General features: G+C 49.4%; 1 protein-coding gene and 2 pseudogenes across 1 annotated transcript; 2 read left to right on the forward strand and 1 right to left on the reverse strand.

The window, feature by feature from the left end:
• The first annotated feature begins 11,846 nt into the window (after positions 1-11,846).
• Positions 11,847-13,911, forward strand: LOC147527445 (olfactory receptor 14A16-like; annotated as a pseudogene).
• Positions 13,912-39,938: 26,027 nt separating this feature from the next.
• On the forward strand, positions 39,939-44,795 carry LOC104375498 (olfactory receptor 14A16-like; annotated as a pseudogene).
• Positions 44,796-50,683: 5,888 nt separating this feature from the next.
• On the reverse strand, positions 50,684-51,706 carry LOC147527446 (olfactory receptor 14C36-like). Its single transcript, XM_086622696.1, has one exon. It carries the CDS (start codon positions 51,404-51,406, stop codon positions 50,684-50,686), a length of 723 nt encoding a protein of 240 aa, XP_086478822.1. The 5' UTR covers positions 51,407-51,706.
• Positions 51,707-71,362: the final 19,656 nt, after the last annotated feature.

Here is a 71,362-nt window from a genome sequence, read left to right on the forward strand (position 1 = left end):
TGATATGGAATACTGATTGGCCAGTTTGGCCTCAATCTTAAGTTCCACCACAAATGACAAGGGGAATCGTGTCCCCCTTGTCCTGGTTATGCTCCCCCCTTATCCCACCGTGCTTCTGCACTCCGGCACACTGAAAAGTCCTTGGAGTTTCACGTCCAACCACAAACATCAACTTGCTATCAGCATTCTTCTCAGAGCGAGCCTCTGAGTGAAACCAAAACACAGAGCTCTTCTAGCTGCTAAAAAGAAGAGCTAACCTAGTCCCAGCTAAAACTGGGACATTCACTTACAAAATCTCAGGTGAAAAACTGTTTCCTGAAGATCATCAGCCTTCTCGTCAAGCCTGCCTTGAGAGCATCTTCCATCAGCTGGTTCCTCCGGCTGAAAATAAAGGGACACATCAAAGCAGTGACCACTGTGTTGAGACGGGTGACTGCCTTGTCATAGGAGATGTGGTGACTTGCAGGTTGGACATACAGGAGGATGCAGCTACCATAGACCAAGATGACAATGGTAAAGTGAGAAGAGAATGTCTTGTGCTGTGAAGGATTCATAGATTCATAGATTTCTAGGTTGGAAAAGACCTTAGAGATCATCGAGTCCAACCATCCCTAATCCCCATTAAACCATATCCTCAAGTAGCTCATCCACCCTATTCTTAAACACATCCAGGGATGGGGACTCAACCACCTCCCTGGGCAGCTTATTCCAGTGGCTGACAACCCTTTCAGAGAAGAAATACTTCCTAACATCCAACCTGAATCTCCCCTGACTAAGCTTATGCCCATTTCCTCTTGTTCTATCACCCATCACTAATGTAAAGAGCCCTTCCCCTAACTCCCCACCATCTTTTCTCAAGTATTTATAGGCCGTAATCAGGTCTCCCCTCAGCCTCCTCTTCTCAAGGAATGAAGGACAAGCTAAGTATGGTGTTAATGACGTACAGGTAGGACATTACTGTCATGCCCAGTGAGCCCAGGAGAATGATGGACGAGGTCATGGAGATGAAGAGCTCAACAATCTGTGTTTCTGCCCAGGACAACTTGATCAAAAGCACACTATCTCAGAAGGAAGTGGTCAATACAATTGGCATTTCATAGATTTCATAGATTTCTAGGTTGGAAAAGACCTTAGAGATCATCCAGTCCAACCGTCCCTAATCCCCATTAAACCATATCCCTAAGCAGATCATCCACCCTATTCTTAAACACATCCAGGGATGGGGACTCAACCACCTCCCTGGGCAGCCTATTCCAGTGGCTGACAACCCTTTCAGAGAAGATATTCTTTCTAACATCCAACCTGAATCTCCCCTGACTAAGCTTATACCCATTTCCTCTTGTTCTATCACCCATCACTAATGTAAAGAGCCCTTCCCCCACCTCCCCACCATCCCTTCTCAAGTATTTGTAGGCTGTAATCAGGTCTCCCCTCAGCCTCCTCTTCTCCAGGCTAAACAGCCCCAACTCCCTCAGCCGCTCCTCATAAGTTTTATTTTCCAGCCCCTTGACCAGTTTAGTCGCCCTTCTCTGGACCCGCTCCAGGAGCTCAATATCTCTCTTAAAGCGAGGGGCCCAAAACTGGACACAATATTCCAGGTGCAGCCTCACCAGTGCCGAGTACAGGGGCAGGATCACTTCCCTGTTCCTGCTGGTCACACTATTCTTGATACACGCCAGTATCCCGTTGGCCTTTTTGGCCACCTGGGCACACTGCTGGCTCATATCAAGCCGGTAGTCAACCAACACCCCCAGGTCCTTCTCCGCCAGGCAGCTCTCCAGCCACTCTTCCCCGAGCCTCCTTCCGCCCTTTTTTGTAAATGGTGGTAACATCCGCCAGCCTCCAGTCCAGCGGAACTTCCCCAGTGAGCCAAGACTGCCCAAAGATAATGGACAGGAGTTTGGCAATCACATCCGCCAGCTCTATCAGGACTCTCAGGTGGATACCATCAGGCCCCATAGACTTGTGGGCATCCAGCTGGCAAAGCAGATCCTTGACCCGTTCCTCTTGGATCACGGGAGCTTCGATTTGCTCTCCCTCCCTGCTCTCAGACACTGAAGGCCAGCTCACCTGGGAACTATTAACCTTATTATTAAAGACTGAGGCAAAAAAGGCATTAAGGACCTCAGCCTTGTCCTCATCCCTAGTGACTAACGTACCCCCTGAGTCCAGTAGGGGCTGGAGGTGATCTTTAGCCTTCCTTTTGTTATTAATATATTTATAGAAAGACTTTTTGTTGTCCCTTACGGAGCAGGCTAGTCTAAGTTCCAGTTGGGCTTTTGCCCCCCTGATTATCTCCCTACATGCCCTAACTTCCTCCCCGTATTGATTCCTGGATGCCTGCCCATTCTTCCAAGACTTATAGACTTCCCTTTTTCTTTTGAGATGTTCCCAAATCTCCTTTGTCATCCAAGCTGGTTTTCTACCCTGGCGACTCGACTTCCGGCACACAGGGACAGCTCGCTCCTGTGCCTCCAGAATTTCCTTTTTGAGGAGTAACCAGCCCTCCTGCGCCCCCTTACCCTTGAGAGCTGTCTCCCATTGGACTTTATTAACCAGACTTCTAAACAGCCCAAAGTCAGCTCTCCCAAAGTCCAGCTTGGCCGTTTTAGTGCTCCCCCTCCTAACTTCCCCTAGAATTGAGAATTCTGTTATCTCGTGGTCACTATGCCCCAGGCATCCTCCAACCGTCACATCTCCCACGAGACCTTCTCTGTTCACAAACAGCAGGTCTAGGGGAGCACCTTCTCTAGTCGGTTCACTGACCAGTTGTGATAGGAAGTTGTCCTCCACACTCTGCAGGAATCGCCTAGACTGGTTCCTGACTGCCGTGTAATACTTCCAACAGACATCAGGTAGGTTAAAGTCACCCACAAGGACAAGGGCTAGTGAGCACGAGACTCCCCCCAGTTGTTTAAAGAATAGTTCATCAGCCTCACCGTCCTGATAGGGTGGCCTGTAGCAGATTCCCACTACAATATCCGCCTTCATAGGCTCCCCTTTGATTTTCACCCACAGACATTCTACCAAGTCGTCCCCAACATTTAACTCTTAGCAGTTTAGACCTTCCCTTACATACAGGGCAACCCCGCCACCCCTCCTACCTCTCCTATGCCTCCTGAAGAGCTTGTAGCCATCCATGGTAGCGCTCCAATTATACGAGTCATGCCACCATGTTTCAGTGATGGCAACTATGTCGTGGTTTCCCCGGATAACAAGGGCTTCCAGTTCCTCTTGTTTATTGCCCATACTGCATGCGTTCGTATAGAAGCACGTAAGTTGGGCTTTCGACCCCACTGCACCCCTAGGGGAGGAAGCTTTATTTCCTGAGCTGTTATTTTTGGGATTTTCTTTTACCTCTAGGCAACTTGTGTGTTGCTCCTGACTACACATATCACCCCTTACTATCACTGAGGCAGCAGGCCGAAGGCACTTGTCTACACTCCTCTCCTCAGACACTGGAGGGCTGTCCTCGGCTGTTATTCCTCCAAGTCTGGCAATGCCCCCCACCCCCTTCACATCTAGTTTAAAGCCCTATTGACAATCCCAGCTAGTTCTGTAGCAAGAAGCCATTTCCCCCATGGAGACAAACCCGCCCCATCCCTAGATAGAAGGTCTGGCATTAAGGTCAGCCCGTGGTTAAAGAACCCTAGGTTGTGTTCTTCACACCACTTATGTAGCAAATTATTTAAATCCTCGGTCTTTGTTTTCCATCCTATGTCATGTCCCAAGGTCGGTATGATAGAAGAGAATATTACTCGGGCCCCCGATCCCTTCAACATTCTTCCCAAACCCTGAGATCCTTCTTAATAGTCCTGATGTGCGGAAACAGACTCCACAACTGGGAAAGTTGTAAAGTAGGTATGTTTATTGCAGCGCTGGGTGCACGGGGGATCGCTCCACCACAAACGTGCACACCCACTGTAGCAGTTTTTCTTGTATTTATACAGACATACTCATCAACCCCCTCCCCCAAAAGGGCAGTCTCTCCCAGGAGATCATTTCCATAGCCCCCGTCTCAGGATCTGCCTCAGGCTCCTCCTTGACACGCCTCCTGGTGGTCGTGGGTAGGGGTCTTTGGGATGAAGGCCGTAGGTCTTCCTTGCTGTGTGTTTTCACTTCTTCCCTAAAACTCTAAAACTCTTGTTTTGGCTGGGCCTGTAGAGCCAAACCCCTTCCCTGGCCTTGAGTGGACACCTGGTTGTCTCCTACTTGTTATTGCTTGAAGACAAATGTTAGTTCTCGTTAGTCCTTATCTCTCCTCTTTGTCTGTTTTTCTCCCTACGGGTCACGAGTTACAACCTTGCCATCATTTATTTTGTCTCTCTTACCGGCCTTCTTTTCGGGCAGTTAGTGTTTCAAAGCAGGGATTAGTATTTGATAACTTCTAGCAATTCACAGAGCTATTTCACAGAGCTCTGTATTTCCCAGATTCTTATGCCTATTCTTATACCTATCCATAGATATGATAGCTAATATAGTCTTATGTAGTCTTATGCCTACTCCTATACCTATCCCCGTATCAGTCCGGATGTTTCTTTTCCTAATGTCATCCATACCAACTTGGAAAATAAGAAGAGGGTAGTAATCCGTGGGCCTGACTATAGACGGGAGTTTTTTTATCACATCCCTAATTGTTGCCCCAGGAAGGGAGCAGACCTCCCTATGTAAAGGGTCTGGTCTACAAATCTGGCCCTCCACTCCCCTCAAAAGGGAGTCGCCTAAAACGATCACCCGCCTTTTCTTCTTAACTGAGGATGTCTTAATGGTATGTGTGGTCCTTGGGAAGGATACTAGCGTGTGTGTATCGTCATCCTCCCTGGGGGTCGGTTCCACTTGCAGAGCTTCATATCTGTTGTGTAACAGAACCTGGGAGGTAGTTGTGGGAGCAAAGGGGGCAGGCTTGCCGTGCCGGGCAGGGACCTGCTGCCATTGCTCATTCCCACCTGGATTCCTCTTCCCGGCCAGGTGGGGAGAGGGTGGGGGCTCCTTAGTCTGAGAAGCTGTGGTAGCCTGTTGGGTCTGCGGGAGGGAGCACAGGGTACTGGTCCATTGGTCAATCTCCCTCTCGCACTCCCTGATGGCCCTCAGCCTGTTTACCTCCTCTCTGAGCTCTGTCACCAGGCGGAGGAGTTCCTCCACCCTGGCACAGCTTCCACAAGTGAGTTTCCCGGTGGCGACCTGAGCCAATACACTTGGGGAACAAGTCCTGCAGCTTACCTGGGTGGCAGCGTGCACCCAGCGGGGGACCGTCTGGGAGGCTGCATCAGTCGTGGCTGGCACCGGGCTGGAGGCAGCCTTCGCTTTATGCCTAGTGACCACCATGTTAGTCAGGGACTTCCGACCAGGCTCGACGCTCTGCCTGCTCGCTCTGCCTGCGCGAACTTCTGCGCATTGCAGAAGGGCATCCTGGCAACCAAGACTGTGAAGACAATGGTGACCAGGGAGCCTGCAGTCCATAAACCCAACATATGCTGAAGGCAAAGCTGAGTGTTCATGAGCACGAGGTCCTGTAGAGGGTGGCACGTAGCCACATAACGGTGATAGGCTGTGACAGCCAGAAGGACAAAGTCAATGTAGCCCAGAAGGGAGTAGAAGTAGCCCTGAGTTAAGCAGCCTGGGTAGGAAATGGCTTTGCTGACCATCAGCAAGTTTCTTGTGGCTTTGGGTATGATGGATGTCATAATGAAGATGTCCAAACAGGAGAGGTTACAGAGGAAAAAGTACATGGGCCTGTAGAGATCTCTTTCAGCAAGAACGAGGGAAATGATCAGCAGGTTTCCTCCTAAGATCAGCAGGTACAAAGCCAGGGGAGTGATTGCGCTCCTGATGGTGGAGGGAGAGGAAGCCCAAGAGAAGGAACTCGGTGACAGTTGTGTGGTTCAACATTTCTGCTTCTGAGCTCCAGTGAGGGAGGGCAGATGGTCAGTGAAGGAAACAGTGCTTCAGGAGGTTTAAAGAAAATGAGACAGAGCGAAAGAATGTAGAAGGATGAGAAAAGAGATTCATGGAGACTTTCAGGCAAAGGCTGGAAGAAAACCAGAGGAGAGGAGAGGAGGGGAGACGAGAGGAGAGGAGAGGAGACGAGACGAGACGAGATGAGACGAGACGAGAGGAGAATCATCCTGGAGCATAAAAGACACCATTTTATGCACTAAGAGCAAGCTTAGTGTGGGGGTTAGGGTTGGAATCCACGATAAACAATATGGAAGTTGTTGTGTTTGAGCTCTTCACCCAAGAGTCTCTCTACAGTCAATGGAGAAAAAAATGGTGTTTCTCAATCGTTCTTACTCGTGTCCATATAGACATGTCTTTTAGTGGGGCATTCTATTGAAAGCTAAAACACCTCAGCAAAGTTGCTTTAACCTTTTGATTAGGAGAGAAACAGAGAGAAAGCGGCATGAGGATAGTGACAAATGAAGTGACGTGTGGGATGTTGTGGGAAAATGACTGAAATTGGAGGGGAATGGGAGAATATTGTTCCCTAGAATTCAGCTAATATTAGAACAGCTCTGATATGAAGCACAGCTGCTGCTCCCAGGAACAAACAAGGCCTCAATATCCTTGAAATGAGTAGAGTGGTATGGAGGTATCACAGCTCATCCCTGTTATCAGGGATGAGAGGCGCCTGGTAAAGATAACCATAAAAATGCCATCAAGGGAAGTGAATCACAGCCGCTGTCTCAGCAGTGATGGCGAAATTGTGTCCTTCAGCTACTAAATCACACCTCCACCCGCCTCCGAGCTGCGACGACCCCTCAAACGAGCAATTTACACCAATCCTAATTTGTGAACACCTCTCATGAGAGAAATTTATACCAATCCTAATAAAAGTTATGTATGACTAAAGTCACTCGAGCTCCACCTAAAAGATGTGAAAAAAGTATAAAATGGCAGCAAACAAAGGGAATGTTAGGGAGAAGCCCCCCATTGGAACGTCTGGGATCAGTCAACAGGCTGAACCTCTCTTCTCCCCCCCATAGGGACGCCTATTGGGTAAGACCTCTGTGTTATGTGCACTTACTTAATTACTAACACCTTGCTAGCTATTTGGTATTATCACTGATCAGTAATTGTTTTATATTATCACTGCAGTATTTTAATTAGAGTTCTTTTTGTAGTCAGTCACTATCACCGGCTCTCTACGAATCTATATTCTGTCACGAATAAATATATGTTTATATTCAAAAGTCCTGGAGATTTCTTGTCCCTATTATTATAAGGACATCGGATTATAGTATTACTGGAACTGGTGTACTCTCCAAAGTTGCCCAGAGACTTTTGCTCCTTACAAGGACGTTGGGTTATAGTACTACCGAAACTGGTGTACTCTCCCCGTTGCAGACTGGTCGTTTCAACTGCTTAACGTGACAGATGTAAAGGTAAGCGGGACAGTTCAAGAAGAGGGAAGTTTTGCTCCCTGGGAAAGGTTTGTTTTTCACTCAAAAACAGAGCCAAAGAGGGAAAGGCAAGTGTCCCGTCTGTTAAAACTATTCTATTTTCAGGACTGTCTTTCCCTCCATGCTTGGACTGTGCCAGGTAGAACACAAAGCTTTGTAAACAGATTTCTCCTCAGTCACTGACAACTTCTCTGCCAAAAAACAGTTTTGATAGAACATTCTGGCTGTCGGAGGGAAAAATAAATGAAGATTTAAAAAGCAACACAGAAAATGCGAATAAACCAAAGGAAAAAACCTATGAGTTTGCATCTTTCAGGAGCCTCAACTTTACCTTCTCATCCCTGCCCAGCTCTTCCTTGTCTGTAAGTACAAAGCCCCACAGGGCACTTCACCTCACTGGCTCCTCTGTCACTCTTGTAAGGAAGATGTCACCAATGATCTCCAAACCCCTGCTGGATGGTTGGAACCTCACTACATTGTCCCTTCAGCACATTCTGGGATAGTTTAGGTCTGCCATGAGGAACAGGGTCTGCAAACATGAGGCTTCTTCCAGTTGTCTGAAGAGGCCTCAGCTACTTTCTTTTCCTGATTTGGGGGTCCATAGCAGACATCTACCCAGAACAGCATTGCCCATGTTGTTCTGCCCTCTCCTGCTGGCCCTTCAGCTCTCAGTTGACTCCTCATCCATCCCTGGGCAGAGCCCGTGGCTTCCTGCTGCTCTCTCCCATAAAGGGCAACATCCCCTCTGGGTCCAGGCCTATGGCTTTGTCAGTACCAGACTCCCAGTTTCTCTAGCAGGGGGGTGTTTGTAGTGCCTTGCAATTCATCATGCCCTTCTCTTGTGACAGAAACCCCAATCAAGAGGAGCCAACTGCTTGGAAACATGAAAAGCTGAGCAAATGTTGCTTCAGTCCATGGGGACCTTGAGAAAATATGACATTTGGCCAATGGAACTCGCTCAAAGTTTTAGAAGGAGAAGTGGCCAGTCCTGTATGGGCAAGCAGTAGGGGGAGAATAACTCCATGCATCAGGATAGGTTGGGACCTGTCCCACGGAGCAGTGACTCTGAGGAGAAGGTCCTGGGCACTACAAAGGATGTCCTATGAGTCAGTAAAGGACATTAGGAACAAGGGGAGGTGCATTGGGGCTGCATTAGGAGGAGCGTGGGCCATCTAAACAACCTGAGTAATCATCCCCCTCATCTCAGCACTGGTGTGGCTGCACGCAAATGGGTGTGTCCCAGTGTATGGCTCCTTATTTTAGAGAAGGAGTGATGAACTAGTGTCTAGTTGAAGTCTACCATGGTGGGTTTTTTCACCTAGTGCACATGACCTGTATGAGCTGCTGAAGGACCTGGAGTTCTTTGGCTCAGCAGTGTGGAGGCTCCAGGTAGTATAAGAGTAGCCTCAGTGTGCTTGAAGGGTGGTGAAGAAGCTTTTCTCTGTAGTAAGAAACAGCATGAGAAAGAAATAATGACACAACGCACAGCTGGGGACATTGAGAATAGACATGAGGAGAAAGAAATGCCACTACAAGGGCAGCGTTGTGGTGTAACAAGACACTCGGAGACTGGACTCATCTCTGCCTCCAGTTTTCTGCTGTAACCAGCACCTGGGGAGGCTTTGTCAGTGATGGCCCTCAGGGGGACCCATTAACCCTGCAAGAAACTTTGGAGTTTGCCTCTGACTTTGACTTCCTGAGAGGCATCTGCAACTTCCTCTGACTGCCTGAGGTTGATGGAGTCAGCATCAAACCCACCAGAGGGGTCATTAAAATGTGCTGGGCTGGTCCTCTGCTGCTGAGCTGGGCCAGGCTCCTGGGATGGAGGGAGCTCATGGCAAGCAGGCAGCACTGCAGAGAGACAGCTGTGCCCAGGAGAAGGGCTAGGGGCACTGCCTGCAGGCCCTCAGGGGAGACCTGTGATGGTGAGAGAGCTTAAAGGCTGTCAGAAGTGGTAGGATGCTGGGGGAGAAATCTTTGCAGTCCTCTGTGTGGTAAGTCTCTGGGTGCAGGGCAGAGCAGCTACAGTTCCTGGAGGGATCTGGTACATCTGGTACATCTGACAGCTTAAGGCACCTGTCAGGAGGGCTCTTATAGTTTCTCTAAGGTAGAGGAGGAGGAGATGTTCCAGAGCAGGGCTGCCCTGCTGCACCATCAGAGGCAAAGGGCATGACGGCTGCCTTCTCCCAGGGATGGCTGCAGGGTGTGAAAGTGGGTGTGCAGGCAGGGGTGCCCAGGGCTGTCCTTCCCAGCAGGATTCCTGCACCCCAGGGGCTGTGTGCTGGGGCAGGGACTCTGCTGCCTGCCAGGGTCAGCACTCAGCTGCCCGGGGAACTCCCTGCGGCACTGTGGGGAGAAGCTGTGGGCAGAAGGAACGACCCCAGTCTGGGCATGGTCCTGCTGTCAAGAGGGTGCTGTGTGAGTCAGGGCTGCTCACAGCTCCAGATCACCACTAGGAAACATCTAAGGTGATGTTTCAAGAGGAAGGTGAAGGCAGGGTCTACTATAGAGAGATTTCACAAGTCTGTGTTTCCAGTTTCCCGCTCTGAGGGCAGGGGACAGGAGGGGAGGAGGAGGGAGTAGGGAAAGAGAAATACAAAAGGACCTGTCAAGTTTGAACCACTCATTGAAGCTCCTAACTTGTAACTTTGAGTGGTCAGTAGATCTGCCAATAGCATCCTAAAGTGCCTTCAGCCACTGCTCTGCCTATGGGCAGCACCAGCATCCTCTTTGCTGGGCTCATCAGGGTTGGTCTGACCTGCCCTGTCCCACCTGCACACAGGAACATGTGCCCAGCACGTGCCCTGCAAACAGGCAGTTTCTGTAGGTCCACAGTGACTGCACAGTGGTTGGGATGGGGGCTGTGGGTGCTGATAGGGAGAAGACATGGGACAGGGAAAAATCTCCCAGGAGGAAAATCTCCACGCAGCAGAGGCATGATCAGGGAATGAGAAGAAATGAAGCCTTGAAATGTTGTGGGAGGTAGATTTCAGAAAACTCTGCAGGATCCCCTCCAATGCAGACCCCTTCTTCTGAGCAAGCCCCCTCGCCTCCTCTCCCACCCAGCAAAGCCTCTGCCCTCAGGGCGGTGGGGTCCAAGGCTTGAAGCACCTCCCCAGCAGCCAGAGCTCCAGCAGAGCTGTGCTGCAGCTCTCCAGCCACGTGCCCAGGTCCCTCTGCAGAGCACAGGGGCTGAGAGCAGCTGCCCGGCCATGGTGGTGTCTGGGAGGTGGCCTGACCAGCTGGGTCAGGGTAACGCTGTGCCCAGTGCCCGGCTGCCTCTGCCCTGGCCTCTCTCAGCCACCCCCTCACTGCTGTTTTCCCTGTTTCTCCACTTGTCTGTGTTCATGTCATTGCTATTTCGTTCTTGCTCTCAGGCTCTCTGGGGAGGTGGAGTTTCATCTGCAGAGTCACACTCTGATCTTGTGGGTCCTTTCATGCCGGTGTGTCCATGGGAATGAGAGTCCCAGCTTTCTTCTCACCTGTGCAAATCTGGTCAATGCAGTCTGTCCAGCCACAGTATGAGCTGACTCTTACTGATACACCATCTTTAAAGTACTTGGCTATCTATTTCAAGTGTTCTTTCAAGCTTTGAGCTACCCTCAAAGGTGCAAATCTTTCTCATAGAACCTCTGTTTTTTTTTTTCTGAAAGTCTCATGGAGAAGGCAAAGACTCTACGAATGAGGAAATGCTGTTGGGGGTGTGAAATGAGACATGAGTGTCTTTGGCTGGATATGGGGTGCTGAGACTTTGAGAAGGAGTGAGGTATTTAGTGGTTTCCACTGGATCACTCTGCTCTCAGCAGTGTCTGGTTGATTTCGATTTCAGGGTCAATTGGGTGTTTGATCACTCTCCACCTAAGGTGCAAGCCCAGGGCAGCTGGGAACAAGACAGAGGGACAGACCAGCTCCCCTCCCTCTGTACTGAGCCACAGCCAAGCCTCTTGCCTTGCAGGACTCACTCTCTTCTACTGAGAGCAGCAGCAATGCTGAGGGTTTCTGACATCCAAAAACACTCCCCAGGGCAGATGGGGGAGCTGTCAAAAACCCCAAAGCTCTCAAACCACCTTCTGCCATCCTGGTTCCTCAGCACTGGGTGTGCAGATGCTGACAGGCACTTCTGCATTAAGAGAGGTTTCATCTGACAAAGTCAAACACCAGGACTGTGCCCTGCGCCCACCATTCCCATGAACCCACTGCTGCAGAGCAGGACTGACTCCTCGGCAGCCAGTGAACAGAGACCTTGCTCCTCATGGCACATTCATCCAGCACCAACAGGAGCTCCATTGGCGGAGCTGTAGAAAGGTCTCCTGGAACAGGAAAAGGTGGGGTATGGAGCAGGGGGAGGGTGTATTAGAAATGGCTCTGATTTTGCTTATAGAAGTCTCCCCTAACTTGTGACTGTCTTTTCTTCCTTGAACAGGTCCCAATGCCCAGAGGAAGGAAATGTTCAATGTCAGCTCTGTTACCCAGTTCCTGCTCCTGGCATTCGCAGACACACGGGAGCTGCAGCTCTTGACCTTCTGGCTCTTCCTGGCCATCTACCTGGCTGCCCTCCTGGGAAACGGCCTCATCATCACCACCATAGCCTGTGCCCACCACCTCCACACCCCCATGTACTTCTTCCTCCTCAACCTCTCCCTCCTTGATTTGGGCTGCATCTCCAACACTCTCCCCAAAGCCATGGCCAATTCCCTCTGGGACACCAGAGACATTTCCTACTCAGGATGTGCTGCACAGCTATTTTTTTTCCTCTTCTTGATGTCAGCAGAGTTTTACCTTCTCACTATCATGTCCTACGACCGCTACGTTGCCATCTGCAAACCCCTGCACCACGGGACCCTCCTGGGCAGCAGAGCTTGTGTCCACATGGCAGCAGCTGCCTGGGCCACTGGGTTTCTCACTGCTGTGCTGCACACGGCCAATACATTTTCACTTCCCCTCTGCCATGGCAATGCCCTGGACCAGTTCTTCTGTGAAATCCCCCAGATCCTCAAGCTCTCCTGCTCACAGTCCTACCTCAGGGAAGCTGGGCTTCTTGTGGTTAGTGTCTGTTTAACATTTGGTTGTTTTGTGTTCATTGTGGTGTCGTATGTGCAGATCTTCAGGGCTGTGCTGAGGATCCCCTCTGAGCAGGGAAGGCTCAAAGCCTTTTCCACGTGCCTCCCTCACCTGGCCGTGGTTTCCCTTTTTGTCAGCACTGCCATTTTTGTCTATTCGAAGCCCCCCTCCAAGTCCTCCCCATTGCTTGATCTGGTGGTGTCAGTTCTGTACTCGGTGGTGCCTCCAGCCATGAACCCCCTCATCTACAGCATGAGGAACCAGGAGCTCAAGGATGCCCTGAGGAAACTGACGACTGGGTATTATTTGCAAGCAATAAACTGCCCATCTGCTTCTGCACAGCAGTTATAACTTTTTACAGGCCCAGTATGTTGGCTGTATTTTTTGTTGTTAGTAGTGGCTTTTTACTTGTAGCGATGTTGTCATCCCCTTTCTCATTCACTCTCTGCTTTTCTTTCCTGACTGAGTGACTGTGTAAATGAGGAGCTGTGCGCTCTGTGTGTTTATACAAAATAACGGGCATCACAGTGACTTTTTTTACCTCCTTCGTCCAAGACCTTTTCAGAGCTGCAGGGACAGCTCCTGCGTGCAGAGGTGGAATGGAAGTGAGTCCTGGCATAGCAGAACTACCAGCGAGCACTTGTTCTTCCAGAGCTGTTCTCTTTTCCCTCCCACACTCTCTCTCTGAGCCCTGGGGTTTGGTGTCAGCCCTGAGCTCTCTGGCAGCTTGGTCACAGTCCTGCGGGGTGGCAGCCCTGTGACCGCAGGCAGGGGCAGGCAATGGGCACTGCTGTGACAGAGCTGGCCTCCCTAAGAGCAGTTCCATCGTGAAAGGGGATCTACTCAAGGCAGTGCCTGAGGGCTTAGATCTGACGTTCTCAAGAACATGCCCAGGAACATGCACTAGAGAGAAAACACCAGTGAACAACTAAAGCTTTACATTATTTAAATAACCATTAACCTAAAGTCCTAACCCTACCCCTAAATGCTACCTCTCGCACTGAAAGCATTCTACTACTCAAATCCCTCATCTCAAAATATACCTCTAAACCAAGTCCAAACACAGCACCCCTTATCCCTACTGATCACCCTAATCTCCTGCACATACACTTAGCATAAAATATTGTCCTTCACCCCAGCCCTAAACAAAACTCAAATCCACAAACCCAGCCCATACCCACACACTAACCAGACACTCTCAGCAAACAACAAACCTGCCTTAGAAATCTCTTCCTAATTGCTAACAATGAAAAGTGAGCTCTACTCCCTAAACCCTAACCTGAACACTGAACCTCTGAAGCTCTTCTTTCTCACGCTCTAATCCTCTCACCTTCAACCTTTTCATAATCCTGAAGTCAGCTGTTTGGCCCTTGAGGGCAAGAGGGAGATTGTGAGGTCCCAGAACAGTTGCATGGCGTTGGAAGAGGAAAGTGAGATTATCTGCATCTGATCAGGTCATAGGCCACAGGGAGAAATGGGTGGGAATGCTGTGGTGAGGTCAGTGGTGCCTCAGGATCTAATGGGCCAACATACAACACAAGGCTGGGAAGGTGGCTGTGAGGTCACTGCTGTCTCTGGAGTTGAAAGGCCAGCAGCAGGGATATGGCTGGGAAAAGGCCTGTGAGATCACTTCTTGCTGCAGTAGCTGATAGGTCACCCCTTGTACCGTGGCTGGGATATGTGTTTTTAGGCTCACATCTACCAGTGTCTCTGATAGGCCAGCAGAAGACACGTGGTTGGCACATTAACTTTGAGAATCATAGAATCATCGAATCATCGAATCATCGAATCATCGAATCATCGAATCATCGAATCATAGAATCATCGAATCATAGAATCATAGAATGGTTTGGGTTGGAAGGGACCTCAAAGATCACCCAGTTCCAACCCCCCTGCCATGGGCAGGGAAACCCTCCACTACACCAGGTTGCCCAAAGCCTCATCCAACCTGGCCTTGAACTCTTCCAGAGATGGGGCAGCAACAACTTCTCTGGGAAACCTGTTCCAGTACCTCACCACCCTCAGAGTGAAAAATTTCTTCCTTAGATCTAATCGAAATCTGCCCTCTTTCAGTTTAAATCCATTGCCCCGTGTCCTATCACTACACGCCCTTGTAAAAAGTCCCTCTTTTTAGGGGACTTTCCTGTAGGCCCCCTTTAAGTAATGGAAAGCTGCGATAAGATCACCCCGGAGCCTTCTCTTCTCCATGCTGAACAGCCCCAACTCTCTCAGCCTGTCTTTATAGCAGAGGTGTTCCAGCCCTTGGATCATCTTCGTGGCCCTCCTCTGGACATGCTCCAGCAGCTCCATGTCTTTCTTATGTTGGGGACTCCAGAGCTGAACACATGTCTTGGTTTTAGCTGGGACAGACTTAGCTCTTCTTTTTAGCAGTGAGAAGAGCTCCGTGTTTTGGTTTCACTCAGAGGCTCGCTCTGAGAAGAATGCTGATAGCAAGTTGATGTTTGTGGTTGGACGTGAGACTCCAAGGACTTTTCAGGGTTCTGGAGTGCAGAAGCACGGCGGGATAAGGGGGGAGCATAACCAGGACAAGGGGGACACGATTCCCCTTGTCATTTGTGGTGGAACTTAACACTGAGGGCCAACCTGGCCAATCAGTATTCCATACCATGCAGCGCCATGCCCAGTATAACAGTGAGGGGCAGCCGGACAGAAGGGCTTTGGCGCTTTGGCTCTTTCGCTGCTTTTGCTCTTTTGTACTTGCTGCGCTTTTGCTCTATTTCCTTTTTTTCCCTCTCTCTCCCAGTACTCCCACTCTCGGAGTGCTCTCTCTCTCTCTTTGCCCCTCTCTATTTTGGGGCCTCGCGTTCGTCCGGGATTGCAGCTTCGGGACGAGACGGGCTTCGCATACGAGGGGGTGGTGAGCACCTACACTGTGTATTAAATCATCTGTATTAAATTGTTCTTATCTCAACCCACGGGTTTCCCGTTTCTCCTTTAATTCTCTCCCTCATTCCAGGGGGTGGGGGAGGGTGAGTGACCAGCTGTGTGTGGGGTTCAGTTGCTGGAGCGGCCTAACCCACGACACTTGCGAAACAAACTAACGCTACAGCTTCTGCTTTATCAATGCTTTTAACTGATATGAGTTCTATCAGACACGCTACACTGCAAAATAGAGCCGCCATAGATTTTTTATTGCTAATGCAAGGGCATGGTTGTGAGATTCTAGAAGGAATGTGCTGTACAAACTTGTCTCATCACTCGGAATCAATTCACGAAATGATACAGAAATTGAAGAATCGGGTGAATGAATTTCAGGTTCATCAGGATTGGTTGGGCAGCTTGTTCAAGAGTTGGGGAATTACAGGTTGGTTAAAATCTTCAGTAAAGGCAGGCGTTATATTACTAGTAGTCCTTTTATGCATAGTAATAATCATCCCCTGCCTATTGTCATGCTTCCCATGGATGGCACAAAGTACGGTTCATCAAGTAATGGTCATAGAAAAACAAAAAAGGGGAATTGTGGAATCATACACACAATTACAGTTGGGGGCTGACCTTGTGTGGAATCATACACACAGCTACAGTTGGGGCCTGACCTTGATGATTTAAGCCTGTGTTATTGATGAAGTTGGAAAACACTGATAAAGAGGATAAAAAAGAAAAGGAAGTGTGAACAGCTGGTGCAGGGAGTGTGAGAAGCTGACACGGGGAGTATGGGAAGATGATATAGAGTGTGTGAGAAAATGATATTTAGTTTAGCAGATGGAAAATAGTGGGGTTTAGGCATAACCAATAGTAGAGCAAAAATAGGTGCATGCACTACTGTTTGTGACCAATCACAGCTGGGTAAGGGGCGTGTGGACACATCGTGGCTGGAGTGATGATCTGTAAAAGCTGCCTGTAAAATAATAATAAAGGTGTCTCTGCTATCACATCTACAGAGTCCGTGCATTCAGCCACTGCACAAGACAGGACATTATAGTCTGCATGGGTGATAACCAGATGAGTAAAAATCAACTGGGCGCTCAGATTCGGAATCATAGAATCATAGAATGGCATAGGATGGAAGGGACCTCAGAGATCATCTAATCCAACCTTCCTGTCATGGGCAGGGATGCCTCTCAACTAGACCAGGCTACTCAAGGTTCTGTCCAACCTGGCCTTGAACACCTGTCATGGTTTTAGGCTGATCCAGCAACTAAAACTCACACAGTCTCTCCTTCTCCAGTAAAGTGGAGAGGAGAAAAAAATATAATAAAGGGACTGAGGGTCAAGGCGAGAACAGACGGAGCACCCACCAACCATGGTCCCGGGCAAAACAGACTTGGCTTTCTTAAAAGCAAAACAATTTGTTGACGATTACTTAAAAGGACAAAGGGAAACAAAACCGGTTACTTGAGAGGATAAAAAGAAACAAAGCCAGATCTTAAGCCGACACCTTCCTTCCCGCCCCCTTTCCTTTTCCTCCCGGCTCTACCTCATCCCCCCAGTGGCGCAGGGAGCAGGGACTGGGGGAGTGCAGGTCAGTTCTTTCCGTGCTGTTACTGCTGCTTCTTTCTTAAAGGAGGAGGAGTCCTTACACCCTTTTCCCCTGCTCCAGTGGATCCCCTACTCACGAGGAAAAAATCCACAAACTTCTCCAGCGTGAGTCCAGCCCACTGGAAACAATCCTTCCCCACGGATAGCCCCAGTGTGGGCTTTACCACAGTCTCAGATTCTTAGGGAGTTGTAGCCAATCGCTCCGGCGTGGGTCGTCACGCAGACTCCAGATGCCTCTCTACCTTGTTGTGTGTCTCAACACAACCGTCCTCAGGCTCAGGCATTTTCTCTCCACAGGCTGCGAGTGGGTCTCTACTCCACCAAGGCCGTCTTGGTTGCAGGGGGGCCGCCTGCCATCTCACCACCAGCTGCAGGGGAAACTTGGCTCTGGCACACCTCCTCCCACTCCATTCTCACTGACCTGGTGTCAATGCGGCTGTTTCTCTCAGATCTCAGTCCTCTCTGGGTGAACTCAGCCCAGTGGGCACCCCGGGAGTGGGGTGCTCCCGAGTTCCCCAGCCGGCTCCCAGGTGGTGGTTACAGCAGAAAACTGGAGGCAGAGATGACAAGTAGACAAAGGCAAGGAAAAGGTGGAACAGAACCTGAGGAAACCTGGATGTGTTACCTTGAGCCAAAGGGCCAAGTCATGACCCCAGCCCCTGGGAAGGGAGATCCTGTCCCTCACGTGCTGCTCAGGGCCCTTCCTGGGGCACTGCGATGTGGGGATGTGCAATGTCAAGGGCAGGACTATGGGACGACACCTCTCAGGCTCTCGGGTGGGGAAGGGGAGACAATGAGACCTGGCCGCTGTAAGGACAAGGGGCTTCCTCAGAGGCACCAGTGGCAGAGACACCAGCCACAGCCGAGGGGAGAAAGAGCTGTCCTGGTTTTAACTGGGACAGTGTTACCTTTTCTTTTTAGCAGCTAGAAGAGCTCCCTGTTTTGCTTTTACTCAGAGGCTCGCTCTGAGAAGAATGCTGATAGCAAGTTGATGTTTGTGGTTGGACGTGAGACTCCAAGGACTTTTAAGTGTGCCGTGTTCTGGCTGGAGTGCAGAGGCACGGTGGGATAAGGAGGGAGCATAGCCGGGACAAGGGGGCCATGATTCCCCTTGCCATTTGTGGTGGAACTTGGAATTGAGGGCCAAACTGGCCAATTATTATTCCATATCATGCAGCGTCATGCCCAGTATAAAAGTGAGGGACAGCCGGACAGAAGGGCTTTGGCGCTTTGGCTCTTTTGCCGCTTTTGCTCTTTTGCGCTTACTGCGCTTTTGCTCTATTGCCTTTTTTTTTTCTTCTCTCTCTTCCAGCACTCCCACTCTCAGAGTACTATCTCTCTCTCTCTGCCCCTCTCTATTTCAGGGCCTCGCGTTCCTCCGGGATTGCAGCCTCGGGGACGAGGCGGGCTGTGGATAAGAGGGGGTGGTGAGCATCTACGCTGTGTATTAAATCATCTGTATTAAATTGTTCATATCTCAACCCACGGGTTTCCCATTTCTCCTTTAATTCTCTCCCTCATCCCTAGGGCTGGGGGAAGGTGAGTGAGTGACTGTGCAGGGTTTGGTTGTGGAGCAGTCTAACCCACGACTTTGCCCTTCTTAAGACAGGTTTGATATTTGCCTTTTTTAGGACCTTGGAATCACAGAATCACAGAATGTTAGGGATTGGAAGGGACCTCAAAGGATCATCTAGTCCAATCCCCCTGCCGGAGCAGGACCACCTAGATCAGATCACACAAGAACACGTCCAGGCAGGTTTCGAACATCTCCAGAGAAGGAGACTCCACGGCCTCTCTGGGCAGCCTGTTCCAGTGTTCTGTTAACCTTACTGGGAAGAAGTTCTTCCTCATGTTTAAGCGGAAGCTCCTATGTTCCAGCTTATATCCATTTCCCCTTGTCCTATCATTGGATGCCACTGAGAAGAGCCTGGCTCCATCCTCATGACAGTCACCCTTCCATATTTATAAACATTAATGAGGTCCCCCCTCAGTCTCCTCTTCTCCAAGCTAAAGAGACCCAGCTCCCTCAGCCTTTCGTCAGAAGGGAGATGCTCCACTCCCTTCATCATCGTTGTGGCCCTGCGCTGGACTCTCTCCAGCAGTTTCTTGTCCTTCTTGAACTGAGGGGCCCAGAACTGGACACAATATTCCAGATGCAGCCTCACCAGGGCAGAGTAGAGGGGAAGGAGAACCTCTCTTGACCTACTAGCCACACCCCTTCTAACACACCTCAGGATGCCATTGGCCTTCTTGGCCACAAGGGCACATTGCTGGCTCATGGTCATCCTGCTGTCCACCAGGACCCCCAGGTCCCTTTCCTCTGTGCTGCTCTCCAGCAGTTCAGTCCCCAGCTTGTACTGGTACATGGGGTTGTTCTTACCCAGATGCAAGACTCTACACTTGCCCTTGTTGTATTTCATTAACTTTCTCCCCGCCCAACTCTCCAGCCTGTCCAGGTCTCTCTGAATGGCAGCACAGCCTTCTGGTGTGTCAGCCACTCCTCCCAGTTTAGTGTCATCAGCAAACTTGCTGACCATGCACTCTATTCCCTCATCCAAATCATCAATGATTATGTTGAACAATACTGGTCCCAGTACCGACCCTTGAGGGACTCCACAGGATATAGGCTTCCAACTGGACTCTGTCCCATTGACCACTACTCTCTGGCTTCTATCCTTCAGCCAGTTCACAATCCACCTCATTATCCGATCATCCAGACCACACTTCCTCAGTTTAGCTGTGAGGATGCCGTGGAAGACTGTGTCAAATGCTTTACTGAAATCAAGACAGACCACATCCACTGCTCTACCATCATCCAGCCACTGGGTGATGTCCTCATCAAAGACTATCAGGTTTGTCAAGAACGACTTCCCCTTAGTGAAGCCATGTTGACTGCCCCTAATGACCCTCTTATCCTTGATATGCCTGTTGTCTCTGAACTGCCATTCGCAGCCGATCAAGGAAACATACATAAGGTTCCTGTGTTCCCTGCCGAACGGAAGCAAAGGAAGCCTCCCCTGCCTTGAGGTCAGGGACAAGTCTTAATTGTTTCAGAGCCAACTCAGTTAGTTGTTGGAAAACTACCTGGTGCAATCTTGCCTGTGTGTGACCCTGGCATACGGACCTTCCCCAAAAGCTCATTCTGACCCACATTATTCCAGCGGTCATATTATCCTGAGCCTGTAGATTCACGAGCCCCCTTCATTCAGTTAACCATCTGATCAGCTCATAGGCTACAGGGAGGAGATTGGTAGGAACGCTATGGTGAGGTCAGTGGTGCCTCAGGATCTAATGGGCCAACATACAACACAAGGCTGGGAAGGTGGCTGTGAGGTCACTGCTGTCTCTGGAGTTGAAAGGCCAGCAGCAGGAACATGGCTGGGAAAAGCCTTGTGAGGTCACTTCTTGCTGAAGTAGCTGATAGGTCAGGTCCCAACCGTGGCTGGGATATGTGTTTTTAGGTTCACATCTGGCAGTGTCCCTGATAGGAAAGCAGAAGACACATGATTGGCACATTGTCTTTGGGAGTCCCTTTCTCAAAGTACCTGGTAGGCCCATCCAAGAAGAGGGCTTGGCTGTGGTTGTCATGTGCTTTCCCCCGAGCACCTGATGGGACAGCAGCACGCACACGCTTTGGTTGTGTTTCTGCGAGAAGCTGAAGGTCCAGCAGCAGGCTGGTGGCTTGGAAGATCATGGTGAGGTTCCTTCTGTCCAGTCAGCTGGTGCAGCAAGTCCTGCAGATGTGTCTGTAGAAGGGTTGTCCCATTTTGCTCCTGTGATCATTTGCAGTGTTTTCTCTCAGAAGGAAGAAACAATCAAACCATTTCTACTGCCCCCAAAAGAGGCTGATCCCATGTGAATTTGTTGTGGCCATGTCAGATACAGGGAAGGACATGCAGTTGGCCTAATCACTGGTACCAGGTGGGAGATTCCTGCAGACTTCTCATTCAGATTCATTCTGCAACCCAGGAGTATGATCTGCACAGCACAGCCTGAAGGCCAAGCTGGACGCAGAGCACAGCACAGGCCTGGGTCTGCTCAGGTTTACTGTTAGGTGGATCACTCACTCCTTGAGGTACAATGGTCTTTTGGTCAGGATCACTGAGGGAGGTTGGGAAGAGGATGAGTTGTTCTCTTGGCAGTTGGAGGAAGGGACACAATTTAAGGCCTTGGTAATCACTGGGGATTTTAAAGACCATGGACCTGTGCCAGAAGACCTCAGTCAGAGGGGAGGTAGAAGGAGATCCCTGACCCGATGTGGTGAGATTCTTCTCCTGGATATGTCTTTCACAAGAAGACAAGGCAGGAGTGGTGGAAGGCTGTTGGAGTATGGATCTTTGAAGAGACTGCACGAAGAAAACCATGTGTAAATAAAGACTGGAGCTGAAAGTTAGGCCTCAATGGCAGAATGCCCTTGAAGTAAAGGATAAGAAAACTATGCAGTATGATAAGGGAGTAGTGTTTGCTTAGAGCAGAGCTTCGCTAGGCGGGTGTTTGTTTGAAATAGGCTGTTAAACATGACAAGCATATGCATCATCCAATAATTGTGTAGAAAAGGTGTGGTCTCTGGACGACTTGCAAAAGTTGTCTATATAATCAATAAGAACTGCGCAATAAACGAGATTTCCTGCAGCTAACTCATATTGAGTCGTCTCAGAACTTCTCCAAATCCCTCTTCCGCAAAAGGCAGCTTTGGCTGCAGTGTGATTTAGGTGGTATAGCAGAAAACCCTGAGACGAATCAGCAGGACAAATTGTAGCAGGGCTGAGTAGAGAAGAAGGATGACCTCCATCAACCTGCTGGCAGTGCTTTTCCAAAAGCAACCCAAGATGTCCTTGTCCGCTTTAGCTGCAAAGGTACAAAGTCAGGAGAAAAGATTTGAGGAGACCTAAAAACAGCCTTCCCACATCTTCTTGGTTATCAGCAAGAAAATGGAGCCAGGTTCACAGTTTTGTGCCTGGTTGGAGGATGAGGGCCAATGGGCATCAGCTGAAATAAAGGATGAAAAATTTTCTGCCCTTCAAGACACTAAAGCACTGGAACAGATTTCCCAGAGAGCTTGTGTCATCTCCATCCTTTTCAAGCTTTTCAAATCTAAAATGAATAAAGCCCTGAGAAACCTGATCTGACCTCATAGGTGACCTTGCTGAGAGGAGGTGGTTGACCTAGAGACCTCCTGAGGTCCCTTCCAGCTTTGATGATTCTGAATTTCCTTCCACAACAGAGCTTCCCTTCATGATGGGAGGTTCTAGAGGAGATCTGCCAGGATGAGGTTTGGCATCTATGTGGAGAAGCTGAGGGACCTGGGCATCTTCAGCCTGGTGAAGTGGAGCCTCAGGGCACTACAGTAGTAGCCTGCAACTGCTTCAAAGGTAATTTCAGAGATGATGGAGCTTTTCATGGTAGTGGGACGAGAAGGAAGCCTCCACAAAGTGCAGCTTGGAAGGTTCAGACTTCAGGTGAGAAAAAAGAAATCTCACTCAAAGGGTAATATTGTGATGCAAGAGGTCACCCAGAGGGAGTCTGGATCAGCCCATGGCTTTGTGTTTCAAGGAGAAAACAGTGAGGGCAGAGAGACATCAGTGAAGGTATAGAAATGGTGGAGTGAGAGCCAGGTGGGAAAGCAGGAAAGGTATCAGCAACCAGAACGGAAAGAGGTGCAGGTGTGGGACAGTGTAGGACAGCCTGCAGTAGGGATGGTCAAGGGCTCTAGTAAGGCTGAAAGGTCCAACAGGACTGAGGTCCCCTTGACTGTAGCAGTTGCCTCTGTCACCAAGGCCAGTGAGTCAAAACATTCATTTGAGGGTCTCAGGATGTGCCTTCCCAGGGCCTGGGGTCAGGGCTTGGCCTTTCTGCTTCACAAAACAAACCAAAGGGTTTTCTCAGCATTACAGCCACCTGCTCAGGGCCTTTGCCTACCTGCAATCATGGCCTCCAATGATCTGCTCTAACGAGTCCTTGGGGAGGCTTTGTCAGTACTGGCCCTCAGTGGGGCCAATCAATGCTTCAAGGAACTTTGGGTTCTGCTTCTGACTTGGACTTCTTAAGAGGTTTGTTCAGTCTTCTCTCAGTATCTGAGGTTCATGTAATGAACCTCACATGCCCTAATGAGCTCTTTATCTTCTTGTAATTTTCTTCAAGTCTTCAAGACTTGTAGAGCTAATTGGAGCTCTTTCATAGTGTAGTTAAGGAGGAAGATTTCAAGGGCACCTAATAAAAATTATATTTTTATTTTAAAGGCAATATTTCATTACAGTTTAGCTTAGAGGAGAGGTTATAGCAGCATTCTCCAAGTGATAATGATCCTGAGTGTCTCCTCAGGAGGTCTGGACTGGTAGGAGAAGCAGTTCCTTGAAGTCTGACACTATATGGACAACCTTGCTCCTCACCTCCCAACCCCATCATTTCTCTCACTGTCCCCCGGGGACTTGCATCACTTTTCCTTACATCAGACTTCTCCACTGGTCTCTGCAGCTGGATGTTACAGCTCCTTTGCACCATCTCCCACCTGTTTTCCTCAGGGAACTGGCTGCACACAGGCACAGAAGGATTTTTTCCTCTTTGCAAGCAAAGAAAAGTAAAGCATGATAGAGATTCATAATAAAACACTCCTCCTCCACATGCTAAATACAAACTGTCTCTCATGAGGCTGCCCTTCTACAGAGCATAATCTTGTGAGAAATATTTTAGGTAGGGAGATACAAAAAGACAGACATAAACACAATTAAAGAGTTGCCTAAGGAGACAATTAAGACTACTGAAAGACAGGTGAGCTTTTACTCCTTAAAAGTCAAAACAGCAGCATTGGTGAGAGGCAATTGAATGAAGAAAGAATAAGGGAAGGAGAAAACTGGAAAAAAAATGGAAAGGGCCTTTGCCCAGACAGTCTGCTGAACAGGTGACTTCAGAAATGGTCATTGTATCCTGAACAGGTGTAAATATACGAAAGATCAGAAAAAATACGCATGTGGTATAACGGGCTGAATAGTGGCAATGAAGTTACAGGAGAAAGTCAGTATTTCTTTGGAATCTCCCTTTTGAAAGATCATGGGATTGGCAGAGGTCTCTTGTGAGAGAGGACAAGCAGGTGTTGCAGCCATCTTTGAAAGAGGCCAAAAGTGCCACCCAGGGAACCCCAGGCTGTACAATCTCATACTGGTGAAGAGTGTGACATCAATTAGTGTCATCTTGGGTGAAGAACTGTGAAGATGGACTTTCCAAGGGTAAATGATGCCTCGCGAACCTGACAACCTGCAGTTGAGCATGAGGAGATGAAAAGTGAATGTCATTTAGGTCAGCCTCAGCAAAACTCTTGGCGTCATCTCTGTTAATATTTTAGTACCCAAGTTAGGACATTTTAATCTGGATGCATAGAGAAACAGATGGATAAAACGCCAGTGGGAGGATGAGGGTGAGGGAGCAGTGGTGGAGGGGCCATACCCTACCTTCAGGCCAGAGGGAAGATGGAACGGGAGGAGATGTGCCAGAGCTGAGATTCCCCTGCAGCCCATGGTGAGATGGCAGTGCCCCCCCCAGCAGCGTGTGAGAGAAAAGGTGGAGCAGAGACCCACCCGCAGCCCATGGAGAACCCCACGCTGGAGCAGAGATGCCCGTGCCTGAAGGAAGTTGTAGAGAATGGTCTCCGTGAACTGCTGGAGGCTGACAATGAGGCAGAGAGGCATCTGAAGCCCGTGGAGAGCCCCACGCCAGAGCGCGTGGCAGCTCCCTAAGAACCCATGATTCTGTGGGGAAGAAGCCCACGCCAGAGCATTCCGATGGGTCAGGATTGCATCCTGTGGGAAGGACTCATGGTGGAGAAGTCTGTGGACTGTCCCATGAGGAGGGATCCACTGGAGCAGGGAAAAAAGAGTGTGAGGAGTTCTCCTTCTTTAAGAAAGGAGCGTCAGAAACAACATGTGATGAACTGACCTGCAGCCCCCCATTCCCTGTCCTCCTGCGCTGCTGGGGGAGGAGGTAGAACTCGGAAGAAGGGAGGGGCAAGAGGAAGGTGTTATTGAGATCTGGCTTTGTTTCTTGTCATTATCTCTGAATTGTTCTATTAAATTGTTTTGTGCCCAAGTTGAGCCCGTTTTACCCGGGATCATGGTTGGTGAGTGATCTCTGTTCTTATCTCACCTTCAGGCCTTCTGTGACATTTTTCTCCTCTCCACCTCACTGAGGGGGAGGAGTGAGCGAGCGGCTGAGTGGTGGCTGAGCTGCCGACTAGGCTGAACCACAACACAAAGAAACAACAATGGATCTATCCAACTTCACCAACTTTCATTACTCCCAGCTATTTTTAGACAGGAAATGAAAATGCTAAACGTACTAACACAAACATTCTTGGAACACAATTTCCCCATTCAAAGTTTTGGGAGCAAATGTATTTTTTGGAAACATCTGCATAAACCTAAATTTATATAGGGGAAGGGAAATGTCATCATATTTATAGTCCATGCCCATGTCCTAGGAAAAAAGTCACAATTATTTATAGACAACCCTCAAAGTTCTGAAGCCCCCAATTTGGACTGGGAAATGTGACCCAGGGCTGAGGGGAGCCTTTCTGGAGCAGGAGCTGGTGGACAGGCAGAGGAGGCCAAAGCATCTCAGTTGAGACAACTAATTTCTCTCCCTTGAGTAGAAACAGAAATCTGGATGATTGCACCCAAGCTGTGCAGTGTTGGAGGAGGATGAGAAATGAGTGGGTCTAGATGGTGCGGAATCTACCTGAAGATGCTCCTGTAACCCAGATATGCTGAGAATAATGCAGTTTGGCTATTCAAAAGAAAGCATTTCATTCACTGCGTCGCTTTGCTTCCCTCTGTGAATCGAGGGAGCTCATGGCTTCAGCGTGTGACTCACTGTGAGCAAATATGGACAGAGCCTGGGATAGGGAGTACTCTGGGGTTTTGGCATCTTTGCTTGGCACAAAAATGTATTTTCTATTGGTCTAAGGCCACCCACTGTGCAAAGTTGTGTTCAGAGGAGGTAATGTGGACTTAACATACAGCAGAAGAGTGTATTCTATTTTTGTCGGACCATGCCTTCATTTGTTGTTTGTTTGTTTGTTTGTGTTTTTTGTTAGAAATTAAGAAACAACTTTCTGTATCTCTGAGCAGCTCGTTCTCCAAGCAAAGGAGGTGGCAGTTGGTGTCAATGGGCTGAAACCTGCAGCTACAGACTTGAGTGGAAAAAAGGCTCAGATCTGCACAAGGCTGCTGTGAGTCCCAGGTGGCCGATGAGAGAAACGTGGGGCTGGAGGCAGGGACAAAGACTGCGCTCAGAGTGTCTGACCAAGGGGGTCTTTCTTCCTCTCTCTCCCAGTACTCCCACTCTTGGAGTACTCTCTCTCTCTCTCTCTGCCCCTCTCTATTTCAGGGCCTTGTGTTCGTCCGGGATTGCAGCTTTGGGACAAGACGGGCTTCACATAAGAGGAGGTGGTGAGCACCTACACTGTGTATTAAATCATCTGTATTAAATTGTTCTTATCTCAACCCACGGGTTTCCCATTTCTCCTTTAATTCTCTCCCTCATCCCTGGGGCTGGGGGAGGGTGAGTGAACGACTGGGAGGGGAGGTTGGTTGCAAGAACAGCCTAACTCACGACACCACGTCACGGATATTGTGCATTCCGTCCGACTAGATGCAGGCCTTGTCTGCTCCAAGTGCACTCTGTTCCTGGGAGCAGCAACTGTGTCTTACTTCAAGGCTGCTCTAATATTACAGCTCATGTTAAGACGTAAGCTGAACTTTGGGGAATAACATTCTCCCATTCCCCCCCAATTTCTGTTATTTTTCCACAGCCTCTTTGTCTGCAAAGGAAGGACTCTGGTCTCTGAACACCCACGTGTGTATAATGTGTGTACGAGGCAAGCTCAGATGAGGACGCTTGACAGATGCCTGGAATTTCTGTGTGTTACTCCAGGAAAAACCTCCACTCTCCCAGTGAGATTCATCCCATCTACCTCGGATAGGATCATTGCAAACGATCCTGGTCTTCTAATTACCTTGCGGGTGCCTGTCTCCCAAATGAGAAGCAATAGGAGAGGAGGAAATGGCCTCAAGTTGTGCCAGGGGAGGTTTAGCTTGGATATTAGGAAAAATTTCTTCACCCAAAGGGAACCAGGTGATTTTGAAGGTCCCTTGCAACCCAAACCATTCTATGATTCTGTGATTTGCTGAAAGACCTGTAGTCAGTGGGAAGGATGCCACAGGAAAAGCGCAAGGAGGGAAGAGCAGAGGTGAACTGTTAGGAACTGTCCGTAACCCCCATTCCTCATTCCCCCTTTTAGCACTCACGGGGAAAGGAGACAGAGGAGTCAGCAATGAAGGAATGAAGTTTAGCCTGGGAAATAGGGGGAAAGGGGAGGTGCAGTTGCAGTTGTTCTCTTTTCTTCTCACTATCCAAACCTATTTGAACTGGTAATAAATTAAATTAATTTTCCCCATGTTGAGTCTCGTTTGCTCACAACGGTAATTGAGACATGACGTCCCTGCCTTTACATCAAGCCATCAGCCTTTTTCCCCTTGTTTTTCTGCTCCTGCGCTATTGAGGAGTAGGAGTGAGAGAGTGGCTGGGTGGGCACCTGGCAGCCAGCCAAGGTCAACCCACCACACCCTGTCTGCTGCAATGCATCTGTATCAAAGCTGGGAAGGGGCTGTCTAGCCAGAGTGGGGAAAGAGGGGAGTAAAAGACTGGCTTAGATGCAATTGGGCCTCTCCTTGGATGTCATGATGTTCTCAGTGTCCCGGAGGAGCTGACAGAGTTTGCAGATGACACGAAAGCGAGGCAGGGGACCAGCACGTACACTGGAGGGCTGCCTTCTGGAGGAACCTTGGCAGGATGGCAGAGTGGGCCAACAAGGAGCTACTAGATTGCAGAGAGGAGAAATGCAAGTCCTGCCCCTGGGGTGGCCTAACCCTGGGCAACAGACCAGGCTGGGGCGCAGCTCAGCAGAAAAGGTCCTAGTTGGTCAACAAGCTGCAGCAGTCAGCAGTGAGCCCTGGCAGCCAAGGTGGCCGACAGCGTTCTGGCTGTATGAACAGGAGGGTGGTCAGGAGAGGAGTGGGAGGGATTCTCCCCCTCTATTCACAGAATCATAGAATGTCAGGGATTGGAAGGGACCTCAAAGGATCATCTAGTCCAATCCCCCTGCCGGAGCAGGACCACCTAGATCAGATCACACAAGAATGTGTCCAGGTGAATTTTGAACATCTCCAGAGAAGGAGACTCCACAACCTCTCTGGGCAGCCTGTCCCAGTATTCTGTTACCCTTACTGGGAAGAAGTTCTTCCTCATGTTTAAGCGGAACCTCCTATGTTCCAGCTTATATCCATTTCCCTTTGCCCTATCATTGGATGCCACTGAGCAGAGCCTGGCTCCATCCTCATGACAGTCACCCTTTCCATATTTATAAACATTGATGAGGTCCTGTTGCTGCTGTCTCGGGGACGGAGAGAAGAACGACACAGAATTCAGGTGCAGGAGAAAGAGCCAACGCCAACAGCAGGAGCAGCAGCAGCAGTATCAGCAGCGGCAGCAGCAGCAGCAGCAGCCGTTTATTAATTACAAATCCGTATATATATATATAATATGGTTCACAAGGATGGCCAAGGCAATTGGTCGCTTGACCATCCACCTCCCAGAGTGATTGGCTAAATGCTACAACACCCATTTCAAAACAACTTTCCCAGTGTGCCATAAACAAGACTGCATAACGAGCTACAGGTGCAAGATAAAGTCTTAGTTTACAAAAACCTCAAACTGTTTCTCAGCTAGCCTGCATGGGAAAAGGAACTTTCACAGGACGCTGCAGTAGCTGGAAAATTTCTGCTTCTAGCCTTTTTGTATCCACAATTCCCCCTTTTTGTATCCACAATTCCCCCTTTTTGTTTAAGACTAATTTAAAGTAGGCAGAGAGATTCTCCAGCAATGCCATAAGAGATACACATATAGCAAACCCAGTTATACGTCCAGCCATTAATTCTAAATAGCCTTAAGGGCTCTACATTCTGACTCCATAACATAAGAAACTTTAAGTTCAGTCTCTGCTTGTAGAAGGACCGGGCTGATGGTCGATGTCTTGGTCGTCATCAGGAGGATCATCAATCGAATGATCTGCATTCTGGCCGTCATCTGAAGGTTGCCTTGGAGGTTGCCTGTTCTGCTTCTGGTGCCGCAGCTCAGGGCGAACGCATCTTGCAGGCAGCCATCGTACCCCAGTATCTGTGGAAACGCAAGCACACCCACGACCCCAAGCAATAAGCTCACACGGGCCTTCCCACTTCTTAGTGAGTAGGTCCCGTACCCAGACTTTCGCTCGAGGCAGGTGCGTCTCACCTGAAGACTGCAACGAAAGAAAATGATTCAGAATAACAGGATTATTTGAATTTGGTGGCTCTGTAAGATGATTAATTGTATATAATGCTTTTTCTAGTCAACTCTGTGGGGTTTCTCCATGCATTCCCCCTTTTTGTTTATCTAAAACACGCTTCAAAGTGCCATGAGCGCGTTCAACAATGGCTTGGCCAGTAGGAGAATGCGGAATACCCAAGGTATGATTTACACCCCATAGGTGTAAAAACTGCCGCGTCTTCTGTGAGACATAGGCCGGGCCATTATCGGTTTTCACAGAAAAAGGCACGCCCAAGACCGCAAAAGCGAGTTTCCAATGGGCAATGGCATCGCGACTTTTCTCCCCAGTATGAGCAGACGCCCACATAGCTGAGGAGAAAGTGTCAATAGACACGTGCACATACTTAAACCTGCCAAATTCAGGAACATGCGTTACATCCGTCTGCCAAAGCTGCAGGGCCTTTAGGCCTCTGGGGTTTACCCCCGATGGCAGAGGTGCAGCAAGTCCGTGGCAGTCAGCGCAAGCGCTGACAATGTCCCGAGCCTCAGTGGGCGTTAAGTGGAACTGCTTCTGCAGGGTGTGCGCACTTTGATGGAAGAAACTATGCGATGCCTTGGCTTGCGCAATTTTGTCAGGCTGAGGCGCTACCCACGCAGGGTTAGCTAGCATGTCAGCCCTGGCGTTGCCTTCTGTTATAAAACCTGGCAAGTTGGTGTGACTATGGATATGCAAAATGTAATATGGATGAACTCGAGCTTGAATTGCACACCACAAAGTTTTCAATAGTGAAAACAGAGCCGCATTATTCACTTCCTTCAAAAGTGAACAATCTAAGCGTTGGGTTATGTCTGCTACGTAGGCAGAATCAGTGACCAAATTCAAAGGTACCTGAGAGAACCGCTGAAAAGCCATGGCAACGGCCCTCAGTTCAACCAGCTGGGCTGAGCCTGACTCGTGGCCTTCCAGCACCTGCCACTCAGATTCCTCCCTCCAGGTAACAATAGCTTTCCCGGTTTTCCTGGACCCATCAGTGAAGACGGTGGGTCCTTGCACTGGCACCCGACTATTTTTTGGCCGCAAGGTAAAGCTTGTCGATTTTGCCAATTGCAGTAATTTATGGCTGGGCAGATGATAAGCAATCTGTCCCGAAAAGTTTTGCAGCGCACTTTGCAGAGGAGCACTGTTAGTGAGGCTCCACTCAAAGTGTTCCTGCTGTACTGGAAGAACAATTGTCGCAGGATCCGCTGCCATTAATTGCAAACACCTTTGGCGGCATTTGATTATCAGACAAGCGATCAATTCAAACAATGTGGATGCTGTCTTTTTTGGCTGATGTGGCAAAAAGACCCATTCCAAAATATGCAAAGGATCGGGCCACTGTTTATTCCACTGGCCAATGATACCTGTAGGATGAAAATCTGGAGTGGTAATGAAAACAGTGATATCAATGGAGGGATCCACTCGATAAACTTGACGAGCAGAAACAGCCTGTTGAACCTCCTCCAGTGCTCGTCGCGCTTCAGGAGTCAATTTCCGAGCTGAATTCAACTCGGGATCCCCCTTTAAAATATTAAAAAGCGGGGAAAGTTGTGCTGTGGTTAGCCCTAGATAGGGACGTAACCAATTGATGATACCCAGCAATTTCTGAGCATCGTTCAGGGTTTTAATAGAACTCGAGAATTGCACCTCTTGGTGTTGTATAGTTTGATCCAGAATTTTGACTCCTAAGTATTTCCAAGGAGGATGCTTTTGAACTTTCTCCGGAGCTACCTGCAATCCATAAGAATGCAGAGCAGCGAGCAGCTGAGGCTGTATCCTCAGCAGCTCGTCCTGGGTAGATGCTGCCACCAGGATATCATCCATGTAATGGTAGCAGTATGCCTCAGGAAACTGCTCGCGGACTCCGGACAAAGCTTGAGCGACATACCATTGGCAGATAGTCGGGCTGTTCTTCATGCCCTGAGGTAGAACCTTCCATTGATACCTCTTCGCAGGTTCGGCATTGTTAACTGCAGGCACAGTAAAAGCAAATTTTGGCTTGTCATCAGGATGTAAAGGAATAGTGAAAAAGCAATCCTTCAAATCAATGATCAGGATTTCCCACCCTGCTGGAATCATGGTGGGTGAGGGCATACCAGGCTGCAATGCCCCCATACTTTCCATCACTGCATTGATTTTCCGGAGATCCTGCAACAATCTCCATTTTCCTGATTTTTTCTTAATTACAAAAACAGGAGTGTTCCAGGGACTAGTGGAAGGCTCAAGGTGTCCCTGTTGTAATTGTTCCTGAACCAACTGATGAAGGGCGACTAGTTTCTCTTTTGGTAGGGGCCACTGGGGTTGCCAGATGGATTTGGTTACTAGCCACCGCAAAGGCAGCGTAGGATACTCTGCGCCCTTCAGCACAGTGGCCCCCATCAAAAATTTGTCCCAATCCGTACCCCCCAAGCCGCCAATACATCCCGCCCCCAGAGGTTAAGCGGAGCTGCAGTGACATAGGGCCCAACTGTAGCTGTTTGCCCCTTTGCATTTTTCACCACCACAGGTTGTTCGCTTAAATAGCTCTGTGTGGTTCCCCCCAACCCTGCAATGGCTGACCCCACAGGGGCTAAAGGCCACGTAGGAGGCCACGCAGAGAAGGAGATGATTGTCACGTCAGCGCCTGTGTCGATCAAACCTCGGAGCTGAATCTTGGACGGCTGGGCATTTGGCAGGATTAGGGTACATGTCATCTGTGGCTTTTGGCTAGAGATGTCTGAGGTCCAGAAGACCTGCGGAAGTCCCGTAGATCCAAAGCCGCCATCTTCACGACTTCGTTGTTCTGTCCTGGGAACACACGACTTGAAAGGCACAAGTTGAGCAATTTGAGTCTTTTCAGGAATAGTGACGGTGGGGTGGGTGTGGAAACCATAGCACAAATCTGGCCTGTAAAGTTAGCATCAATAACTCCTGGGTGTACAAAGATCCCTTGAGGGGTGACACTAGATCTTCCCACCAGCAATGCACTCAGTCCCTGTCCTAGGGGCCCGAATACGTTCAAGGGAACCTTATAAACATGACAGGATTCTAAGATGACTGTTGCTGCGGTGTGCACATCCACTCCGATTGATCCCTGGGTGCCGGCTCTAAGCTGGCTGAGTAGGCCTGTGTCGGTGCCATGCCCTGGGGAAGTATTTGTGTCTGAGCGCACATCCCCTTTGCGCTCCTGGTCGAGTTTCCCGAGTGTGTCAAGGGTCAACCATTGGCATGGTACATAGATTGACAGTATTTTGCAAAATGGCCTGGCCTATCGCATCTCTCGCAGTGAGCAGCTCCCCTGTTCTCCTTTTTCTTCTTCTTTTGTCTGATCTGTTTCTGCTTGCTCTCAACCTTAGGTTGCCTTTTTAGTCCACGATCAGAATTTAATTGAATAGGCTGCAGAACTGCAGCCAGAGCAGACTTAGGATTATCAGATCCCATTTTGGAACAGGCTTCAACCATGTCTGTTAGCGTGGGATCCCCTGGCAAAGCATCTATGATCTTTCTACACTCATCATTGGCATTATCTCTTGCTAGTTGTCTGCACAACAGCTGCCGCAAGGTCTCATCTTCGACCTGCTTCTCGAGGGCGGCAGCAATCTTTTCTACGAAAGATAAAAAATGCTCTTTCTGCCCCTGTGTTATTTTCACATATCGTGTTTTAGGAGCAGCCATGTCTATGCCTTTTAATAGGGCTCCCATACCAATCTTCTGAGCCTGCTCAAGGACCTGAGGATGCCAGGTGGCTTGAAGATCAGGATCAGAAAAGGCATTAGCTCCCATAAGAGCATCCGCTGGAACTCCATGTCTAGGATCAGCTGGAGGTAGTTGCATATTCCCAGCCGCAGCTTTCTCAGCCATCTTTCTCCAATTGGCCTCAAAAACTGAATATTGTACAGGTTGAAATAATACCTGACCTAAATGCTTAATGTCAGATGGAGAGAGCAGGTCAGTATTCAGCACTCTAATAATCTGCATGACTTCAGGAGACCCTAGCCCATATTGTGCCACTTTGGATTGCAAATCTTGGACCACTCTCCAAGCGATAACATCATGTGTGTCAGATCGACCTGAGTTAGGAAGAGCTTTCTGTACAGGAAAGGCTTGGATGATACCCTCTGTGGGTTCACTACCACCTTGATCTACCTGCACAGCACCTTGAGGCACTATAATAACTCGCTCAGGTCCCTTTTCATCTTTAGGCATCCCGACTTTCTCTATTAAATCCCAGTCCCCAACCTCCAGAGTCCGCCTCTTGACCGATTCCCAAAACCGCTTTGAATTTTTTGGACGCACAGTCACACTACATTCGGGAAGCGTCCAAGGACGGTTGTAGGTCAGCTGTGTCACTGGTTGCCGATGTCTGACCGCCGCCACAGCTTCCCGCAGTGCAGTGAGCGAGTCAGCAGTAACACTGCTTGCATCGTCGGGCCTCACGGATGAGGAAGGCTGGCAGGGCACAGGTGCCGGGCCAGCGGGCGGTGTAGAGGCGGAGGCTGCGGGCGGTTGCGGAGCTACGCACGGCAATGCAGCTTGGGGCGCTGCGGCTTGCGGCGGCATCACTGTCCGTGCAGGCGCCGCCGTCGGGGGGGGTGCCGGCGCCGCGTTCGGGGCCGCGTCCGGGGCTGCCGTCGGAGGGGCTGCTGGCGCCGCACTCGGCGCCACTTCCGGGGCCGCCGTCGCGGTCGGGGGGGCTGCCGTCGGGGGGGCTGCCGTCGGGGGGGGTGCCGATGCCGCCCTCGGGGCCGCCGTCGGGGGGGGTGCCCTCGGCGCCTGTCGCACCGCCTCCGTCAGCACCACTAGTTGCTGTAGTATTTCCCGCAAAAGCGTCGTAGGCTGGTGTGCCGAGAGATCCACCACCGGCGTCTGTGCCGTTTGCACCGGGAAATGCGCGGATGCTGGCGCGGGACACAAAGGCGCCGGAGCCGCCGCCGCCGTGATACCTCCTGCCCCTCCCGGTTGCGGTAGAACCCCGGCTGCCGTGCCTGGCTGCGGCAATGACGGAGCCGTAGGAAGGACAGATCCCGCTGCAGTAACTGAAGCAGCCGGCTGTACGGGCGGCCGTAGCGCGGAGGAGGAGGGGGGGGCCGCTGGGGCGGAGAGTGGGGGACGCTCCAACGCTTTGCTTTGCCCGGTTAGTTTTGCTAACTGTTCCACTGGGGAGGGGTACTCAGGCGGAACATAATCCCGCGGGGAGGGGTAGGACCTCCGTGCAGTCCCTGCGAGTCTCTCAGTGCCCGTGCTGTCCGGGGTCAGTGATCCCTCAAATAACTCATCGTCCCCTTCAGAGCCTTCACCCGCAGATTCGTCAGAGCCCGGTAATTCTTTTCCTTCTCTTCCTGCTGTCCACTTCCGCATTATACCGTATAGGGACCACCACGTACATAGCAGGTCAAGTACGCTCTTATCTCCAAGCATGATCTCATGAAATAACTTATCCCCTAACAGTTCCCAAGCTTCTGGGTTAAGGGCAGTGTCCGGATCAGCTACAAACTCATGTTCTGCTGCCCAATTTAGCAATTCACAGAGAGCTTCATCACTTACGTCAGCTCCTGCGATTGTTATCACATTTTTGAAGGCAGAAAATATCGTGCTTTCTTTCACGGAGCTTTGCCCCATCTTCTCAGTCTAGAGTTTTGTCCCCGGAGCCTCGGGGGAAGCACGTACCTTCTAAATTCAGTTGCGGTTGTATCACGTCGGGGTCACCAAATGTCGCTGCCGTCTTGGGGACGGAGAGAAGAACGACACAGAATTCAGGTGCAGGAGAAAGAGCCAACGCCAACAGCAGGAGCAGCAGCAGCAGTATCAGCAGCGGCAGCAGCAGCAGCAGCAGCAGCAGCCGTTTATTAATTACAAATCCGTATATATATATATAATATGGTTCACAAGGATGGCCAAGGCAATTGGTCGCTTGACCATCCACCTCCCAGAGTGATTGGCTAAATGCTACAACACCCATTTCAAAACAACTTTCCCAGTGTGCCATAAACAAGACTGCATAACAAGCTACAGGTGCAAGATAAAGTCTTAGTTTACAAAAACCTCAAACTGTTTCTCAGCTAGCCTGCATGGGAAAAGGAACTTTCACAGGATGCTGCAGTAGCTGGAAAATTTCTGCTTCTAGCCTTTTGTATCCACAAGGTCCCCTCTCAGTCTCCTCATAGATTCATAGATTTCTAGGTTGGAAAAGACCTTAGAGATCATCCAGTCCAACCGTCCCTAATCCCTCATTAAACCATATCCCTAAGTAGTTCATCCACCCTATTCTTAAACACATCCAGGGATGGGGACTCAACCACCTCCCTGGGCAGCCTATTCCAGTGGCTGACAACCCTTTCAGAGAAGAAATTCTTTCTAATATCCAACCTGAACTTCCCCTGACTAAGCTTATACCCATTTCCTCTTGTTCTATCACCCATCACTAATGTAAAGAGCCCTTCCCCCACCTCCCCATCATCCCTTCTCAAGTATTTGTAGGCTGTAATCAGGTCTCCCCTCAGCCTTCTCTTCTCCAGGTAAAAGCACCAACTCCCTCAACCACTCCCCATAAGTTTTATTTTCCAGCCCCTTGACCAGTTTAGTCGCCCTTCTCTGGCCCCGCTCCAGGAGCTCAGTATCTCTCTTAAAGCGAGGGGCCCAAAACTGGACACAATATTCCAGGTGCAGCCTCACCAGTGCCGAGTACAGGGGCAGGATCACTTCCCTGTTCCTGCTGGTCACACTATTCTTGATACACGCCAGTATCCCATTGGCCTTTTTGGCCACCTGGGCACACTGCTGGCTCATATCAAGCCGGTAGTCAACCAAGACCCCCAGGTCCTTCTCCACCAGGCAGCTCTCCAGCCACTCTTCCCCGAGCCTATAGCGATGCTTGGGGTTTTTATACCCCAAGTGAAGGACTCTGCACTTGGCCTTATTAAAGCTCATGCCATTGGCCTCAGCCCAACGATCCAGTCTGTTCAAATCCCTCTGAAGGGCCTCCCTACCCTCGAGCAGATCGACACAGCCTCCCAGCTTGGTGTCGTCCGCAAATTTACTGAGGGTACATTCAATCCCCTCATCCAGGTCATTGATAAAGATGTTAAACAGAACTGGACCCAGCACTGAGCCCTGGGGAACCCCACTGGTGACCGGCCTCCAGCCGGATTTAGCCCCATTTACCACCACTCTTTGGGCCCGGCCATCCAGCCAGTTTTTAACCCAAAGGAGGGTGTGCCTATCCAGGCCAGCAGTTACCAGTTTCTCCACCAGAACACTATGAGAAACTGTATCAAAGGCTTTACTGAGGTCAAGGAAAACTACATCCACAGCCCTTCACTCGTCAACCAGGCGGGTCACCCTGTCATAGAAGGTGATCAGGTTTGATTGGCAAGACCTGCCTTTCATAAACCCTTGTTGACTGGGCCTGATCACCCGGTTAACCTGTATGTGCTCATTAATAGCACTCAAGATAACCTGTTCCATGACTTTGCCCGTCACCGAGGTCAGACTGACAGGCCTGTAGTTTCCCGCATCCTCCTTCCGCCCTTTTTGGTAAATGGGGGTAACACCCGCCAGCCTCCAGTCCAGCGGAACTTCCCCAGTGAGCCAAGACTGCCCAAAGATAATGGACAGGGGTTTGGCAATGACATCTGCCAGCTCTCTCAGGACTCTCGGGTGGATACCATCAGGCCCCATAGACTTGTGGGCATCCAGCTGACAAAGCAGATCCTTGACCCGTTCCTCTTGGATCACAGGAGCTTCGATTTGCTCTCCCTCCCTGCACTCAGACACCACAGGCCAGCTCACCTGGGAACTACTAACCTTATTATTAAAGACTGAGGCAAAGAAGGCATTAAGGACCTCAGCCTTGTCCTCATCCCTAGTGACTAACGTACCCCCTGTGGCCAGTAGGGGCTGGAGGTGATCTTTAGCCCTCCTTTTGTTATTAATGTATTTATAGACGGGCTTTTTGTTGTCCCTTACGGAGCAGGCTAGTCTAAGTTCCAGTTGGGCTTTTGCCCCCCTGATTATCTCCCTACATGCCCTAACTTCCTCCCTGTAGTCCTCCCTGGACGCCTGCCCATTCTTCCAAGACTTATAGACTTCCCTTTTTCTTTTGAGGTGTTCCCAAATCTCCTTGGTCATCCAAGCCGGTTTTCTACCCTGGCGACTCGACTTCCGGCACACAGGGACAGCTCGCTCCTGTGCCTCCAGAATTTCCTTTTTGAGGAGTAACCAGCCCTCCTGCGCCCCCTTACCCTTGAGAGCTGCCTCCCATTGGACTTTATTAACCAGATTTCTAAACAGTCCAAAGTCAGTTCTCCCAAAGTCCAGTTTGGCTGTTTTAGTGCTCCCGCTCCTAACTTCCCCTAGAGTTGAGAATTCTATTATCTCGTGGTCACTATGCCTCAGGCGTCCTCCAACCATCACATCTCCCACGAGACCTTCTCTGTTCACAAACAGCAGGTCTAGGGGAGCACCTTCTCTAGTCGGTTCACTGACCAGTTGTGATAGGAAGTTGTCCTCCACACTCTGCAGGAATCGCCTAGACTGGTTCCTGACTGCCATGTAATGCTTCCAACAGACATCAGGTAGATTAAAGTCACCCACAAGGACAAGGGCTAGTGAGCGTGAGACTTCCCCCAGTTGTTTAAAGAATAGTTCATCAGCCTCACCGTCCTGATAGGGTGGTCTGTAGCAGATTCCCACTACAATATCCACCTTCGTAGACTCCCCTTTGATTTTTACCCACAGACACTCCACCAAGTCGTCCCCAACATTTAACTCTTAGCAGTTTAGACCTTCCCTTACATACAGGGCAACCCCGCCACCCCTCCTACCTCTCCTATGCCTCCTGAAGAGCTTGTAGCCATCCATGGCAGCCCTCCAATTATACGAGTCATCCCACCATGTTTCAGTGATGGCAACTATGTCATGGTTTCCCCGGATAACAAGGGCTTCCAGTTCCTCTTGTTTATTGCCCATACTGCGTGCGTTCGTATAGAAGCATGTAAGTTGGGCTTTCGATCCCATCGCACCCCTAGGAGGGGTAGCTCTAATACCTAAGCCGTTATTTTTGGGATGTTCTTTTACCTCTAGGCAACTTGTGTGTTGCTCCTGACTACACATATCACCCCCTACTATCCCTGAGGCGGCAGGCCGAAGGTACCTGCCTACACTCCTCTCCTCAGACACTGGAGGGCTGTCCTCGGCTGTTATTCCTCCAAGTCTGGCAATGCCCCCCACCCCCTTCACATCTGGTTTAAAGCCCTATTGACGATCCCAGCTAGTTCTGTAGCAAGAAGCCTTTTCCTCCATGGAGACAAATCTGCCCCATCCCTGGATAGAAGGCCTGGCCTTGAGAAGGTCAGCCCGTGATTAAAGAACCCTAGGTTTTGTTCCTCACACCACTTTTGTAGCCAAATATTTAAATCCTCGGTCTTTGTTTTCCCCTCTCATGTCATGTCCCGAAGTCAGTATGATAGAGGAGAATATCACTTGGGCCGCCGATCCCTTCACCATTCTTCCCAAAACTCTGAGGTCCCTCTTAGTTGCCCAAAGGTTTCTTTTCCTAGAGTCATCATTTCCAACTTGGAAAATAAGAAGGAGATAGTAATCCGTGAGCCTGACTGTAGATGAGAGTTTTTTTATCACATCCCTAATTGTTGCCCCAGGAAGGGAGCAGACCTCCCTATGTAAAGGGTCAGGTCTACAAATCGGGCCCTTCACTCCCCTCAAAAGGGAGTCGCCTAAAACAATCACCCGCCTTTTCTTCTTAACTGAGGATGTCTTAATGGCATGTATGGACCTTGGGAAGGATTCTAACATGTGTGTGTTGTCATCCTCCCTGGGGGTCGGTTCCACTTGCAGAGTGCTTGTTGCTTCCTGTCTTGGTTTCCACAATTAGAAAATGCCATTGTGGTGTTCACCAGGGTCTGTAAAGTGCTTCTAGGTCATTTGAAAGGCATTCCTGTGTAAGATCTTCTTATGATGATCTGTTGCGGGATACAACATGATATTCATTTCAGGAAAGTTTACACTCTGTTGCTCACCAGCCTGGGCTGCAGCTCCAAGGATGCCATTGCATCTTCCACAGCCAGGAGGAAATGGCCCACCTTTTGTAGGCAGGGTCTCAACCTTAGTTAATTAGTTAATTACATTCAGTTTCAATTCAAGCCAGCTGGGTAATAATAATTGGATGCCACAACACTCCTAAGAAAGAAAGGTCTCATTTCCGCAATTGCATCATAATCATGTGTTTGCCCACCCCAGTCCTCACTCTTTCAAAATCCACTTACAAAACCTCTTCTCAGGTGGAAAAGCGTTTCCTGAAGATTATCACCCTTCAAGCTTGCCTTGAGAGCATCTTCCATCAGCTGGTTCCTCAGGCTGAAAATAAAGGGACTCATCAAACTAGTGACCACTGTGTTGAGAAGGGCTGCTGCCTTGTTACAGGAGATGTGTGGTGACTTGAAGGATGGACACACAGGAAGATGCAACTACCACAGACCAAGATGACAATGGTGAAGTGAGAAGAACTTGTAGAGAATGTCTTGTGCTGTGAGGGAACGGAAGACAAGCTAGGTAAGGTGTTAATGATGTACAGGTAGGACATTGCTGTCATGCCCAGTGAGCCCAGGAGGATGATGGACAAGGCCATGGAGGAGATCAGCTCAACAATCTGTGTTTCTGCTTGGGAAACACTTGATCAAAAGCATGCTGTCACAGAAGAAGTGGTCAATATGATTGTCATTGCAGAAGGGCATCCTGGTAAGCAGGACTGTGGATAGAACAGTGGCCAGGAAGCCTGCAGTGCATAAGCCCAACAGTAGCTGAAGGTAAAGCTGAGTGTTCATGAGCAGGAAGTACTGTAGAAGGTGACATATGACCATGTAGTGGTCACAGGACATGACACTCAGAAGGACAAAGGTGATGTAGCCCAGGAGGGAGTAGAAGTAGCAATGAGTTAAGCAGCCTGGGTAGGAAATGCCTGTGCTGCCCATCAGCAATTTTCTTATGGCTTTGGGTATGATGGATGTCATGGTGAAGATCTCCAAACTCCAAACGCCAAGACTGTGATTGCCATTAAATGCTTTTGGTGGTGGAGGGACCATCTGCCCTCCCTCACTGCAGCTCAGATGCAGAAATATTGAACCATCTGAGTGTCACAGAGTTCCTTTCCTGGAAGGAAGATGTCACCAATGAGCTCCAAATCCCTCCTGAATGGCTAGAACCTCACTACATTGCCCCTTCAGAAAATGCTGGGATAGTTTAGGTCTGCCATGACAACCAGGGCCTGCAAACATGAGGCTTCTTCTAGTTGTCTGATGAGGTCTCATCTACTTCCTCTTCCTGATCAGTGGGGTCCATAGCAGACGTCCACCCACCACAGCGTTGCCCATCTTGTTCTGCCCTCTCCTGCTGGCCCTTCAGCTCTCAGCTGACTCATTGTCCATCCCCAGGCAGAGCTCCATGGGTTCTTGCTGCTCTCTCCCATAAAAGGTAACTTCCCCTCTGGGTCAGACCTATGGCTTTGTCAGTACCAGACCCCCAAGACCCACAGTTTCTCCACCAGGGGTGTCTGTAGTGCCCTGCAATTCCTCATGCCCTTCTCTTGTGACAGAAACCCCAATCAAGAGGTGCCAGCTGCATGGAAACATGAAAAGCTGAGCAAATGGTGCTTCAGCCCATGGGGACCTCGAGAAACTCTGGGATTTGGCCAATAGAAGTCACACAAAGTTTTAAAAGCAAGTGACCAGTACTGCATTGGTAGGAGATGAGGGGCAGGGGGAGAAAAACCCCAAGCATCAGGACAAGCTGGGACATGTCTGGTGGAGCAGTGACTCTAAGGAGAAGGGCCTGGACACTACGAGGGATGCCCTATGATGGTCCTCAGTGGGACCCATTAACACTGCAAGAAACTTTGGAGTTTGCCTCTGACTTGGACTTCCTGAGAGGTGTCTGCAACTCCCTCTGACTGTCTGAGTTTCCTGGAGTCAGCACCAAACCCACCAGAGGGGTCATTAAATGTGCTGGGCTGGTCTTCTGCTGCTGAGCTGGGCTGGGCTCCTGGGATGGAGGGAGCTCCTGGCAAGCGGGCAGCGCTGCAGAGAGACAGCTGTGCCCAGGAGCAGGGCTGGGGGCACTGCCTGCGGGCACCCAGGGGAGAGGGGGGAGGCACAGAGGGGTTAAAGGCAGACGGGGGTGGGAGGGTGCTGGGAGCTCAGAAGAGGAGAAATGTTCACAGCCCGTGACACAGTGAGTCTCTGGGTGCGGGGCAGGGCAGCTGCAGTTCGGGGAGGGATCGTGTGAAGCTGGAACAACCCACAGCCTGTGGGATCTCTCTCTTCTACTGAGGAGGAGGACACGCCCCAGAGCAGGGCTGCCCTGCTGCACTGTCCGAGGGACAGGACACAATGGCTGCCTTCACCCGGGAATTGCTGCAGAATGTAAGGTGGGTGTGCAGCCAGGGGTGCCCAGCGCTGTCCTTCCCAGCAGGGTCCCTGCATCCGACGGGGCTGTGTGCTGGGGCAGGGACTCTGCCGCCTGCCAGGGTCAGCACTCAGCTGCCCAGGGAGCTTCCCACGGTGCTGTGGGGAGAAGCTGTGGGTGGAAGAAGCAACTTCTGGCAGGAGAGGGTCCTTCTGCTGTCAAAAGAGTGCTGTGTGGGTCAGAGCTGCTCACAGCTCCAGATCAGCCCCAGGACAATGGCAGAGGCAGCATTTTAAGAGCAATGTCAAGGCAGGGGCTACCTTAAACATTAAGACATTCCAAGGTCTGTGATTTCAACTTTCTTCCAAGGGAGAGGGGAAAGATGCTGTCAAGTTTGAGTAAGTCCCTGAGACTCCTGATCTGTTACAGTGAGGGATCAGCAGATCTGCCAGAAGCCTCATAAGTGCCTTCCCCCACTCCTCTACCTACAGACAGCACCAGCATCACCTCTGCCTGCAGCATCAGTGCTTCTCTGACCTACTCCTTAGGACCTGCCCACCTGGAGATGCCCCTGGGCAGTGCCCGGCTGTCAGGAGGGGTCTGCAGGGCAGAGCTGAGCACACAGTGGGTGGGATGGGGTCTGTGAGCACTGCCAGGGAGGAGACCTGGGGTCAAAGAAACAGCCCCAGCAGGGACAGCTCCAGGCACAGAGAGCCAGGCCACCCCTCTGCATCAGTCTGCTCAGCTGCACGGGGAAAGAGAGAAGAGTTTGGAGAAATGGATTTGAAACTGGAGTCTGCTAAGCTAAGATCAGCCTTGAACAGAGAGGTGCAAGCACAGGGCACTTGTATGGTGACCAGCAGGTCACTCGTGGGCAGAGCAGCTCTCCTGGCTCAGCAGTAGGGCACAGGGAGACTTTGTGTCCCTCAGGGCTCACCAGTGTTCAGGCTGAGAGCAATGTGAAAGATGAGGATTTCTGCCCCTTCCAAGAAAGTGTCCTCACTCAGCAGGACAAGGCTGAGCTCACCAAAAGGAGTTGAATTAAGTTTCCTCAAAGAAAGAGAAGTAATTTTGAGGAAATTTTTAGGAAACAGCATAGGACTGGCTCAAAGAAATCTGCTCTAAATAGTCAATGTCCTCTTCTCTTTCAACAGGCCCCCATGCCCAGAGTGAACAAATGTCCAACGGCAGCTCCATCACTGAGTTCCTCTTCCTGGCATTCGCAGACACACGGGAGCTGCAGCTCTTGACCTTCTGGTTCTTCCTGGCCATCTACCTGGCTGCCCTCCTGGGAAACGGCCTCATCATCACCACCATAGCATGTGCCCACCACCTCCACACCCCCATGTACTTCTTCCTCCTCAACCTCTCCCTCCTTGATCTGGGCTCCATTTCCACCACTGTTCCAAAAGCCATGGCCAATTCCCTCTGGGACACCAGGGACATTTCCTACTCAGGATGTGCTGTCCAGCTCTTGTTCTTTGTATGCTTTGCCACAGCAGAGTATTGTCTTCTCACTGTCATGTCCTATGACTGCTACTTGCCATCTGCAAACCTCTGCACTACGGGACCCTGCTGGGCAGAAGAGCTTGTGTCCACATGGCAGCAGCTGCCTGGGCCAGTGAGTTTCTCTATGCTGTGCTGCACACGGCCAATACATTTTCACTACCCCTCTGCCATGGTGTCTCGGTTTGAAAAAATAAACCAGAGGTACGCTAAAGAAGGCAGGAGCCTCCCTCGAAATGGAAAATGTAAACCCCCTCCCTCCGAATTACTAAAATTTTGAAATTAAGGGGCTCTCAGGCAAAGATATGGGAGTAGAAATAACAGTTCTTTACTGGGAAGATTAAAGAGAAGGGAAAACAACAATAACAACAACAACCACCACCCAAATGCAATAGTACACCAAAAAGGAAAAAAAAAAAAACAAAACCCACTGACAGAGTCAGAATACGACCTGGCACCCTGCTGGTCAGGGTGCTGGCAGCAGTCTGATCAAACGGTGGCTGCGGCCCCCCTGCAACGGCAGACGTGGCGCCGCGGAAGCAGCGATCCCGCCGAAGGGCGCGGGCCCCTCCGAAGGGCCGGCGGTGCCGCAGATGGCCCGGTCTTCCTTTGGGAACCCGGCGGAGAAGAAGGAAAAAACCGCTCCTCTGGGGTGTCAACGCCGGCCGGCCCAGGCCTCCCAGGTGTGGGAGGAAGGCACGCAGCAAACCTCGAGTGGCTGCTCTGTCCCAACTAGTCCAGCAGCAGCCAGAAGTGCTCGTCTGTTTCCCCCGGTGACTGCAAGAGACCGCCCAACTGCTGCCGCTGCCGCTTTCCCGCATACGGGTGCAGTCTCGAGGCGCCCCTCCCCTCCCGGCTGGAGCATCTCACATGGGGCCGATGTTGTTCTGGGAGTCTGGCTGCAGATCCTTGATTGCCCATCAAACAGAGATGGCTCCTGGAGAGAGTGATCCACGAGTCCTGGGCAAGGCATTGATGGCCCATTAACAGAAAACAGTCTGGGAGGAGGAGGCAAGGGAAACATTGCCCCACCTGGTCTCAACAGCTCATGAAGATGGTGATAGAATAGATACTTTTGGGCACATCTTACATTGTAACCTAGGACACATGGCAATGCCCTGGACCAGTTCTTCTGTGAAATCCCCCAGATCCTCAAGCTCTCCTGCTCACACTCCTACCTCAGGGAGGTTGGGCTTATTGTGGTTGGTGTCTGTTTAGGATTTGTTTGCTTTGTGTTCATTGTGGTGTCGTATGTGCAGATCTTCAGGGCCGTGCTGAGGATCCCCTCTGAGCAGGGACGGCACAAAGCCTTTTCCACGTGTTTCCCTCACCTGGCCGTGGTCTCCCTGTTTCTCAGCACTGGCATCTTTACCTACCTCAAGCCCATCTCCATCTCTTCCCCAGCTCTAGATATGGTGTTGGCTATGCTGTACGCAGTGGTGCCTCCAGCTGTGAACCCCCTCATCTACAGCGTGAGGAATAAGGAACTGCAGGATGCCTTGAAAAAAGTATGTGAATTCATGTTACTTCAGCATCTGTAATGTGCCCATCTTCTTCATAGGACTTGCAGGGCATCACTGGAAAATCCAGGACTCTATTTTCTTCGTATCTCTCGTGTTTGAGTATGGGAGTTTTGGTTTGGGTTTTTTGTTTGTGTGTTTGTTTGCTTGTTTTCGCTTATATATGTAATAATATTAATTCATTTTAAATAATTCTGTTCTTCACCAGCCACTTCTTTTCTTCTGATTCAAAGACATCATGGACATATGAAGTCAGGCTCCCTGTATAGGCAAACAGAAGAAAGAAACCAACAGAGATTGATATGTTTCAGCTTCCATCTCTTGTATCTCCTCTGGTGCTGGGAATGAAATGCCAGCATGCAGAAAATGTTTAGAAGCTGAGATCAAAGTTGCCTCATTAAGGAGTAGCCCTGGCGGCCCTTAGGGCTGCCCCTCGGTGCTTCAGTGTCACCTGTCAAGGTCCCTCTGGATGGCATCCCTTCCCTCCAGTGTGTCCACAACACCACACGACTTGGTGTCATCTACAAACTTGCTGAGGGTGCACTCGATCCCACTCTCCATGTCAGTGACAAAGATATTAAATAGCACTGGCCCCAGTACTGGCCCCTGAGGAACGCCACTCGTCACTGGCCTTCACTTGGACATCAAGCCAATGACCACAACTCTTTGAGCGTGACCACTCAGCCAATTCCTTATCCACCGAGTGGTCCATCCGTCAAATCCATGTCTCTCCAGTTTAGAGACAAGGATGTCGTGTGGGACAGCATCAAATGCTTTGGATAAGTCCAGGTAGACGATGTCAGTTGCTCTTCCCCTATCCATCAATGCTGTAACCTCATCATAGAAGGCCACCAAATTAGTCAGGCAGGATTTGCTCTTAGTGAAGCCATGCTGGCTGTCCTCAGTCACCTCCTTATTTTCCATGTGCTTTAGCGTAGTTGCCAGGAGGATCTGCTCCATGATCTTGCTGGGCACAGAGGTGAGACTGACTGGCCTGTAGTTGCCTGGATCTTCTTTTTTCCCCGTTTTAAAGATGGGGGCTGTGTTTCCCCTTTTCCAGTCATTGGGAACTTCACCAGACTGCCGCGACTTCTGAAATATGATGGATAGTGGCTTAGCAACTTCATCCGCAGTTCCCTCAGGACCTGTGGATGCACCTCATCAGGTCCCATGGACTTGTCCACCTTCAGGTTCTTTAGATGGTCTCAAATCTGATCTTCTCCTACAGTGGGCAGTTCTTCATTCTCCCAGTCCCTGCCTTTGCCTTCTGTGACCTGAGCTGCGCAGCTGGAGCTCTTGCCAGTGAAGACTGAGGCAAAGAAGTCATTGAGAACCTCAGCCTTCTCCATATCCCGGGTAGCCAGGTCCCCTGTTTCCTTCCGGAGAGGGTCTACGTTTTCCCTAGATCTCTTTCCCATAACATTCTTCTGCAGAAGCTGGCTGCCTATGGCTTGGATGGGTGTGCGCTTCACTGGATCCAAAACCGGCTGGACGGCCGGGCCCAGAGAGTGGTGGTGAATGGAATTAAATCCAGCTGGCGGCCGGTCACCAGTGGTGTTCCGCAGGGCTCAGTGTTGGGGCCTGTTCTCTGTAACATCTTTATCAATGATCTGGATGAGGGGATCGAGTGCACCCTCAGCAAGTTTGCAGATGGCACTAAATTGGGAGGTAATGTTGATCTGCCTGAGGGTCGGGAGGCTCTGCAGAGGGACCTGGACAGACTGGATCGATGGGCCGAGGCCAACTGTATGAAATTCAACCAGACCAAGTGCCGGGTCCTGCACTTGGGCCACAACAACCCCCTGCAGCATTCCAGGCTTGGGGAAGTGTGGCTGGAAAGCTGCACAGCAGAGAAGGACCGGGGGGTGCTGGTCGACAGCTGATTGAACATGAGCCAGCAGTGTGCCCAAGCAGCCAAGAAAGCCAACGGAATCCTGGCACGTATCAAAAAGAGTGTGGCCAGCAGGAGCAGGGAAGTCATTGTCCTCCTATACTGAGCACTGGTGAGGCCACACCTGGAGCACTGTGTACAGTTTTGGGCCCCTCACTTCAAGAAGGATGTTGAGGTGCTGGAGCGAGTTCAGAGAGGAGCAACAAAACTAATGAAGGGTTTAGAGAACTTGTCCTACGAGGAGCGGCTGAGGGAGCTGGGACTGTTTAGTCTGGAGAAGAGGAGGCTCAGGGGGGACCTTCTCGCTCTCTACAATTACCTGAAAGGAAGTTGTAGAGAGATGGGGGTCGGTCTCTTCTCCCATTTTATGAATGACAGGACGAGAGGGAATGGCCTCAAGTTGTGCCAGGGGAAATTTAGGTTAGATATCAGGAAGAATTTCTTTCCAGAGAGGGTTGTGAAGTATTGGAACAGGCTGCCCAGGGAGGTGGTGGAGTCCCCATCCCTGGAGGTATTTAAAAACTGTGTGGATTTGGTGTTGAGCAACATGGTTTAGGGACCCTGACAGTGCAGGGTGAATGGTTGAACTCGATGATCTTGAAGGTCTCTTCCAACCAAATGATTCTATGATTCTATCATTCTATGATACTGCAAAGGGAGAATGTCCTCAACCCTTCAACAAATCTCTTCCTTGTTTCTCTCATGACCTGCCCCATGACTGGGGTTTTGAACATGCTCATCATTGTGCTTCTGGTGACAAACCAGTCTCTATTCAACCCTATGAACTTCTTCCTGCGGAATTTTTCCTCCCTGGAGACTCGCTACAGCTCCATCACCGTATATCAATAGACAATATGTGATCTATCTGTCTGAAGAAAGTTAATATATTTTCATACTATAAAGACTAATTGGCATAAGAGTTATGCAGAAAAATTTTCTCAGCCTTGGACCAGGAGATGTCTGTGGCCAGATGGATTGTGCAGAGAGCTATTTGATGGTCAGGGGTCACCTCTTCGTGATCCGGAATTTTCCACTCCAACATGCAGGAAGTCATGCCAAGGTGATAGGAGGCTGGCATGGATGAGAAAGGAGCTCACGACTAACATCAAGTCTGAAGAGGAAGCACAGAGAAGGTGGAAGCTGGCTGCCTTCCAGCCTCACTGGTTCTGTGAGTGTGCTGAGAGAGTCATATTTGTGTGTGTGTGTGTGCACTTGTTGGTGTGTTGGGGAACTAGAGGGATGAGGGAATCCTGAGACCAGATCCTAAATGGATGGACTGTCTGAGACCAGCTCCTGCAGGGATCCGTACTGTCTGCGTGTCTGTATAGGTACATCTTTCACTAACGTAGCCTGTCATGCAAGCAGCCCAACCCTCATTTCCCTTTCTCCACACACTGTGGCTGGGCTTGGCCTAGAGACCTCCCGAGGTCCCTTCCAGGATGAGTGACTGTGCATTTCCTTCAACCACAGGTCTTCCCTTGATGATGACAGAGAGAGCACTCAGATTCACACAAATATGGAAGTAAGCAGACGTAAGTCAGGTGCACCCAGCTGTGCCTTTTGTGTCCTACTCAGCTCATTGAATCAAGGGTGCTGGGCAGGTAACCCCAAACTGGCATCATCACATCCTGTGCTGAACTTTTGCTGTTCCTTTTCCCTCTTTCCCCCTCCCAAATTATTCTCCTTAATCATCCTCATAAGTTCCTCCACAAAAAGACCACCTCTGCTCTTTCCCCACTGGCCCTGGCCTTGTGAGTTTGTGGCCTTGTATAGAATTACTGAAAGAGTTGTCGTGCTGATTCCTGTGTGGGTCAGTACAAAACTAGTAAGTCCTTTCATTAGCTGTCATGTCCTGCTACTTCTCCTGCTGTTATCTTCTGCTGGTGGCTCACCACAACAATGGTGAGCCATTCTGTCGTGGTTTTTTTGGACTGAGGGTCGAGACAAGAACCGAAAGGGAGCACCCGCCAACCATGGTCTCGGGCAAAACATGACTCAGGCTTTCTTCATAAAACAAAACAATTTATTAACAGTTACTTAACAGGAGACATAGGGAAACGAAACCGGTTACTTGAGAGGAAAAAAGAGAAAAACAAGGCCAGATCTTAAACACAACAACCTCCCCACCCCCTATTTTCTTTCCTTCCTGGCTCTACCTCCCCCCCGGCGGCGCAGGGGGACAGAGAATGGGGAGTGCAGGTCAGTTCATCCATGTTGTTACTGCCGCTCCTTTCTTAAATGAGGAGGAGTCTTTACACCATTTTTCCCTTGCTTCGGTGGATCCCCTACTCATGAAGAAAAAGTCCCCAAACTTTTCCAGTATGAGTCCTGCCCGCAGGATTGCAATCTTTCCCCATGGATCGCACCAGTTTGGGCTTTACCAGTCTCGACCTCTTAGGGAGCTGCTGCCACTCGCGTCGGCGCGGGCCGTCCCACGGACTCCAGATGCCTCCACGACCTCGTCGTGCATTCCATGCCCCATTATTAACAGTACCTGGTCGCGCATCCCCTGCTCCACGACCTCTCCTGGGCTCAGGCATCTCTTTTCCGACGTGGGTTTCTCCACGGGCCACGAGTGGGTCTCTGGCCCGCCAAGCACACCCTGGCTGCAGGGGGGCCGCCCGCCATCTTCACACCGATTACAAGGGAAACCTCAGCTCCAGCACCCCTCCTCCTGCTCCATCTTGACTGACCCGGTCATTGTGGTTGTTTTCTCTTAGATATTAATCCTCTCTGGGGAAGCTCGGCCTGGCGGGCACCCCGGGAGTGGGGCGCTTACCGAGTCCCCCATGCGGCTCCCCCGGCGCCATCTTGAGCACCAGTCGCCCGGCCGGGAGCCGGGAGCGAGGGCAGCGCCCTCCTGCTCTCTCCTCGCTCCTGAGCAAAAAGCCCTTTCCCGCCCCTTTGTCCCAACTTAAATAGGGCCGTTCGCAGAGGCGCCGATTTGGCGCAACCCCCCAGGGGGGATGGGACTCAGATCTGGTGGCACAGGGAGCAAATCCCCTCTCCTGCCACCAGAACACCCCCCCACATCAAACTATCACACATTCACATGCAAAAATTAAGAGCTGAGAACCTTGAGAAATGCTGGGATTTGGCCAACAGAAACTTCTTCAGTTTTGCAAGAAGTGGCCAGTCTTACATTAGGGGGAAGAATAAACTCATATATCAGGAAACCTGACAGCTGAGCAATGAACCTGACGAGAAGGGCCTGGGCACTATGAGAGACACCATATGAGCCAGTGGTGCATGCTCACCATGAACAAGGCCAGCTGCACAGGGGCATGTGTTAGGAGGAGCATGGCCACTCAGATATCTTGAGTTTTCATCCTCTCCAGTGAACCGTGGTGTGGCCACATCTGAATTAGTGTGTCCCTCTGTGGGAATTCCTACTTTAGACAGGTGGGGAGGGATGAGAGAGTGCCCGGAGGAGATCTTCACATGTCCTGTACTTAAGGCCCCAAATTTTTGCCAACCTCTTTCATCCCAACACAACTTCAGGAACATGTTGACCCTGGACAACCACTGTGCTCTCCAGACAGCTCCAGATTCCCCTCCCAGAGGATGGGTGTCTTCAGTGTCTCCTGTGTGAAAGACCTGGAGGTGTTCTTCAGTTACACTCACCATCTTAACTGTCACCAGACACGGACTGGTGCTCCTAAAGCTAGTCCTATATCTATAAAAGGTCAGAAAAAGAAATTTAGTCCTGAGTATACGGAGGAAGAGGAACTTCAGGGGTGCAGTTCCTCAGGCCTCTTTGCAGAAAGAGCCTGGCATGAAGGATCTCCCACTGCACTGGGGAGATCCCGTTCTATGACAGAGCTGCTATGAAACAGGCGAACTCTGAGCAAGGGTTAGACACATGTTTATAAGGGAACCAGGAGACACAAAGTAAGCAAATGTGTAGGAATATAATAACAATGAAAGAAATTAACCACAGAAATAATGATAAATATAATGATTAAAAATATAAAAATAGAACAAAAATAAAAGAAAAAGGAACCAGATACTGTGGCAGTCATTTGTGGAGACAGGTGGCAAATTTCTCACTCTTGAAAAATGTCCATGAAATCCGTTTTCTAATTGCATCCTTGAGCTCCTGGTTTCTCATGCTGTAGATGAGCGGGTTCACTGCTGGAGGCACCACAGAGTACAGAACTGACACCACCAAGTCCAGCAATGGCGAGGAGATGGAGGGGGACTTCAGGTAGGCAAAGAGGCCAGTGCTGAGAAACAGGGAGACCACGGCCAGGTGAGGGAGGCACGTGGAAAAGGCTTTGTGCCGTCCCTGCTCAGAGGGGATCCTCAGCATGGCCCTGAAGATCTGCACATACGACACCACAATGAACACAAAACACCCCAAAACTAAACAGGCACTAACCACAACAAGCCCAACTTCCCTGAGGTAGGACTGTGAGCAGGAGAGCTTGAGGATCTGGGGGATTTCACAGAAGAACTGGTCCAGGGCATTGCCGTGGCAGAGGGGCAGTGAAAATGTATTGGCCGTGTGCAGCACGGCATGGAGAAACCCAGTGGCCCAGGCAGCTGCTGCCATGTGGACACAAGTTCTGCTGCCCAGGAGGGTCCCGTAGTGCAGGGGTTTGCAGATGGCAACATAGCGGTCGTAGGCCATGATGGTGAGAAGACAATACTCTGCTGTGATAAAGAAGATGAAGAACAAGAGTTGTGCAGCACATCCTGAGTAGGAGATGTCCGTGGTGTTCCAGAGGGAATTGGCCATGGCTTTGGGCAGAGTGGTGGAGATGGAGCCCAGATCAAGGAGGGAGAGGTTGAGGAGGAAGAAGTACACGGGAGTGTGGAGGTGGTGGTCACATGTTATGGTGCTGATGATGAGGCCGTTTCCCAGGAGGGCAGCCAGGTAGATGCTCAGGAAGAGCCAGAAGGTCAAGAGCTACAGTTCCTGCATGTCTGTGAATGCCAGGAGGACAAACTGGGTAATGAAGCTTCCATTGGACATTTGTTGCATGAAGGCATCAGGACCTGGCCAAGGAGGAAAAACAGTGATGTTACAGCAGACTTTTCTGAGAATAGTCCATTCAATCTCATCGAAACACTTCCCCCCTCCCTGCCCCTGCCTGTCCCTTCCCTTTCAGGAAGACCTTCAGCAGGTCCCTGTTGTTAGCTCGGGTTGGTGCTGGCTGAGGGTGCCACTGGGAGCAGGATCTCTGCAGGAGTCAGTCTTGCCCTGTAGAAACAGGTAAATAGGAACAGGGGGTGATCTCAGATTAAATCTACTCGTGATGTCACAGAGCTTCCCAGCATTGTCACTCCCAGTTTGCCCAACAGCAGAGCACAGCTGTGGGGATTTGGTTTTGTTCTTTTTGTTCCAGTTTCCTCACCATACCTGAGGAGAGCTTTTAGGGCAGAAATCCTTGGAATTTCAGCAGCACTCCAAGTGAAACCTTGTGGGTCCAGAAAGGCCCAGGGACTGTCCCCTAATGCAGGATAGGGAGGACCAGTCTGTCCATCTGTCCTGCTCTCAGCTGCCCTGTGCTGGCATATCTTTGAGCTGGAGGATGATCGTACCCAGATGTTCCCCTGAGAAGAAACTGGACAGTGTTGAGAGCAGAAGAATCTGGTTTCCAAGTGCAGCTCTCCAAACCCTCCATCCTGTCTCATTGCAGATGAGGAGGATCTCAGCGCTCCTCTCCCAGCCAGGGACACAGAGGGCTCCTGGCAGCTGCCCACATATTCCATTCAGCAGCATTTCCATATCCTTGGCATTGAGGTGTCATCTCCATGAGGCTGCTGGATAAGACAGAGAGGCCATGTGCCTTGCTGGAGGGCAGCCTGTGACAGAGCAGGACCCCCCACCCCTGCCCCAGGGAAACAGCTGGATGTCATGAAGATGAGGTGTCCTGGAGGAAGGGTAAGCTCACTGCCAGCCCCGTACACTGCCATGCCCAGAACCCCAGACATTAGGAGGGGACATGGATGCTTTTCCTCCATGGACCCATCTGCATGAGATGTCTGAGCTGCACCTTAATCCTCATCCCCACCAGTGATTTCATGGGAAGAACAAGGACAGCAGGACAAGGGGAAAATTCAAAGTGCTCCTGCCAAGGGAGTCAGGACAGGGAGACACAGCTGAACACCTGAGTGTTTCTCCTCTGTTGTGGTTGAGCTGCTGGGAAGGAAACTCACAATCAAGTCCCTGTGACATTAAGGGTGGGAATATCTGCTGGGTGGGAGAGGAGACCAGGAGTTGCTCTGGGGAACGTGTCTGCACTGCAGAGGATGGCAGGGAGACACTGAATCCCCCTCCGATGGCATTTCTGGCAGCAGCTCCCTCTCCCTCCCTGCCCATATCTCTGCTGCCTGGACCCGTCCCTGCTGGGACCTGTCTCTCTGTTCCCAGGTCTCCTCCCTGTCAGTGCTCCCAGCCCTCACCCCACGCACTGTGTGCTCAGCCCTTCCCTACAGACCCCTCCTGGCAGCAGGACACTGACCAGAGACATCTCCGTGTGTGCAGGGGCTAAGGAGCAGCTCAGACAAGTGCTAAAGTGATCCCAGAGCTGCTGTAGGGGACACATCTGCCCCCAGGGGTCAGAGGGGGCTGGGGTACCTCACTCCCATGCAGACCCCTCTGCCTACCACGGCTTGAAGGGTCGGTGCCTGAAACTCCCCCAACCATCCCACAGAGCCCCCGAGCAGGAACAGGAGCAGCCCAGGCATGTGGGAAAAGGAGGAGCAGCCCCAGATCCTTCTGCCAGGGGAGGCAGGAAGAGAGACAAAGGCCCTGGAGAAAGTGGTCACCTGAGCAGCCATGCCCGCAGCCTCAGCGACAGCAGAGCTGCAGGGCAGTGGCCCTCAGCCCCCGTGCTCTGCAGAGGGCCCTGGGCTGGGGAGAGGCACCTCTGCTCTGCTGGAGCTCTGGCTGCAGAGGGGGCGGCTGATGTCCTGTGCCCCACGGCCATGGGGGCAGAGACTGTGCTGGGTCAGAGAGGAGGCAAGGGGGCTTGCTCAGCAGAAGGTGTCTGCACTGGAGGGGGTGACAGGAAGTTTTCCCCATTCTCCTTCGGATGACATCACCATTCTTAGTTTTGTCTTCCTCCCTACCCACCTTTCTGGGGGACTTCGGCCTCTTCAAGGACCTGAAGGGCAAAGTGCCGTGGGAGGCAGCCCTGGAGGGACGAGGGGCCCAGGAAAGTTGGTCCACATTCAAGGAGCACCTCCTCCAAGCTCAGCAGAGGTGCATCCCGATGAAGAACAAGTCGGGCAAAAAGACCAGGAAGCCTGCGTGGATGAGCAAGGAGCTCCTGGACCAACTGAAAATGAAGAGGATAGCCTATAGAGGGTGGAAGCGGAGACAGATAGCCTGGGAGGAATACAGAGAAGCTGTACGAGTGACCAGGGATCAGGGGAGGAAGGCTAAAGCCCTGAAGGAATTAAATTTGGCAAGGGATATAAAAGCAATAAGAAAAGCTTCTATAGGTATGTAGGGGACAAAAGGAAGTCCAAGGAGAATGTAGGCCCCCTCCGGAAGGATACTGGTGCTCTGGTTACCCGGGACATAGAGAAGGCTGAGTTACTCAAGGACTTTTTTGCCTCAGTCTTCACTGATAAAGCCTCTTGTCTTATCACCCAAGCTGTGGAAAGAACTAGCAGGGACTGTGAGGATGAGGACCGCCCATTGTACTTGAAGAGCAGGTTCGGGAACATCTGAGGAACTTGAAGGTGCACAAGTCCATGGGACCTGATGAGATCCATCCGCGGGTCCTGAAGGAACTGGCGGATGAAATTGCCAAGCCACTGGCCATTGTATTTGAGAAGTTGTGGTGGTCTGGTGAGGTCCCCGATGACTGGAAGAGAGGGAACATAACCCCCATATTTAAAAAGGGGAACAAGGAGGACCCGGGCAACTACAGGCCGGTCAGCCTCACCTCTGTGCCTGGCAAGGTCATGGAGCATATTCTCCTGGGAACCATGCTAAGGCACATGGAGAGCAAGGAGGTGGTGGGTGACAGCCAACATGGCTTCACCAAAGGCAGATCGTGCCTGACCAACTTGGTGGCCTTTTATGATGGGGTGACAGCATTGGTGGACAAGGGTCGACCAACGGATATCATCTACCTGGACTTGTGCAAAGCTTTTGACATTGTCCCACACGACATTCTTCTCTCTAAACTAGAGAGGCATGGGTTGATGGATGGACCACTCGGTGGATAAGAAATTGGCTCAATGGCCGCACTCAGAGAGTGGTGGTCAACGGCTCGATGTCCAAGTGGAGACCGGTCACCAGTGGCGTCCCTCAGGGGTCCGTGTTGGGCCCGGCCCTCTTCAACATCTTTGTCGGTGACGTGGACAGTGGCATGGAGTGCACCCTCAGCAAGTTCGCCAATGACACCAAGCTGTGTGGTGCCATCGACACGCTGGAAGGGAGGGATGCCATCCAGAGGGACCTCGACAGGCTGGAGAGGTGGGCCCATGTCAACCTCATGAAGCTCAACCAGGCCAAATGCAAGGTCCTACATCTGGGTCGTGGCAATCCCAGGCACAAATACAGACTGGGTGGTGAATGGATCGAGAGCAGCCCTGAGGAGAAGGACTTGGGAGTACTGGTGGACGAGAAGCTCAATATGAGCCGGCAATGTGCTCTTGCGGCCCAGAAGGCCAACCGCATCCTGGGCTGCATCAAGAGGAGCGTGGCCAGCAGGTCGAGGGAGGTGATTCTCCCCCTCTACTCTGCCCTCGTGAGACCTCACCTGGAGTATTGCGTCCGGTTCTGGAGCCCCCAACATAAGAAGGACATGGACCAGTTGGAGAGGGTGCAGAGGAGGGCCACGAAGATGATAAGAGGGCTGGAGCACCTTTCCTATGAGGACAGGCTGAAAGAGTTGGGGCTGTTCAGCCTGGAGAAGAGGAGGCTCCGGGGTGACCTTATAGCGGTCTTCCAGTACCTCAAGGGGGCCTACAAGAAAGATGGGGAGAGGCTGTTCAGGAGGGTCTGTTGTGATAGGACAAGGGGTAATGGTTTTAAAATAGAGGGAGGTAGATTCAGATTGGATATTAGGAAAAAATTTTTTACCATGAGAGTTGTAGAACACTGGAACAGGTTGCCCAGAGAGGTGGTGGATGCTCCATCCCTGGAGACGTTCAAGGCCAGGTTGGACGAGGCCCTGAGCAACCTGATCTAGTTGGAGATATCCCTGTTCCTTGCAGGGGGTTGGACTAGATGACCTTTGAAGGTCCCTTCCAGCCCTAACCATTCTATGATTCTATGATTCTGCTTCCCAGACATTTTCCTGCCTTTTCATGGATATTTTCCACCTGCTTCCCTCTCCCACGTAATTTTCCTCACAGCTAATTCTGAGAGACCCCATTCCACTGTCCGTGCGCTCAGTTTTGCCCTACAGAAACTCCCCGTGGAAGGGCACTGTCTCGGGACATCTCTCTGCTTGAGGTTGCAAAGAGCAGGTCAGACAGATGGCGATGTTTCCAGCCAAGGGGATGCTGGGGCTGCCTGTAGGCTGAGGGACAGGTGAGGGCAGTTTATGAGGTTCCCAGCAGACCTAATAATCATGCCATCTATTCATTCAAGAATCCCAGTCACTTCTCAAAATCATCAGCTCCCTTTCCCATTACACCCCACAGCATGAAATTAAAGACTAAGGGAAGTACCTTCCTTTCCAGGTAGCCCCTGCCTGGACCTTCCTTTTGAAATATTGCCTTAGAAATGCCCTGGGGGTGATCTGGAGCTGTGAGCAGCCCTGACCCACGCAGCACCCTCTTCACAGCAGAAGGACACTCTCATCCCATGAGCTGCTGCTGATGTGCGGAAACAGACTCCACAACTTGGAAAGTTGCCCAGTAGGTGTGTTTATTGCAGCGCTGGGTGCACGGGGGATCGCTCCACCACAAACATGCACACCCGCCGTAGCAGTTTTTTCTTGTATTTATACAGACATACTCATCACCCCCTCCCCAAAAGGTCAGTCTCTCCCTGGAGATCATTTCCATAGCCCCCGCCTCAGGATCCGCCTCAGGCTCCTCCTTGACACGCCTCCTGGTGGTCATGGGTAGGGGTCTTTGGGATGAAGGCCGTAGGTCTTCCTTGCTGTGTGTTTTCACTTCTTCCCTAAAACTCTAAAACTCTTGTTTTGGCTGGGCCTGTAGAGCCAAACCGTTTCCCTGGCCTTGAGTGGGCACCTGGTTGTCTCCTACTTGTTATTGCTTGAAGACAAATGTTAGTTCTCGTTAGTCCTTATCTCTCCTCTTTGTCTGTTTTTCTCCCTACGGGTCACGAGTTACAACCTTGCCATCATTTATTTTGTCTCTCTTACCGGCCTTCTTTTCGGGCAGTTAGTGTTTCACAGCAGGGATTAGTGTTTGATAACTTCTAGCAATTCACAGAGCTATTTCACAGAGCTCTGTATTTCCCAGAGTCTTATGCCTATTCTTATCCCTATCCATAGAAATAACAGCTAATATAGTCTTATGTAGTCTTATGCCTACTCCTATACCTATCCCCGTATCAGTCTCCCCTTTTCTATTAAATCAAGTAAATTCTTTTACTTGCCTAAGTTTCCCGATTGATATAACGCTTTGTGCATTGAAGAGACCCTTCGAAACACACACCAAATCCATACGTACAGCAGTGTTAGTAACAGCATCAAGGCAGCTGTAGCTATTAACAGTATTATAACAGGATGTATTAGATGATTGAAAATCCTGACCATCCAAAAGTGCTTCCCACCATTTATGTTCTCCATCCTTCTCTACTCTCTTTTTACAATTTTCTTTATCTTGTTTGCATCATAATGAACTGTCCCCAGAGTTTTCTGTCTGCTCTTTCTAATTTGCCCAGTATTTGCATTAAACCAGGATGCTGTAGCAATTTCTTTATCAAAGTTAGACTTGTTCCTGTAGGTGTGGATATTAACTCGTAGATCAACGTATAGTCTGATTTTAGAATATGATGGGATGTGACGAGAGCAGAATAATGGAAGTCATATCCCGTGATTCGAGTGAAATTACAGATGCAGAAGTTTGAATGATTTTTAGTGCCTACTTCCGTTTCTTCTACAAATATGGAGCTACATTTTGTTCGTAGACATGCACAGCCTTTCCCTGCATATATTATGATTGTCTTTGAGCCAACATCAGGGTGAATTTCAAAATGACACACCTTTTGATCAGTATCAAGACAGATATCTTGTGCTCATATGGTATTACTTTCACTTAGAAATCCTTGTTGTTCTCGCACAATGCAGGATTCTAGATCTCCTGTTTGCCATCTGTCTCTTACCCTTTGGGCCCATGTTCTATGTTCGAAAGGATAAAGCAGGGTTCTGTCATGGTATATCCCTAAAGCTATGATGGGATGGATCACAGTTATTAGAGCATTACGAATGGTTAGTACAAAGGCTGTAACTGTGTGCGTGGTGCGTGGTGGGGTTACAAGTAAAATTTGCCATATTCCACCAGGATTGAAGCTCTCTTTCTTACTTGTGGCACCATCCCAGACTACCTTTCGGATTTCAGTGGGAAATATCTCTTCTTCTCCTTCTCTTATAACAGAGGCGATACTATAGTATCAGATTGCATCCATAGTTGGGCCTGAACACAACTCAGGGCTAGTGAGATACTGGCTTGTAGTCCGTCAATCACATCTACAATTATATTGTGGTCTCTTATGTTTGTTTGTTCCCAATCTGGTAAGATTTGTGATGCTAAACCACTGGTGAGCTCCTAAAGTCAGTAGCGAGGATTGTAAGGGCCATTGCAGCTTTGACAGATCTGTAGTGACAGCGGCCAGCTTATCATTATTACTTCTGAGTCTATGGTACTCAGAACTCCCAACCCTGTTCCTAATAGCCCCTTCAGGTCTCTTGGTTTTTGTCTTTCAGAAATACCTTTTCTCTTTCTTAGCCAAGTAGTCCGTCCTTCATAAGAGGTTTGTAAGAAAGGAGAACACAATGGTTGGATTTCTGATACATTAATCTGCATTGATAACTCAACCCTTTTGAGAGACCATTCTGGGTTGAATAACACTTGCTGCTGTCCTGTGTTTCTTATTACACATGGACCAATTTCATAAATTTTGGGTTCTAGCTTAGGTACTGGCATAGGTCGTGTGGTAGACATATCTCTTTACGATGTGCAACTATCGCAGCGGGCATTGTTGTAACTGGCCCAGCGTTTATTTTAAATTTAAATGAAAGTCCAATAGCACTGTTGGCTCAGAGACAAACCACTTCAGTGGTTTGCACTAGTGTGAAATTATGCCAACAATCTAATTCTTTAGAAGCACATTATTTGTGGGAGTAATTGAGATAGTAATTTTAGTAATTTGGGATGCCTTTTTATGGGTGGGGCAATTAATAATTTGGCATCCTTTGATTTTTTTTCCCTACATTTCCCTGAAGTTGGTGAATTCCCTTTGTATACTTACTCCATTCTTGTTTAAAATATTCTTGATTTCCATACATAACCACAGTAGATAGATTTAAACCTTCTCGAGCAGAGTATTTCCCCATGGATCCAATATACCTACCAAGGCCACTCAGTATCATTCTGGCTATAAGTGCTTTCCCACCCCTGAATTATAATTATGACTGTGAGAAAAGTAATTTCCCTGGTTGGACTTGCGTGACCTTCCATGGAGATCTATGGACTTTTACTCTGGTGTGATGAATCCAGGCATTCTGCTCCTTGATCTTGATTGCTGTGTAGGAGGTGAGGAGTACTTGGAATGGTCCTTCCCACTGTGGTTCCAAAGTTCTTCCTGCAAGAGACTTGACATATACAAAATCTCCAGGTTGTATATTATGTACAGGTCCATCTAGACCTCTGCTCCGAGTTCCAAATACATGTTTTTCAATTTTTCTGAGTTGTTTGCTTAATGCCACCATACAGGAAGTCATAATTTCTTCACCAATTTGTGAAGACACCCCCTTTTGTACTCCATAAGGCCGCCCATATAAAATCTCAAATGGGCTCAGTGCAAACCGTCTCTCATGAGGTTGCCTTTCTACAGGGCATAGTCTAATGAGAAATATTTGAAGTAGGTCGATACAAAAAAAAGAATTGATATAAACACAATGAAAGAATTAGCAAAGGAGACAATTAGAGTAGTGAAAGACAGGTGAGCTTTTACTCCCTGAAGCTCAAAACAGCAGCATTGTTAAGTAAGAGTCAGCTCATACTGTGGCTGGACACACTGAGTTGACCAGATTTGCACAGAAAGCTGGGACTCTCATTCCCATGGACACACTGGCATGAAAGGACCCACAAGATCACAGTGTGACTCTGCAGATGAAACTCCACCTCCCCAGAGAGCCTGAGAGCAAGAACGAAATAGCAATGACATGAACACAGACAAGTGGAGAAACAGGGAAAACAGCAGTGAGGGGGTGGCTGAGAGAGGCCAGGGCAGAGGCAGCCGGGCACTGGGCACAGCGTTACCCTGACCCAGCTGGTCAGGCCACCTCCCAGACACCACCATGGCCGGGCAGCTGCTCTCAGCCCCTGTGCTCTGCAGAGGGACCTGGGCACGTGGCTGGAGAGCTGCAGCACAGCTCTGCTGAAGCTCTGGCTGCTGAGGAGGTGCTTCAAGCCTTGGACCCCACCGCCCTGAGGGCAGAGGCTTTGCTGGGTGGGAGAGAGGCGAGGGGGCTTGCTCAGAGGAAGGGGTCTGCGTTGGAGGGGATCCTGCAGAGTTTTCTGAATTCTCCCTCCCAAAACATTTCTGGGTTTAATTTCTTCTCATTCCCTGGTCATGCCCCTGCTGCCAGGATATTTTCCTCCTGGGAGATGTTTCCCTGTGCCATTTCTTTCCCTGTGAATGCTGGCAGCCCCCATCCCAACTGCTGTGCACTCACCGTGGCCCTACAGAAACTGCCTGTTTGCAGGGCACGGGCCGGGCACATGTTCCTGTGTGCAGGTGGGACAGGGCAGGTCAGACCAACCCTGATGAGTCCAGCAAAGGTGATGCTGGTGCTGCCCATAGGCAGAGCAGTGGCTGAAGGCACTTTAGCAGCTTCTCTCAGACCTCCTGATATCTCCAAGTTAGAGCTCTGGGCTCTCAGTGACTTGTTCAAGCACGAGAGCTCCTTTTCCACTTCTCCCTCCAAATTCCCCAAGAGCAGGAAACTGAAAACACAGACTCAGCAAATCTTTGTATCTTTATTCTAATTATTGTTTTGACCTTCCTCTTGAAATATCCCCTTCGAAATGCTCTGGGGGTGATCTGGACCTGTGAGCAGCCCTGACCCATGCAGCACCCTCTCAAGAGCAGAAGGACCCTCTCCTCCCACCAACTGCTCCTTCCACCCACACTTCCCCCCACAGCACCGTCGGGAGTTCCCTGGGCAGCTGAGTGCTGTCCCTGGCAGGTGGCAGAGTCCCTGCCCCAGCACATAATTGCCTGAGATAGAAGGATCTCCTTGGAAGGACAGCTCTGGGCACCCCTGGCTGCACATTTGGCTTCACACCTGCAGCCGTCCCCGGGAGAAGGCAGCCCTCATGCCCTGTCCATTTCATGATGCTATAGGGATAACCCGCTCCACAGGTTTTCCTTCTCCCCTACGCTAAAGAAGCCATGAGAGTTGTACTTACAGATCCCACAGGCTGTGGGTTGTGCCAGCTTTTGGAGATCCCTCCAGCACCTGCAGAGTCAATGCTCAAGTCAAGGTCGGTGAAGATTACTCGAGCAGTTAGCTCCCAGCATCCTCCCTCTCATGACTCCCTTTAAACTTTCTCAGCCTCACCCCTCTCCACTGGGTGCCTGCAGTCAGTGCCCCCAGCCCTGCTCCTGGGCACAGCTGTCTCTCTGCAGCGCTGCCCACTTGCCAGGAGCTCCCTCCATCCCAGGAGCCTGGCCCAGCTCAGCAGCACAGGACCAGCCCAGGGTGTCACTGTCTCTGTCCCCTCTGGGCTCCTCCAGGTGTCCCTGGGGCTCCAGGGGAACCTGCTGTGGAACAGCCTGAAGGAATCACTGATGTTCCCTCTCTCAGCGTGGCAGAGACACTCATTTCCACGGATATCTGAAAAGGAAACTGAACTTCCCAAGACTCATTTTGGAGTTTTAGAAAGCGCCATTCTTTATCACAGCGCTGGGTGCACGGGGGATTTCTCCTCCTAGCGGGCACACCCGGCTTCTGGACAGAAAATTAGTTACACACTACAGTCATGCATAATTCATAACATATTTACATATTCTGAAACAATTGATTAATTTTCTCTCGCTTTACATGTAAATTACTTCGCATGCTCAGTTTTCCTCCTCCGCCCCTTTCTGTTGGGTCTAGGGTGTATTTAGGGCAGGTGGCCCGTGAGTTGGTGGTTGCGATCTCCCCCTGCCAGAATTCCCTTTTCCCCCAAGTCCCTGCATGTTCACAGCTCAGAAAAACATGAGAACAAAGTTTATGCAGTTTCTGGGATGTTTCCTCCAAGGGCAGACAGTTCTTGATAAGGAGTCTCTGTTTTAATCGCTCCTGACAGCTTCAAGGATGGTCATCTTGTTAGTTTCTTTAGGTATGCGAAAATCATTTTCTGCGACTAAACCCTCCATGAAACTTCTACACAAAAACTTTAACCCCTTTATTGTTGGGTAACAATTCCCCCCTTTTCTTTATCCTTGCAAATTCTTTCGCAAAAATTCATATATTGTTAATTGTGAGTAGCACCCACACCCTCCTAGTCAATTTGGTTAATTGGTACCAGAACATAAAGTTTACAATCGTCTTAAGTCTTCATGTTGCACCAGTCTTTTCAGCAACGCTGAGTTCATTCCAACGGGGGTAGGCCGCAGGTCATGATACAATGTATAGTTAGATTTTAGTAATTGATGTGATAGGAGCTAAATAAGTAAAATCACATCCTGTGATAGTTACAAAATTACAGATACAAAGGTTAGAGTGATCATTCATATTTCTAGTAACATTATCTACCAAAATGGAATTACAGGAAGTTTTCATGGAAACACAGCCATTCCCTATATATACAAGAACAGGTTTAGGTTTTTCGTCAGGAGGTATCTCAAAATTACAAACGTTCTGTTCAGTGTCAAGACAAATGCCTTGAGCTCTGATGGTATTGCTTTCACAAATGAATCCTTGTTGCCCTTGCACAACACGTGCTAGTGTCAATAGTTTGCCATTTATTCTCACTTTTTCGTGCCCACACTCTATGTTCCAAGCGATACAGTGTAGTTCTATTGTGATTCAATCCTAATGCAATGATTGAGTATATAGTATATACCGAAGCATTGTGTATAGTTAACACAAAGGCTGTGACCATATCATTTTTGGGATCATAAGTAAAATTAACTAACCGCCACCAAGATTGGAATCTTTTTTCAAAATTGTTTATCTTGTCCCATATCATTTTCCAAATCTCATTGGGTAAAGTGCCTTCTTCACCTTCCTTTATAATCATAGCTGTTGTGGATTGGATCCACAGTTGAGCTTGGATGCAGCTGAGAGCTAAAGAGACATTGTTTTGGGCTGCACCAAGTGCATCTATAATAGTGTGACAGGTTAAACAATATCTGCTGTTGATTTAGCATAGGTGGCATTGTGCTAGGTGGACTTCTTGTTGTGTTAGGGCTGGGAGTGATTGTTGTCACTGGTTCAATAGTGCCTATTTTAAATTTAAATGTGAGTGCCATGTCACCTTTTGAGTATTCCAGAGGCAGATTATAAAGACAGGCTGGGTTAATGTAAAATTGCTCCAGCATTCCAGTTTTTCATTTTCGAGGGCACAAAGATTCTTTCTGAGCACAGAATTATTGGTTCCCTCTCATGGATGGTTCCATTGATCATCCTGCAACCTATTTGGATCCCTTCTCCAATTGTTCCCATCAAGAGGGGAGCCTCACTGTCCCTGTCCCAGCCCCACTCATGTTCTGAGAACATTTGCATTCCGTGCATAACTACAGTAGCTAAATTAAGTTCAATTGTTTGATAGACGATCCCATACTTCCTGTAGACTTAAGGTAGGCGTGAGACCATGGCCAACTTAGAGTGGAAGTGTTTACCATTTCAATCATACTTATCAGAATTGTGACAATTAGCACCGGGTCAGTCTTATTGTAGTTGGTCCTGTGGCTTCTGCTGTCCATTGTTCCTCAGGCGCTTTCTTCACCCGGGAGTAATGAATCCAACCAGGCCGTTCTCTGATCTTGATCGCCGTGTAGGTTGTCAGCAATATCTGGAATTGTCCATTCCACTTTTCCTCAGGGGGGTGACCTGAAATGGTGTCCTAGTTTTAGCTGGGACAATGTTAGCTCTTCTTTTTAGCAGCTAGAAGAGCTCCGTGCTTTGGTTTCACTCAGAGGCTCGCTCTGAGAAGAATGTTGATAGCAAGTTGATGTTTGTGGTTGGACGTGAGACTCCAAGGGCTTTTCAGTGTGCTGGAGTGTGGAAGCACGGCGGGATAAGGGGGGAGCACAGCTGGGACAGGGGGGACACGATTCCCCTTGTGATTTGTGGTGGAACTTAAGATTGAGGCCAACCTGGCCAATCAATATTCCATATCACGCAGCGCCATGCCCAGTATAACAGTGAGGGGCAGCCGGACAGACGGGCTTTGGCGCTTTGGCTCTTTCGCCGCTTTTGCTCTTTCGCGCTTGCTGCGCTGTTGCTCTATTGCCTTTTTTTTTTTTTCTTTCTCTCTCTCCCAGCACTCCCACTCTCGGAGCACACACTCTCTCTCTCTCTCTCTCTCTCTCTCTCTCTCCCCCCCTCTCTCCCCCCCTCTCTATTTCGGGGCCTCGCGTTCGTCCGGGATTGCAGCTTCGGGACGAGACGGGCTTCGCATACAAGGGGGTGGTGAGCACCTACACTGTATTAAATCATCTGTATTAAATTGTTCTTATCTCAACCCACGGGTTTCCCGTTTATCCTTTAATTCTCTCCCTCATTCCTGGGGGTGGCGGAGGGGGAGTGACCGGCTGTGTGTGGGATTCGGCCTAACCCATGACAAATGGTTTTAACATAAACCCAATCTCCAGGTTTGAGTGCATGCACTGGAGAATCTAATCCTTGTGCCCTGGTGGACATTACTACTTTGTTTACTTCTTCCAATTGTTTTCCTAATGCTATCAAATATTGCTCTAAGCCCATTTCTCCAACTTGACTGAGATCTTGCCCTTGATATCTATTTTGAAATGGTTTCCCATATAAGATTTCAAAGGGACTCAATTTTTCTTTGGTTCTTGGTTTAATTCGAAGCCTCAATGAGGCAATTGGAAGGGCCTGATCCCATTTCAAGTTGGTTTCTTAACAAATTTTGCTTAGTTGTGTTTTTATTAAGTGATTCATTTTCTCCACCTGCCTGCTTGCTTGGGGGTGATAAGGTGTATGCAATTTCCAATCAATTTCTAAAAATTTACTAACAGATTGCATTACTTGCGATACAAAATGCAGCCCTCTGTCTGAAGAAATTACTTCAGGGACTCCAAACCGAGGGATGATTTCCCTTAGCAAAACTTTAGTCACTTCTCGGGCTTTGTTAGTCCGACAGGGAAATGCTTCAGGCCACCTAGAATAGGCATCTGTTAATACTAACAGATATCTATACCCCCTTTTCTAGGCAATTCCGAGAAGTCTATTTGCCAATTTTGAACTGGAACACATCCTTTGCCAATATTTCCAAACTTTACCCGGTTCTTTACCTTTGTGTTATTCTTTAAACAGGTTTCATATCTCCTAATCCCATTTTTCACAGTTTGAAACAAACTTCGGGCTATTATTTGCTTAGAGAGAGAATTGTATACAGCTTCTGTTCCCCAATGAGTTTTGCCATGCTCAGTTTTATCAACATTCATAGTATTCTAAAGGGAACTATTATTCTTATTATTATTCCTAGTTATAACTATTATTGTCCTCTACTATTGCCCATCCTGATGGATTAAACTTAGCTTTTAAATCTTTGATAAGCTTTTTATCTTTTTCATCATATTCTACCTTTTCAGGTAGTGATAAGATTTTTCTGGGATCAAACTTAATACCTCACCTTGTTCTGCTGCTCGTCTCGCCTTATAATCGGCCAATTTGTTACCCACCTCCGTGTCAGTGTTACCTTTTTGGTGTCCTTTACAACGCATGATGGCCACAGCTGTTAGAAGCTGTACTGCTTCTAAAAGTCGCAATATCATACCGGCATGTTTAATACCTTTTCCTTGTGTGGTTAAAAGTCCTTGTTCTTTCCAGATCACTCCATGAGCATGTGCTACACCAAAGACAGACTTTGAATCTGTCCATATACTTACTCACAGCCCTTCAGCAAGCTCCAGCGCTCTCACCAAGGCAATTATTTCTGCCCTCTGTGCCCACGTACCTTTTGGGAGGGACCTTGCTTCTATTACCTGATCAGTTGTTGTCACCGCATACCTGGCCACTTGGGCTCCATTCTTCAAAAAGCTGCTCCCGTCCATATACCAGGTATGATCGGCCTCTTCCAGTGGTTCTTCTTTCAGGTCCGGTATGTGCACATAAGACAGTTTCAATTGTCTCTATGCAGTCATATACGATGGGGTCAGTTTCCTTTTTATCGCTCAGGAAAAGGCAGGGTTAACTATTGTAGATGTAACAATTTCCACATCGTCCTGCTCCATCAGGACTGCCTGATATTTTAAAAATCTTGATGGTGATAACCAATGTTCACCTTTCTGTTCTAAAACAGAAATTACTGCGTGGGAAGTAGAAACAATCATTTCCTGCACCGGGGTAAACTTGTGAGCCTCTTGAATGATTACGACGACAGCCGCCACTGCCCGGACGCATCCTGGCCATCCTGTGCTGACTGTGTCCAATCGTTTGGAAAAATACGCTACTGCTCGCTTGTAGGGTTCTGATTGTCTTTCAGTAGTTCATATAAAGGTTTCTCTAACAGTCCGTAATTATGAATCCATAAGCGACACCAACCTGTCGTTCCTAGAAAAGTTCAAAGTTCCTTTCCCATAATTGGTTCTGGGGTCTCTTTCCTTTCATTTCCGAGTTGTTGTTGTCCTTTGGAAATCAGGTATCCCAAGTAGGTCACTTCCTTCTTCAGGATTTGGGCTTTCTGTAATGACACTCGACAACCACTTAATCCAAGGAAGTTCAATAAACTCACAGTCCGTTCTTTACACTCTTCTCTCTTTTCTGTAGCTATCAAAATATCATCCACATATTGTAAAAGAATGCCATTGCCTGGAGGCCTTTCCCAAAGTTCCAATTCCCTTGCTAATTGGTTCCCAAAAATTGTAGGGCTGTTTTTAAATCCTTGAGGTAACACTGTCCAAGCGAGTTGACTTTTACGTCCCAAATTGAGGTTTTCCCATTCAAAAGCAAACAGATTGTGGCTTTCGGGGGCCAAGGTGAGGCACAAGAATGCATCCTTTAAATCCAAAACCGTGAACCGTTCATATGTTTCTTTCAGGCTGGTTAACGAAGTGTACGGGTTTGCTACTACGGGATACGGATCCTCCACAGTTCTGTTTATTGCTCTTAAATCTTGTACTACTCTGTATTTCCCACCCAGTTTCTTTACTGGTAAAATTGGGGTATTATATTCTGATTCACATTCAATCAGTAACCCAAACTTTTAGAATTTTTTAATTGTTTCTTTTATGCCCCGTCGGTCTTCCATCCTTAAAGGATATTGTTTTATTCTAACTGCACCAGAACCAGGTTTTACTTCCACCTTTATCGGTGCAGCGTTCTTTGCTTTACCTGGAATCTCAGAAGCCCATACCCCTGGATACACTTGATCTGGGATTTCTTCAATCTTTGAGGTATCTTCAGTTTGTTTTTCAATTTGGATCATAGCCAAACTTAAGACTTCGATTAATAGATCATCTTTTACTTTGAATTCTACTTTACCCTTTTCAAAAATTATTTGTGCCTCCAATTGCTCTAATAGGTCCTGTCCAAGAAAAGGTTTCAGAGATTCTGGTAAATAAAGGAATTGGTGAATCCCTGTTTGTTTTCCAATCTAAAATTTAATTGGCTGGAGAAAGAAAGCCTTTTTCTGCTGGCCAGTGGCTCCTATTACAGTTACAAAATCATGATCTACAGGTGTTAAATCTTGATTTAATACAGAATATGAGGCACCCGTGTCTATTAAAAATTCTACCTCTTCATTCTGGTTTCCAGCTTTAATTTAACCAGTGGCTTTACCAGGGTAGATTCCCCTGTCATTTAGCTTCAGCAACCACCTCAGGCTTTAATTTAGGGCATTGCTGTCTCCAATGCCCTCGTTTTCCACAGTAAGCACACTGAATGTTGTTTGGAAACCCCCTTGAGATCCCCGAGGAGGCCCTCCGAGGCCTCTGCCTCCAGGGGGTCCTTGGGGTCCTGCACTTCATTGTTCTAATGCCAAGATTGTTGCTGTGGCTATTGTTCTACCTAATTTTCTCCTTTCATTGATTTCTGTGTTCCTGTACACCCTCCGTGCTTCTTCAATTAATTTTTCCAAATTCTGCACTTCAGGCTCTTTTAGTTTTTGGCGTTTTCTTCTAATATCTTCTGATGACTGGCCCAAAAACAACGACACCAATTGTTGCTGCCCTACATCAGATGAGGGTCTAAGGTGGTACATTTATGCATTGCCAATCGTAATCTAAGAATTCCATGGGGGTTTCGGTTTGCCCTTGCGTTACAGCATGGAGTGCTGACCAATTTACAGCCTTTGAGACTGCGTTCTCTAAACCAAATTTTATCCAGTTTTGATATTGCTTTAATATGTGATGGTCTGTATTATCATTTGGATCTCAGTGCGGGTCAATCAGGGGAACACACGGATCGACTCCCCCTGCAGCGTTCCGGCTGTAATTTGAGCCTGCACATGAGTTTGGGCTTTTCTTAGAATTAACTGTTTCCCAGTTTCAGTCACTGCATTTAACAGTATGTCTGTATCTTTCTAGTCCAGGTCTTAAGTATTAATTTAAACCAATGCCAAAACAAGGCGGGGGGGGGACACACTGAAAATTTATAGCACATTCCTTTTGCCACTCAGGATGATTTCTTAAAGTGAAAAAAATAACAGCATATACCACCTCATCCCATTTATAATTACTTCTGAGAAACAGCATCAATTGCAATACAGTATTACAATTCCATTATAAGTATTAAATTATAATACACTATATATTATATATATAGTATTGGTATATATTATAGATATTATTATTCAGCCATTTTTCCTCATCTTCCAATTTATATAACAGCCATCACCAATTACAGTATTTGACTAAAGTTTTCTAGTTTATGTTTTCTCCCGGGGGACCCCCAATATCTTTCCAAGATGCTTCCTAACAGACTCTTTTATAAAATGTCCCCGCTCTGTTGGTTACCCATTATTTACTGGATTATTATTATCTCAATCCTGTTGTTACCAAACAAACAACTAAAATTAAAATCACGCCTCCTAGATATAACCAATTGTCATTAAAATAACTCATTCACTCTTATTTTCAATCGCTTCGTCTGTCTCCATCTGTTTCCCTCACGGGAGGATAGAATCGCAGATCAAGACTCCGCACTTGCTTCGTACTAAAAGTACGTCTCAGTTACACACACACACACACAGACAGGACAAAAACAAGTTTTACAACTACAACCACAAAAATATCCAACCATACAAACAATTAATACAACTCTTAGAATCACACAAACAATCACACAGGATTCAATCATTAACATTTCAGCTTCCAGACGGTTTCCGGTGGGACTGGGAGCCACAATCAAAACCGATTCGATACCCAAAGCACACCTTTCAGGCGCTGGGCTGCCCGGTACACGCTGTCCTGCACAAGCCTCACCTTACGACTTACGGAGAGCTCCCTAATGGACCGGTCCCCAACCAAAAAGAATCAAAAAGAATACCTTTTCTAGATCGTCCTTGTCTGTTCCCGCAGTGATCTGACTGAGGCGGGGAGTCCCGCCGGAGAAATCCCCAGGGTACCCAAGGGAGTCCTGTTCTCAGCGGGTCCTGCAGCCGAACAGAGAGGGTCCCAGCTGGGTCGCCAAATTGGATACCTGAAAAGGAAACTGAACTTCCCAAGACTCATTTTGGAGTTTTAGAAAGTGCCATTCTTTATCACAGCGCTGGGTGCACGGGGGATTTCTCCTCCTAGCGGGCACACCCGGCTTCTGGACAGAAAATTAGTTACACACTACAGTCATGCATAATTCATAACATATTTACATATTCTTAAGCAATTGGTTAATTTTCTCTCGCTTTACACGTAAATCACTTCGCATGCTCAGTTTTCCTCCTCCGCCCCTTTCTGTTGGGTCTGGGGTGTATTTAGGGCAGGTGGCCCGTGAGTTGGTGGTCGCGATCTCCCCCTGCCAGAACTCCCTTTTCCCCCAAGTCCCTGCATGTTCACAGCTCAGAAAAACATGAGAACAAAGTTTATGCAGTTTCTGGGATGTTCCCTCCAAGGGCAGACAGTTCTTGATAATGAGTCTCCGTTTTAATCACTCCTGACAGCTTCAAGGATGGTCATCTTGTTAGTTTCTTTAGGTATGCGTAAATCACCCACTGCCGACTGAACCCTTCATGAAACTTTTACACAAAAACTTTAACCCTTATTGTTGGGTAACACCAGAGTGCCAGGCCTGCGCTCATCCAGCCGGGTACAGCCCTGTCAGGGCACTGGGGGGAGAGGGCACCCTGCTGTCTGCTGGTGGGGGGGGGAGCCAGGGTCTCTGCCTGCAGCAGGGATGGGCGTGTGGGGAGGGGGGAGGACTGGCAGAGGGGGCAACCGGTGCTCATGTTGCTGGAGCGAGGTGGGGGGGCAGCCCTGGCTCGTGTGGGACAAGAGCCTGTGGGGTTCAGGGTGGGGGCCAGGACCCCCTTTCTGGGTGTCTCTGGCCGGGCAGGTGCCCGTGCTGCCTGCCCCGTCCTGGGCTGGCAGAACTGCCCCCAGACAGGGCCCGCCCCGGGGGCTGCAGGGCGCTGACCCCTGCCCCTCGCCCCCCCGCACAGTCACCTCGACGGAGCCCGGGTCACGCTCAGCGCCCTGACCGGGACGTCCTCCCGGCACAGAAGCGGGACAGCGGCTGTGGAAAACCTCCTTTAGTTTTCCTCTTCTTTCTCTGTTCTTTTCAAATTAATAAAAACCCTTTCACCTGTTTTGGTTGGTTTTTTTCTTCTGTTTCTTTGCTTAAGCAAGATACGCTGGAAAACTACAACCCCCCAGCTCCCCCCTCGCTGGGGAAGGGCTCTTGGCATCATTTTAATGTAACTCCAAAGCGCAGACAGAGAGACTCCGCTCAGGAAGGAGACATGGCTTTCTCCACAGGGCGCAGGATCGGGCACTCGGGGAAGTTCCCAACCCGAGTGCGAAATGGAACAGAAAACTTCAGGGATTTACAGACGGAGATTTGCCTGTCTTGCCTGCGGGGCACATCCATCACACTGAGCCCCGCTGATCTCCCACACTTGCACAGTGCTGGCGTTGCAAAACCATCCTAGGTGTGCGCGGGGGTCTCGGGTGGTGGTCGGGGGTCGTCTGGGCAGGTGCCCCCTACTCATTCTGGGGCAACGGTCACCTCAGGATGCAACAGGGGGGGTGGTTTTCCCAAATGCTGTAGGAGCCTCCTCGATTGTGACAAAGTTCTGTCCTTGCTGGAGTTTTGTACAAAGCTCCATCCTCGACCTTGTGAATGTCCTGCCCGCCAGTCAGAGCTGCAGCTAAATAACTGGAACAGATTTACCAAGGATTATGCGCAAAATTCCC

The sequence above is a fragment of the Tauraco erythrolophus genome, chromosome 18 (genome assembly GCF_009769465.1).
Source record: "Tauraco erythrolophus isolate bTauEry1 chromosome 18, bTauEry1.pri, whole genome shotgun sequence".
Taxonomy (NCBI): domain Eukaryota; kingdom Metazoa; phylum Chordata; class Aves; order Musophagiformes; family Musophagidae; genus Tauraco; species Tauraco erythrolophus.

Coding starts and splice junctions, on each gene's coding strand:
- LOC147527446 (XM_086622696.1), bottom strand. CDS start 51,406: ATGGCCAATTCCCTCTGGAACACCACGGACATCTCCTACTCAGGATGT.